Source organism: Labrus bergylta, chromosome 11 (assembly GCF_963930695.1).
Source record: "Labrus bergylta chromosome 11, fLabBer1.1, whole genome shotgun sequence".
Classification (NCBI taxonomy): domain Eukaryota; kingdom Metazoa; phylum Chordata; class Actinopteri; order Labriformes; family Labridae; genus Labrus; species Labrus bergylta.
Window position 1 is genome coordinate 14,468,078 of NC_089205.1, and position 71,172 is coordinate 14,539,249.

Here is a 71,172-nt window from a genome sequence, read left to right on the forward strand (position 1 = left end):
GGGTTTGCATACTACTCATTTTTAATACATTACATAACCCCCTACCCTCTTGAGGTGGGTAACTAATCCAAATGACAAACGATAACCAGTTACCATGATTGTATATAAACTGAAGTTTGATATTGCTAAGTTGCAGTTGCACTGGGCTACTCATATGACTAATTCTTGGTTTCGAACAGGGACTTTCAAGGGGGTTTACTGTTAGTCCGGCAGACTCAGTTTAATGACAAGACTCTTGTAAATCAGCCAAGTTCCTGGTAGAATGAATTGTTCAAGAGAACTCTGTTTCTAGTCTTTATGATAATAAAAGCTTAGAAAACCAGCTATGGGCTGTGTCTTCATATATAGTTTCATATAAAAAGTTTGTTGTAAAGTTTGTTGTGTAACTTTTGGATTATCCAGCATGGAGGGCTAAAGAAAAAAAACATAATATTCCCATATAAGTGCCTCTTAGTGCCAATTAGTCCATTTATTTTATTTCATTTTTAGTTCTAAAATATCTGGCATTAAAAAACATAACAGTTCATGTGTCAGAGAACCAGAAGAAGTATATCAAAAATTACTTGAAATCTGTGCTTTAGGTGTTAAACTCAACCCATCCATACTTCACATTGAACCAATCTGCCAATGTCCTTTGACCTTGACATAATAATTGTTTTAAATGTTTTTTGACTGGCAACCAGCATTATGCTTTAAAAACCAAAGAAGGTGGCATACCAACCTTAAAATCAAAATTACATTATTAAAACGTTTGCTAAGCTGTCTGTATTCAGTTCATATCCTCTCACAGTCCCACACCTTCTCCAGAGGCTGTCTGTCTCTCTCTGGCCTCTCTGGAGGGTAGCAGAAACTGATTGGGCTCTTTCTGTTTAGCCATCAGTTCAGATAAATTAGTTTAAGAAGTACATGAAACACAGCAGCATGATGGAAACATACTTTGTCTTCATCACTGGCATTCAGCAGGGAGGTCTGAAGTTGATCAGAAGCATCAAGAGTATCTTACTATTACTACTAACTATGAGAAGAAGTGACTTAAACTATGCAAAGCTCCTCTCCACAAAGTGACAAGGCAAATATACAGCATGATGAAATGGGGCATGAACTTGATTCAAACCCACACGCCTTGTTGCTGTTCTTCCTTTCCCCTCTGCATACAGGACCTACCCGGAGACTGACTGATACTGTTACACTTTCCTAAATCCAGCAGAAGACGTGAGTATTGTGTTTGGAACAACTGTAACCCACCCAGTATCTGCAATAATGTTTTATAAATAACCAGAGTCCCTCCTCTGCTGTGTGTGAGAGAGACTCTCTGTATGGTTATGGATAGGTAGCTCGCCTGTGGACCAGAGTGTGGAAAATAACACACTCTGTTGGTTGGTTGGTTGGTTGGTTAGTTGGTGTGTGACATCAGTCTGTGTGTATGTGAAACATGGGCGGTCCACTGAGGATGGCTACTTTAGGAGAGGACTCTTATTCTGACGGACACAGAGAGCCCGATAACGGCAAGAAGATCAGCTGCTGGTGGATGCTCGTCCTCCTCTTTATTGTGAGATCGCTGCTGAAAAGGAAAGGTAACGGCTCACTTACTGCATCTGATTTTGTGTTAACATTCTAAACATCAGTCATAGTGTTGGGAGAATAATGGAGGCAATCAAAACAATTTAAAATTCAATGTGTGTGACAGCATCTTCTTTGGGTACCTGAAATAAGTGTAAACATGTGATTAACAACACACTCTTTTCTCTAACTTGGTTTTGTGTTTGCTCTGTGGGTGTGTGCATCATCTCCTATGAGTGTACAAAGACCCTGACTTTGCTGAGTGAAGGCGACAAAGAACAGAATAACAACCTGCATGAGAAGTGACTGATCCCTCTAATATATGATAACATGATAACATCATATCTTTGATTACTCTTCACCTCTCTGGTCCAGGACACTAGTACAAAAAAGGAGCACCTCCCTCTACTGAAACACTTCTGCATCCACCCTCCTTGTTTTTCGTCTTTCTTCCCCCTGCACGGCGTCTCAGCATTCCCTTGGATTCTTCCCGTCTCTGCACTCACCTGAGATCCCACCATCATGGATCGCTCAGTACAGGAGCTTTTCCTCAACTTTATGATCGTCTTAATCACCGTGATGCTGATGTGGCTGCTGGTGAAAACATACCAGGACTGAACCATTCAACGAGAGGTGATGGAGGGAACCTAGCACGGTTTTATAAGACTTTGTATTGCTACTGATTGATCTGTTTCCAAACATGGGGTTTACATCTCTCAGCTCTTTCAGTACACATTTATATTTCTAGTCCAGAATATTTCAGGATTGCCAAAGCTCTATGTCATTTTTTCTAGATGAGCAGCATGTCATTCTGGGGAGTGAAGCCCTTGGATCTGTATTTGTATTCAGAGATGTTTTTAAACGTGGTCTTGAATTTTGGCAAAAGCCAAACTTGAAGTCAGAGGAGAGATCGAAGGTGAAATAGAAATGCATTGAAAGGGATTTAAGGTCCTGTTTTTTCCTCCAACAGCAATGTCTAGACCTACATATGTACCTCTAAACAGTGACCAGCGCATGCCTCTGTGTCATTCATATAACTGATGGTACATTGATCCAAGCTGTGGTGTCTGTTGTTCTATTTTAAGTGATGAATGTGCAAAATGCAGACTCCGTATTCACTGAAAGAGGACGTCGACACAATTTTTGAAGCTCTATGTTTATGTTCATTTTCACTTGCAATTAAACAGTCGTCCATGTAGTCGAGTTTCTTCTTCTGTGCATAAAAGAAAACACAAACAACTTTCATTTTCACCTCAAAACCCAAATGTTCTGTCTTCTAATGTCTCAAACAAGTAATGGTACGCTTTGCAGCAGCTAGTGAGTGGTCTCTGTGACAGGCAGAAACAGTTGCAAATTTCACTCAAACAAGCGATTATCGAAGATACTTGGGTCATGTATCCTATCAGTCGAGAAGAGGAATTGGGAATGCATGGATACATGACATGCTGAAGCAGAATAAAGACAAGCAATGATCAAGTACATTCATCCTGGTAGTTGCACTATCGTTATTAGCCAATAGCCATTATCAGGAGTTTTTCTAACCATATAATATCTAGAAAGAAATATCAGGATCAAACAATATGGATAAGCCCCACTGAAGTTATTTATCAGAGAACCACATACCACAGGGAAGACTCACTAATAATGTTTATTTTTAGTTGCACTTTAAACTGTATGTGTTTATCTTAAATGGAGACTCTTGTGACTTAGAAAGTAAACATAACAAAGTGCTCTTGAGAGTTGATACATTTACAGCTATTGGGTGAATTTTCACTAGGCAGGAAAACAGAGTTACTTAAAGTGTGATTCTATTAAAGTATATTGCTGAATAGGTTTTCCTCCATGGGAGGGACCACTTTTTGATTGACACGCATACAAAGTTAAGGTTCTGCTCTAGGAATAAAAAAATAAAATCATTTGTTTTGGCTTGGCTGCACTTGTGTCGTGATGACCTGTGAGATGTGAAGTGAATTATTGTTAGTCTCTCTGAAGATGCAAGCTCAGCCAGCTGTCTGCCGTGCACACTGGAGACTCAGGGGTGCATTGAAGGTGGGCTATACATGTAACGCACACACTCCGACGTGCTCATGTGTGTGTGTCCGCTGTGTCACTCCAGGGGTCTCTGTATCTGTTGAAGCTGATGAGCTGACAGTGGAACTCGGTGAGTGCTCGGGGCATCGGAGCCACCTCCTCCCATTGACTCCTGCTGCTGTGGTACACCTGTACAGGAAAGACAACACAACAGAGCAACTCAGAACTTTACAACGGTGAGAGAGAAATGCCTCTAACCCTGGTTTATAGAAACATTTAACTTTTAATTATCTGATTATCTTATGTTTGGGAGCAGGGTCACATACATATAGTTCCCTCTTAAATTAGCTATTTAAACCACAGCTTCTCTACTCACATTTATCCATTTACATTCCTGCCTCATCCTCAATTTGCCCATCCATGCTCCTACGGTATGTAAACCATTTTAACTCACTAATGATATAGGATGTGGACAGAAACAGTCGGCCACCATAGCAGGAGGGATTAGTATCTTGTGCAAATTGTATTTAAAAAAAATGTAACTGGTGGCATTGGTAGCCTAGTAGCTAGTATGTGGGCCCCATGTATGGAGACTAGAGTCCTCCAAGCAGGCGGCCCGTGTTCAGATCTAGATCTATCCACTGTCCTCCACTGGTTATATCATCCAGGCCTCTTGAAAGCAAAGAGCCATTTTGCCATTAAAAGAAACACAAACACAATGACTCGGAACCACATCTTTACAGAAAAATGTCAAAGACTGATAGCACATTTCCATGGATATAATGTTTTTTCTTCCAACCTGAACTTCATCAGTGATCTCATCAGGTGAATAATCTCCACCCAGGATGTAGATTTTGTCTCTCATACCCACTGCTCCAGCATTGAACCCAGCACACTCGAATGAGCCTTCCCCCTTCCACACACATGTCTCTGGACAGAAACTGTACACCTGGAAAGAAAAAAAAGGCACACTCTGAACTCTGTGTGTAACATTTAAAACATGTCTTTTCCCGCATTCCAACTACATTACAATAACAGAAAACTAATTCTCACATTACCTTATAAGTGGACAGGTCACAGAGATGTAGAGTGTTATTTATTGACACAGACTTGACCAGTGTAGCATGGAAGAACTGGCCAAACTCTGCCACCAGGCGGCTCCACTGGTCCTTCTGGGCATCATAGGAGAAGAAACAGTCCAGTGAGGGGTTAAAGGAGTCTGTGAGCTCCACCTCTGATCCCAGAGTGTAGATAACACTGCCACAAGCACTGGCCTCAGGGTAGAAGATAGCAGTGGGCAGTGGGCTGACTGAGGTCCAGGTCTGGGTCAGAGGATTATAATACTCCACCTAGAATACAGAGGGGAAAAGTTACTTCCCATAAAAGGATTTAGCTATGAGGTCTCAGTTATTTAAAAAGGAGAAGCTGTTACCTCGAGAAGACTGGGTGCTCCCCCTCTGGATCCTGTAGTTCGCCCTCCTATGACGTACATCCGGTCCAGACAGGTGACTGCAGTGTGTGTGGTTCTGGGCTTTAGCATGGCAGGTGCAGGTGTGCAGGTGAGGGTCACAGGACAGAAGCACCAAACCTCGTCTGTAGCATCATGGAACAGTTCAGCCACATGGAGACGTATTGCCCGACAGCAGTTTCCTTTGCAACCACCGGTCACAAACATCTTATAACCAGAGAAGAACAAAGAGGTGTGGGTTTTTTTTAAGCTATAACTGGAATAAAACACATCTGGACATACAGTATGAATCATTCAGAAACACATAATTAAGTCCAGGCCTCATTTGTTTTCCTCCTAATGTACATTCCCTTACTATTTTCCCCTATACAGATATTTGAAGTGATATGAAAGAAAATAAGGTTTAAGTTATAAAATCTCTATCAATAACCTCAACCCCTGCTTAAACCAAGCAGATGCTGAATTTTCACAAAGTGAATATTTTGCTTCTTTTTCAAGGTCACAAGCCAAAAAAAAGAAAAGATTATGAACCACTGCCCCAAAAAGCAGAAGCGGGGATCCATTCCATTCCACAAACTTGTTTTACCTTTTCAGCATAACTGGTAAGGTAGGATCCTGGTGGGTCTGGTATCGTGGCTATGCCCTCTCCATGCCTTGCCCCCAGCTCTTTCCACTGGTCTGTCTCCAGACAGTAGCAGAATGTGTGGTGGATCTCTCCGTTCTCCTCTGTCTTGTGGATGTAGATGTAGCTCTGCGTGGTAGCTGGCCGGGCATCAGTGAGCAGGCCACTGTACTGGTCCTGTTTGCTCTTAGCCTCTGAGAGCAGGGCCAGACAGGACTGGTTGTCACAGAGGAGAGGGTCTGAGTCATGCAGGGTCTGAGAAAGAGGGTACCACAGGAAGGATAAGTCCATAAGGAGACTACTAACTGTAAAAAAAAAATAATGTAAATCCTACAAATGTCATGTCCTTATTTTACCTTTAAGGCAGATGCAGGTAGATGATGTAGTCTGGTTAAAGACAACAAGCCCGGTAACAGTTTTTGTCTTCCCGGGAGATCATGGCATACCCATCGAAGAAGTGACTCCACCACAACCTCTTCTCTGGGCACATTTAAAGCATCTGACCTCAGGCATGTTTCCAGCACATCCACCTAAAAGAAACCAATTAAAAAGTAAATCATAAGTGAGAAATTCTAGCAGCTCTTTTACTTTACATTTTAGAGCATCCATCCATTTTTTCCTGTTCTGGGTTGCGGGGGGGGAAAGGCTGGCCAACGTGGGAACTGTCATGTTAGATCAAGAATAGGTTAAAGTTGTTTTCTCTGACTGACATACTGCAGACCTCATATATAATAAAAACAATAGTATAATGTGATCAAAGGATTAAGGGGTAATTGACAAATGGTCTAAAAACTTCAGCCTCTTTGGTAGAAATGTTTCCCCTCATTCCCGCAGTGGCACCTGCATTTCCAGATAGTCCTGTGTTTTGGAGAGGCTGCAGAAGTTCTGAACAACAAACTCGGTGGCACTTTGGAGGAGGGAAGCTGAGCCATAGGCCTCAGCAAGGGAGAAGAGGGACAGACAGTTACTAAGGTCCATGGTTGCTATTAGGAAGTTGCTGCACGCTCGGAACAGGACTGACACCTGAGGACACAACCAAAAAAAAAATTTAAAAAAAGAATAAGTGAAAATGTTATTTCAAATTGATAAAGACTTTTAAAGAGTACACGTCAAAACATTAATTTTATTTGTTATACCATTATCACCCAGGTGAGGAGGTCCTGGTTCAGGCACAAATTTAGCATAAACAAGGTAAAATGTACTCTATATCTAAGGGGGTAAAAAAATAAATAAAGAATGGGTGTATACCTGTAGAAAAGAGGCAAGCTGAAACAGCAAGTCTACATTGCCTTCAGTGATGAGCATTTCTCCCGAATAGGCAAAGTCGAGGAAAGAACTGACCGCCATCGAACACTGGTTACCCAGAGTCACTGAACCATCATCCTTCTCTCGCATATCCACCTCAAACATGGCCCTGAACACACAGCAGTCACACATAACAGAAGACTATCATATACAGAAATCGTTACATATACAAGGAAGACATAAAAAAAGGATTGAAAAAAAAATACCTGAAGAAATCACTGCATGCAGCAAGGACGCAGCGATGACAGGGAAAACTTTGTTCCTGGACCTTAATGGTAAAGTCAAACATCAAGCCCCGCTCCCTGAAAGATCTGAGCACACCCAGCAGCTGGAGTCCGTGTGACTCAGACATCCGCAGCAGGGTCCGGCTCTCCGGGACCCCATTGCATTGCGGAGCACTGCACGAATTACCACTCGGAGGGCTGCTGCTCGTGCTGCTGCTGAGGTTGCTGGTGTTGGTTGTAGAGAGGAGTGACTCTTGAAGTTCATCCATCTTCCCAGATTCTGACAATATATGCTATAAAGTAAAAAAAAAAATAATAATACTAAATGCATTGTTAAAGAATGTTATGTGTGTGAGTCTGTTCTTTACAAATTTATGATGTGTGTTTTTCTGTGTGAAATACACAGGAGAAGTGATTTGAAGAGAAGTAAAAGGCTAAGCATTTCTAAAAGTCAGTAGGCCTATTTCTTTAACAGACATAGTATCCTATCGTTAGGCCTAAGGCTTAGTTTGTGTCAAATGAATTCAGTAGGCAACTATCACATACTTATTCAAACGAAAATAAACATACCTTAACTTACCTTAGTTACGTTTTATTTTTTGTAAATTCTAACATAGAGATGAAACAGAAATGCATATGTAATACACAGGTAGGCAGCCTGAAGCAGGGTAAGTGTACTGAACAGTGCCAGCACCTCGGACAGCGCTTTCTCTCGTGCCACTCTAACTTCCGGGAAACGTAAAATCACGCGAGGACTCGGTAATATTTTAGTTTTTTTTTCTGCGTCATAGTAGTCACAATAAGTATCTTAAACGGAAACGCGCTGCTTTGTTCATAATAATGACAGGTTCATCTCGTTAACGAAAAAAATGCGTTGTGTGAGTGCATGTTCGTGGCTCTTTTGTTGTTTTCGACAGTGGGCCGCGCAATGACGGCTGGGAAATGTAGTTCTGTTATTGGTCGTCTCCTGGTCGTCTGTAGCCTAGTGAATCATAGCTATATAGGCCTATTTATGTAGTGAATGGCTAAAAGTGGATGACAGTCGAGTTGGTGTATTCTCAAGTTGAAGATAGGACCTGTATTTAAATAACAGCGGGGATCTGCTGCATACTTAGCTTATTTTTGTCTCTGGACTTTACACCTTTGGTTTGGTTTAGCGTGCTGTGCAGATAGGCTACCTCGAATTTGTTTTATTCATTTTTCTTTTAGCATATGAACTAGAGATGCATTAAAATTCACTGACCAATGTTGCCACCGGATTAAATATAAATACTCAGCTTAAAAAAAAAGATGCAAACAAACAAGGAAAATAAACTCACAAAATGATACAAAGAACAAACATAATTTTATTTTTATTTTTATTTTTATTTTTATTTATCTATTCTGTTAAATGTGTATTTTTGAGCTTTCGTGTCTGTGCTGCTGTAACGCCCGAATTTCCCCTCTGGGTATCAATAAAGTACTATCCTATCCTATATCGGAAATTACAAAAAAGAGATACAAAACTAATTGCATGTGTAGGAAATTGAGGCACTGTGCTGCAGTGCAAATAACATCCACTGGGTGAGGCTGTCTTCATGTGAAGCAAGAAATGTGGCTCTTGCCATGTTCTTCTGTAGGTCTATGAGGCAGAAGCTATTGGATGTGTATTATTGAACGTGAACTTCCAACACTACTGCAGTACCGCTTCACCACCACAGAGCTGCTGCTGACCAAATAACACACTTTCCTGCCTGGAGATATTTATGACAAAGATGCATTACATCAGGCTTTTTGTAGACACACATCAGGCACTTCTTCAACTGCGTGTGTTTCTGCTGGTTATAACACTTAAAAAGAACTGTGACGGCATATTTATGCAGGGCCTCAGCGACTCAAAATAAGTGAGGCAATTATAAGAACAAAGGACCTACAATGAGTAGTAGCCTTAACATTACAGCCTACTACCCCCCCCCCCCCCCCCTATATAGCACACTTTATATAAGAAGACGTGTGCTTAATTTGTAGGCTAGAATAAAGACCCCCTTTATTGTGTGAATTCAGAGTAGAATAAGACGCCTTGTATCAGAAACTGGGGCCATTTAGACAGCCTATCTATCTCTTTGTCTATTAGTCCGAATCATATCTTTTTTAAAGAATTATCATATGATAATCATCATAGCCCCTCCACTGTTGTGTTATCGGTGCCCCCCCTCTCCCCTCCTCTCTCCTTGCATCCCTGCATCCCTCCCTTCCTCCCTTCCTCCTCTCTCTCTCTCTCTCTCTCTCTCTCTCTCTCTCTCTCTCTCTCCTCCCGGCAGTGCATCCCCCATCCCCCACACGGTGGCCGTCTCTTTGGGTGAAAGCTGTCTTTCCCTGCGCCACTGGCCCGACCGACGAAACGTTGCCGTAGCAGAGTCAGTCCGCACCGACCTGAAGCAGACACACGGGACAAAAACACGTACGCACCAAGTGGAATCTTTTTGTTGTTGTTCAACTGAGTGACTTTGGTGAGTCCTGTCCGCTGTTTTTTTTTTTTGTATTACGGAGAGCAAGAATGTCCATGTGTCGACTTGCTTGGTTGTTTTCTGTCTTTTTTTTTTCCCTCCGTATCCCTTCAATTGTCCTCCGTGATGTGCTGGCTACAGAGGGGGGTGGTGGGGGGGGGGCTAGCGGGCTAGGCTACAACGAGCTAGCTTTAATCAAACTGATACGAGTGGTCGTGTTGTTACGGAGGGGTTTAACATTTGTATAGAAGTAGCTGGTGTTTTTTTCCCCTGTGCAGTTTGGTCAGACCTACTGTCTGGTATTTTTCCATCACCCATTTTTGCTAATCTTTGTGAAGCTAGGTTGCTAATTAGCACTTTGAGCAGCGTGTGCAGAGTGATGCAGTGATGCTACGGTGGGGGTTTAGCTGCTACCCTTTTTTTTCAGGCTAGCAGGAGAGCTACAAGCTAACTTTTTTTTTTTTTTAGTTTTTCTTCCGTGACCCCGCACAGATTCCTGCGTGAGCAGCAGCAGCAAAGGAATGGTTGACCGGGCCATTGCTAACGGTAGCTAATCTGGTGATAATTGGCAAGATGGCATCGCGGAGTTGTTATCTTAGAAATCGATGGATTTTTCAAAATGGTGTCTTATGCCTGTTTGAGAGTGTGACCATTTTTTTTTTTTTTTTTTGTCCAACCCGTGGTAGTTTTGGCGTAGCTTGCTCTCTCGGGAATGCGCATGTCATAACTCTTGATAGATGTAACTTGCATTTTAACCACTGTTGTTGTGGAGGTAAATGCAAATGCCTGCACACTGAACTGTATCCTCCAGGCTGCAGCCACCACTCAGGAGCAAACTATTGTATTTCATCTGTGGTGTGTTTAGAAGTGTAACCTACATTATCCACATTTTTAATGTCTGCAGCTTTTGCACATTGACTTTGTTCACCTTCATAATAGACTCACCTCAACTAGGTTAATGTGTAAACCTAAGGTTAAGTCTTTGGTTTAAATGATTACCATACTTAGCTATGTATTGCTTGCTAAGAAGTTATACACAAGAGATTTAAAGCTGAGCTTAGTGCAGCAACTTATGCCCATTTTTGTTATTCATAAAGTTTTTGGTAATCATTTTTTTTTCTAGCATCTAGATGGCAGACAACACTGGAGAATCTCCATTTATTTTTTCTCAATGACATAATGACATCTTTGTATTTTGAGTGGGGACCTACTGCCCCCCACCCCCATTTATTTTTTTTAAATGTTACACTGACAATAAAGAAGGTAAGGAAACAAACCCACCTAACATGGTACACCTTATGCATTCTTCTTTATAAACTATTTAAATATCCAGTCTGATTAATTATGTTATTTAATTCACATTTCATCAACTCATTTATTCAGCACTAGTAAACAAGTGAGAGCAAACTGGGTGACACTGTTCTCACTGACAAAAGGAGCACAAAAATTTGATGGGCCCCCTCAGAGTGCAAAAGAGACAAGATTACACAAAATGCCACGGGCATATTGTTCTTCTCTTTCAGTGAAATGAATTCATCATCTTTCTTTTTTGTATGGGGGATTACCTGTTTTAGTCATTGAATATTTGTCTCGTTTAATTCAAAAAGCCTTATCTGTTTAAAGGGATTCCTAAGATACTACTGCCGCTGGCCCCGACCTTAAAACGTTCAACTCCCCAAGAATTATCCAGCAAAAGATGAAGTAACACATATCATCGTGGATGAGCTAAATCGCAAGTGTTGATCCTTCAACAAACTGAAAAGGATGTGCAAATTATTTGAGATCTGTGCAAAATCAAGAGGCATTTGGTAAAATGGTGTATCGTGAAAACATTTTTAACACCTAATCCTTTAGAAATCACCTTGTTAACCACATATTGGGGAAACAAATAATTTGTAGATTTGTTTTAATTTGTTTCTGTCAAGATGTTTGAAGTTTTTACAAGCTACTTCTGGGTTTAAGGTGACCCCGCTCTGCCATGCAAGAGGAAAAGAGGGGTCATGTGGGTTTTTTGGCATGCGTTGAGCGCAGTCTCATGTGTGTGAATGGTGGGCTGTACAATGCAGCCGTAAAGCTGTCAGACTATAGAAAGCCGGAGTCTGTTAATGTTAGAAGAGTCAGTGGTTCTATAACAGACTCTTGTCTTTGCAGTGCTTCATTCCCGTGTGGTTTGAACCACTTAATGAGTTGCTCATCAGAGATCCGTGAATGGATGGCTTACAGACAGCAGCCTCCAAATTCAACCTCCTCTGGTGTCATGGCCGCACTCCATCATCAACTTGATGATCAAGGTGTTTTTAGAGGTAGATACTTGAACATGCCTGAGCTGTTAAAATTATACGAAATAATTTTGCAAGATTTATTTATTTTTGAACGAAATGACAAACTTAATGTTGACACTAGGCTTTGCTATGTCAAATAGCTGTAACAGACCCTGGACTAACATTAAAAAAACACCAACAATTAATATGTTCTACAAAGTGTGTAAAATATATTTGTTTTCCCTCGCTCCTTTTCACAGACTATAAGATCATAATGACAATACCGATATACTTTGAATCAAGGCGTTTTAGTGGGGAACTGCATTCTTAATTTTATTGGTAGTTGTGTTTGTCATTTAAATCCTCTCTTTGTATGTTATTTTTCCGGTTTCATTTGCCTCCTCTTGATTACTCTGTATTTGTTTTGAAGCTCTTTGTAAGCGTGTTAAGAGACGTGCAGTATAAATTAAGTTTAGTTAGTACTTATTATATTTCTTTCACTGTGTGGTAAGAGAACAGCCTCTGAAGTAACCTACATTTTTTAGCACACAAGAGCTACAGATGAAACCCATCAAAGCGTTTACATCTTTATAAAGAGAAGCCATCAGAGACACTCACTGCTTTGTTTGGTCAAGCTATCGTTAGGTCGTTAAGTCTCGTTAGCACTCCTTAAGACTGGTTGTCTTGTCAGCTCCTCATCTCTGTTCCTTTTATTCACTGACACACACACACAGACACACAGTTGCTCCTCCTACTCTGCCTGCAGCACACACACATCTCTCCACTGCTTGTATTTTGACAGACTAAGACTCACAGTGAAGAATATTTCATATCAACTTGAATGTCCGATGGCCGTTTTAATCCTGTCTCGAAACTGAGAATAAAACGTGTTTCGTCTCAGTTATCAAAGATCTGCTTTTAGCCAGCCAACGTATCAGCTTGGTCATGGAAAAATGGGTGATTAACATTTCTTCTCATATTTTTAGTTAATCATTACAATTATTACCATCATACCATAAATTAAAGTTAACTTTAACGGTACATAAACGCAGCCGATTAGTACTCTGCTAAACTGTCTGAATGTGACGTAAAAAGGCTCTGCGCCCAGTGAGTGACGTAATGATTGCGCTACACAACGAATCCAAGAATCTAATTTGTTTGGACATGAAAGGACATAAGTAGTTTATATTATAGCGTTCATTAACTAACTTTGTTCCAAGTAAGTTAATGAAGTAAACATCCGCTGTGACAAATGGGTGTATGCAAGCAAAAGATTGTTGCTGCATTTTATCTGTATCAGGTATCATAAGTTCACACAGGCTACTGGCAGCTACCATCAACTTATAAGGTTTAGCATGTTCAAGAAACTAAATTCAATCAAATTAGATATCTCGATTCTAGCAACACACTAGAAAATATGAAGACTTCAACATTTTAATTAATATTTTGTTGCCTTTTAAGGGAGTTATTATTGTATTGTGGTATGTGCTATTTGTATATATTCATATGTATATATTTGAGTTATTAAAGGTTTAGTTTTTTTGCCAGAAAAGCTCTGTTTACTTCATTGTCTAATTTACTCTTTGTAGCTTTAATATGCACCTGCGTATTTCAATGAAATCGTAGAAAAGCATCACTCAGTAATGTGCTCTCAAGCTGAGGAAATATATTTTATAGTGCTGTACAGTTTATAAAATTCATTTTCTGCATCAGACCTGACAAACAATGCTGATGCTACTTTTCTGTTTGTATTGTTGGTGGACTTTGAAAACAGTTACTTTGACCATTGAGATAAGCTTACTGTTTTGTTAATCATCCCTTTCTCATACTCTTGAGCAGATCAGCATTGTTGTGGATCAATCATTACTTGGTGATTGATCTTTAATTCGTGTGTGTGTGTGTGTGTGTGTTCACGTGAGCAAATATAGAGCGGCAGGTGAGAAATTATTGGAATAAAGGACTAGGATAAAAGGTTGAACCGATCCCTGGAGGCGAAGCTGTAATGTATTCAGCTGTCAGGTGTATGGAGAGGGTCTGCAAGTCTGTACATAACAACACATGTCCATACATGTGACTGCGCTGCAGGCTGTTGTTTTGTTAGTGATGCCTACAATCATGATCAATAGTATTTTTATATTCTGTTGGCCAGTTGAAGCATTCAAAATGAACATGTCTTATTATATCTAAGGGATGATCCCTAACAAGTTAAAGCTACACAAAAAGGTAAATGCCAACATTCACTTAATACCCTCTGATGTGTTTAGAGTGGTGTTCATGTTCACTATTCTACGAATAACCAATACAGACCGATAATGAAGGTGGACAAATTGTTTGGAGTGACAAGACCAAGAAACAGTTTGCCGGCTCTTGTATTCTTTTATATTATTTTTGATAACCTGGACTGCTCTGAGCAACACCTTGTACCTTCTTTGAATACCACCAGATTCATCCATATCAATCCACAATCTTGTTGGATTGGGAATATGATCCCTGATGGAAGGAAAGTGAGCAGCATCAGCAACCGAGATTACAGGTTTCCTTGACATTTGCCTGGGGTTACTTGTATTTTATTATTAATATAATGATAGTATTAATGTATTTTTTAATTAATTCTTTATTAATTTATTCCTAAATCAAACCGTAGAGGGACTCCATCTTCCCAAGTACAGAGCACAGTTAAGAAGAAAGCATTTATTGTGAGGAAATACAAAGATAATGTACATAGATCAAGGGCATTCCAAAAATGGAGTTGAAATTAAGAGTTAAAATATGTGGATATTTAAGCCCGCCTGCAGGATTTGACCATTGGAAGTAATATAAAATCATTCTGGATAGATTTGAAGATTTAGAGAGCTTGAAATATCATCAATCATTGAGGCAACAGCCTGACATGCATTGATCAGCAACTGCTCATTAATAATAGTCACCCTGTACAAAGAGACAATAAAATATAACTTTTTGCCATTTACATTGCCATATTAAAGTCTTTCATTCTCTCCCGTTTTTGTCAAGTCCCACCTTCACAGCAGGAATAGTGTCTGTCTGCCGTTAATGTTCCTTGAACGTATTGATTAATTGTAACAATAGAAGCAATATTGTGTTGTTCTTATTTGTTTTCAAGGTAGAGTCAAAATTGTGTTGAATGCTTATGATATAGAAAAAAGGATTCCAAGTCAACATCAAGCTCATGGCTGTGGAAAGCTCGGCCTTGCCCAGCATTTCATTATTTGCTCTCCCATTGTAATTGTAAATGTGGCATTTTATTTGTAAGTAATCAATACAAAGGTATGCACCTGTTTCAAGCAGTCAGCAATTCGGAGCGCCTTTGTGATCTGATGTCCGCTGTTAGAATTCCTCAGTCAAACATGAAGACAGTTACTGGAACAGGCCAGGGATGTGTTCAGTGTCTTTTAGTAGGATTTGAGTGTTGAGGATGTTTAAACACCATAGACCTAACAAGTCCATTTTTTTCTATAATGATCATGAAGCTTTTATAAGTTCACCTTGTGTGGAGGCAACCACAATATGTACTGTACTGTATAAACTTTAGTATTTTTGGCCTGTAAAATTTGACAGAAAGTTGTCAGCTGGTTAAAAGTACAAAGGTACAATGTCAATATGGATTAACTAAATTTTATACTTTCAACACGTGCTGTTTGGAAACCTTCAAGGGCTGTTAGAAGTGGACCAGTTTGGCAATGAAAGAGTTTTAACTATTAAACAATCAAAGTACATGAATATTTTCCTGTCTCTTCTGAAGAGAAGAGTTTTTACTTGATGGTAAAATGATAGGGATCTTCAGTTGTTATCGATCTAGCCCTATCGTGTCTATAGACCTTCGGCCTTTGTTACCAGTGTTGTACCGGACCGTTTTTGTTACAAGTTCCCTGGTTGCTGGGAGATCTTTGAAATTACTTGGATGATCTCTTAATAAATCACGAAAGAAGCCTTCAATAACACCTTAAACGAGGTCTCTCAGTTGATGATAATCATAACTATCTTGGTTACTTTTAACCTGAAATCTGTATGAACACAGTAAACTGTTGGTTCTATATCATGCAAAAGACATTTGAAAACAAAGCAAAGCTATACCATTCTATAATTATTACTATAATTCTGTCTTTATATAAACAATGGTATTTAGGAGGTGTTATTCTTGTGTGGCAAACTGTGGCTAAAGTATGTTCCAGTGCAAAACAGTAACTGTTATTGACAGATGTTTTTTTGAGTTGTTGATACATTTCTCAACACTCACACAGGTTTAATGGTATTTTGATATCTTAAAAATATGCTTGTCTGACCTCGTGATCAATGCCTTACAAAACATTTTTAACTGTTATAATTTTGCCTAAAAGGAGTTGTAGCCAAAGAAGCAGGAGTAAAAGAATCTCCATAAATTGATCATGTTTACTGTTGTGTATTTCACGAACATCAGTGCTCTCCGAATGAAATATTTCCATTTCCAGCATCCTGAACAATTATGTCACATAAATGAGGAATGCGATCCCACGAGGTGTGTGAATGATGAGGTGATTTTTTTTTTTTGGGAGAATAGAAGAAATAGAAGTCAGCAGCACAGAGAGAAGGGCAGATGCTGTCCTAAAGTGTATGCTGCTGTCCCAGATCTAAAATAGCCCAGGGCTGCCTGGAGCGGCTCACTGCTGCAGGGCAAGTCTGATTGTGTGTAGAGGCAGGGGGGCCTTTCTGATTCCATCACACTGTCTGTGAATATTAAAGAAAGATTAATTTTGCCTTTGATTTGATGTGGATATGGACGTCAGTTCTGATTGTGATACACGGCTCGCTGTCCTTCAGGCCCCTTTTTTTATCTAGCTTGATATAATACTGCAGTTAGGATGTGTATAATAAATCCTCATTGACAAGGTTCTAAAGGAGACTAACTGCAAGGGCTCAGAAAGAGATACGGCTTTACTGGATCATTCAGCAGGAATCCAGGCTAAAATGTAGAACGAAAGTAGTTTGTTCTGCCTGACAACTAACAAAAATTGTTATTAATTCAAAAAGGTAAAAAAAAATAAGAGAAAAAAATCCCCAAAGATCAGTAAGAATCTTGAATTCAGTTTTTTTCCATGTAAAGAAGTCAATAAGTCGATCAATAACTAATTAAGGACGCATTCTTGCTAATAGAATCGCCGACTACTCTCAGCTTTGAACTCAGTGAACCTCTGCTGAATTTTAAACAATAAAAGCGACCAAATGAAATTAAGTGCTCAATTGACACATTTAACTGTGTGTCCTGGTATTCTGAATCATGATTGTTCTTGTTAGAAATACTATAGACGCACCACATTACAATCAGCAGTCTTTGTCTCCTGTTTTTTCTCTCTCTGTTTGCTTTTTATATGACTCGAGTGAAACGCTGCCTTCTCTAGGATTAAAAAAAAAAAGAAAGAAAGCTGTTCAGTTCTATTCTCTCCTCCACTGAAGTGTGATGACGCCCACCGGTTTTGATTTGTTGCTTAAAGAGTAGATGCCTGGTGAGGTATTATGTGGGAGGATAGAGTCGGTGTGGGGGTTGTGTTGTATTGTACATGTTCTCCAGGAATGGTAGCTCTCTTTGTGTGTGTTTGAGGTTTTATTCTTTCCCAATCTTTCCCTCTGCCGCTGCCGCTTCCTCCTCCCTCCCCCTCATTATTACCTCTTCTGGTCCCCCCAGGCGGCAGGAATCTCCCTTTATGGAGAGAACCAACATTATTGTTTTGAGACACACATATATTTGTATGCACAATTAAATGTGAGGGCTTAACCGTTCAAGATCTGAATAAAGGCAAGACCCGACCGACATCCCACTGAGCTCACACAAAAGATTTAAAGAGATACACATCATAGACCAGTAATGTTAGCATGCACGTTAGCAAGCTGCATGTTTGTGGCTAGGCCTTGAGGCTACAGCTTATGAGTTCAGCCCAAATGAAGTCTCACTAATAAAGTTTGAGCTTAACAAAGTCCAGAAAAATGACTCAGCCTAAGCCAGGAAGCTCTCCTTAATAATGTCAGTCAATACTGAATGAATGCCTGATGTGTATAGTGCGTGTGACAGCGAGGGTGCTCCAAATACACAATCTGTTGTCAGTTTGAAGGGGAACAGCTACAGCTGATGTGAAATGAAACAAGTTTGTCAATGATTTAATCATAAGAAATAGGCTAATTCTAACTACATTTTCCAAGATACGTTTGTAATGCTTTTATGTTTGTATTTAGCTTTAAAAAACTTCGATTTGATGAAACAAGAAAGGTTAACTGAGGAAAAACAAGTTATTTTGTATATTTTCTTGAGGAAGAAGAGCCATTCAGCCTCTGTGTGTTGCCACTGAACGTGAGGCACTACAAGCATAATTAGCCCGGCTTCAGCTACCAATCTGGAAGAAATAACAAGTAGCAGCTAAAATTAATGAAAAGATCAATTCCATGTCGAAGACGGATGCTGATATAGAGCACAGACTGTAATGAAAACATGGACAAAGCCTAAGTGACGTTGCCCATTGGTTACGGAAGGGGGCACTTAGAGCCTGTTGTTGGCAGTCACCATGTTGAAAATGCTGTCTTAACCTATCTTTTGGTCGACCTAAAAACAGGCAAACAGCTGGAGCTGAGGCAGGTCTAAGTCTCCTGACAAACGGCTACACTGCATCCGCTCCTCAGTCAGGTCAGCCACGTGTTTTATTATGAATAACCCTTATCTTTCATAACATCAAATCAGATTAGTGTTAAGTTGTAAAAGATTCACCCCACATACAGTGCGTGCTGATAAAGACGAGCTATTCAGACCAATTTAATTATTTAAACCTGCAGAAAAAATGTATGTGACTTAGGATGCTTCTGCACAATTTTGCTTTCTCTTGCTTTGGCTTAATTTTTCAACACCGGAGGTTACCGCATGTTATAGAGTCAAGCATGTGGTAACAGGACCACTGGTGTGAATGTCACAACCTGCTGAAAGGTGTTTGAGCGTTCTGCAGATAGGTGAAAACACTTTGTATCAAGTGACGTTTCATCATCACTGCCAGAGTGAGCAGCAACACTTTGATGGAGGGGGGGTTGAGCTGCAGTTACCGGTACTCGGGCTGTCTGTGAAGTCGGGTGCATTTGTGTCAAGGAGAAAAAAGTCTAAAGACATAAATCCATATTTTATCATTTAAATGGTAACAGATAAGAGTCATCATGAATCTGCAGCTCTTTCATATTAACACTAGGGTTGTCATAATATTAATTTTTAAAAGATTCTGGGAAATTTGAAATTCACTGTGTTCTTGTATAGGCAAACTACCGTAATAGATAAAGATAGATAGATAGATAGATAGATCAGCACAATACAGAGAATCATTACTTGGTGCTCTTCATTAATCAATGATTAAAAAAGTAAATTGCACATTTTGAATGTGGATAGTTGTTTGAAGGCCTAAACAGAGGTGACGCTGTTAACATCTGTCTGCAGTACTGAAGGAATATACATATATTTCCCCAAATAATGAAGGAGTTTATTTTATTTATGTAGGGATTCTGTAGCACCTCATCATCACCTCCCTCTAAAGGCAGAGACGTGTTTAGACACTCTTGATCGTCACGCACAATCCTGCCGTCATCTGTTCCCCACACACCCCATCATTAGACACACTGTGGTGCCCTTCTTGTTCTCACCCAATCAGTTTTCTCACCTTTTGATTGAATACACACCTGAACTCACAGACACACATACACAAACTTGTCTGTTTCTCAGCCTGAAAGAGATTAGGGCACGTGTCTTTCTCGGCTCTCTTCAGGAACAGCTGTATTGGGGATGTGTTGTCAATGCAGCATGAGGCATCAGGGTTAGGTTAGCCACCTGTCCATGTGTTAATGGGCATTTCTCCCCCACTGGATTCTGTTAACTGTTATTAGAAGAAACATTTTCCACGTCTAGTTGCAGTTTTATTTGATGATTAACCTAATTAAAATGTGGGTAAGGATTTTGAAAGCCTCCATAAAATTTCTAAAATTTGTGCCAATAAGAAAAGAAAATGATGATACACAAAGGATAACATATTTTTTTTACTGAATACACTATATACTATATTTCCAATATTAAATAATAATGCTCCTTTAATCAAATACCCAACAAATATTTATTTCCTGCATAACAACATGCAAACAGCTGTGTATTTTATTATTTTACGTTAATCTCATTGTATTGAATAATTAGCATGAAGAGTTACAGATGGTTGATTTTAGGAAATTTACTTGCAAAGTAAATGAAAAAGGCAGAGTAGGCTGTTTGGGAGGAATACAATATATGGAGGTACAATAGATCAATAAGAAATTTAGTTAAAGATGTTTTAAGTTGTAGGTCAATAAATGTTTAAAAAAGTATGAATAATGAACCAATGTAAACACTTTACCTCTCTTTGGTTTTTGATAGTGTTTCTTTTTTTGTGGGGCCTTCATAAGTTTTTCAAGTAATTATGCACAAAAACAATTTCAAAGCCACTGCTCTCATGTATTTGCTCGCCTTTTGGTGTCAAATGTTTGTAGCTTTGGGACTCCAGCGTTCCTGGACGGAGCTTGAAATACTTCCTTGCCTAATTTGAAGTGTCACTTGGTGCCGTCTGGCATCATCACGGTGCAGCGTATGCCTAGAAATGATGACAGTGAAGCTGTAACCCTCTAAAGGATTTTGTGACAAGATCCTGAAGCGCAGGATAAAATTGTTGGATATAAGTAGGAAAATACAACCCCATTTACGTATCCACAGGAAGCAGAACTGGACAAATAAGTGTTGACACGTCTGTACACGATGATCGTGTGGGTGATGTGCTGTGTACAGACTGCTTGCCACAACATATTTCACGCAGCCTGGTGTTAGCATGTCATAAGACAAAGTCATGCATAAAATCCAGATAGAACTTGCCTGATCCCTGCCGTCACCCACCAGGCCCCGTCTCTTTTAAGAAACTGATGTAAAAAATCAACACATGATACACAAGAAATCAAAACTCCATGCAGCACACACACACATACACACCTTTTCTCTATCTGTTCTGCTCTGTGTTTGTGCAATACTCTTGTGGTTCTGGATTATGTGGATCATGCTTACTCGTGGCTTCGTGCAAGACTCAGCCAAAACTTTGTCCTGTGTCCAGTTGTTTTTGCTCTCAGTCACCTGCCCGCTCACTAGGTTTCTGTGCTTTTTCATTTGGCTGTTTAAATGTTTGCTTTGCTGCTTGTTTTAGATGTTTAGTTCCTCATACTAGAGCTGCACTTTTCTCTTTGACATACATCATATAGGCCCTATACAAAAATGAATAAAATATTAACTCATGAACCAGCAAGTCATGTGTACTTGTTTTGTACACACAAGCAACTGATTGTATAAAGGGATTCTATGAGCAAAATAGAAGCTTGCATGTGACTAGTTTTCTCTCTCAAACCTTCTCTTTTTAGCTGTTATCATTGGCTTTAGACACAGCAGTCACCACAAACACTCACTCCCAACACGCCGTCTAAATCACAGCCCCCTGCTGCTGTCACTAACCATTTGCTGTTGCACTGGTGCTTGCTTTTTGCTCTTGATTTCTTTATTTCTTTTTCCCCCTTTTTTCTTGTGTTCATTGTAATCATGACCTCTCGCTGTTTTAATTTCAGATTTGCATATCCACTTCCACTCCTTCCTCATTTGCATACAGCAAGAATGGCGAGCGGGCATCCCACAGACAAATTCAGTTTCATGTATCAACCAGACACGCACAAGAGGTACGGGGCACGCATGCACACGCACACACACACACACACACACACATACACAATATCACATGCCCAAATTCTCAATGAGCAGGTAAGTTGAAATAAGAAGGGAACACTCAGTGTTTTTATTGTTTGTTTTTTTTACATAATGAGACTGGGGTCAGTTGGTTTATCAGAGCGGTACTTTAAATAGCTCTTTTAATAGGCACCTTCACCCCAACCATCTCTAACATCTCAAATTTTAAGAGGCCAGTCCTTTGTTCAGTCCGGTTCTGGAAACAAGGCGTGTAGAGCTCACGCTGCCTATGCCAGTGCAGCAGTGAAAATAAGGCAACTTTAAGTTAGATGTCTTTACTGCCACACAGGAAACTTAACCACATGGCGTTCACTGGATCTTTGCGTCCTTGTGCTTTCCTGTTTTGTTTTTTTTCCCCCTGCTGGTTTTAAATACCTGCTTATGCTGAGCCTACTTGAGTTATAAGTATTCATTTTTATTCCCGTTGTTGCATGTTGTCAGAATGCCTCGGCTGGATGTCGCCTCAGGAAGCTGAGTTTTCAGATTATTATGTGTGTGTGAGTGTATGCTTGATAATCTTAACCATTTCTTTGCGATTTAAACGGCTTACCTCTCTTTCCCCTCTGTTTCTCTTCTCTTTCACCCCCCCTGCCCCTCCTGCCACACTGTCTGTTTCTTGTTCTCAGCAAGAACAGGTTATCTTCAGCTATGAATCCAGTCTACAGCCCTGTTCAGCCTGGCACCCCCTATGGAAACCCCAAGAACATGGCCTTTGCAGGTAAAATTAACAAACACACACACATTTTTTTTTTTTTTTTAAAGATTTATTTTTGGGACTTTTGTGCCTTTTTAATGGACAGACAGGCCAGTGGAAAGAGTAAAAAGACCAAAATTCCAAATCTGAAAAGTTTATTAAACAACAACTGTCACATTTGCATAAATCATGGAAAGTGAGGGTGGAAATGCAGATCGTTGGTGCATTTGTTTGATTTGTTCATAGGCAGGCCTGTTTTGTTGTATTGAGTACAAACGTCACAGTACATGAAAATGTCATCTGAAAAGCACAGCTATTTTGCGAAGAGGCAGAGGGTGGCAATTGTTCTTAAGCTTTTGGCTCAGGAGAAGAGGAGGCAGAGGTAGGTAGAGACAATACTGAGGAATTACTTGAAGTGCTCAGCCGAGGCAGGAACTGGTGCAGAGGTAAGAAGCAGAAAATACAGCTGCTATAGTTTGTTGGCCATCAATTTGTTTTATCTTTTTCTATGGTGAAATCATTTCAATGTTTACCTTTGACTGCTTACTCATGGAAAAAACAGGACCTAACTGGTAGAGGAATGCACAGATGTCTTAAGATAATGGCAGCTGCCATGAGAAAGTTTTTTTTCCAAAGCCATCTGAAAATATTTACTTAATTTCACTACAGTAGGTCCCTTAAGTGGTAAAACATTATCAACATGAGTGGAAACCTGAGTTTATGAGCTGTTACTAATACGTTTTTATCCTTAAAGTTCTGAAATAAAATCTGTGATGACTGGCTAGTTAAACTAGCATGTCAAAAGACAGTGCACATGGGTACTCGTCTAAGCTGTTTAGATGTGCAGGTAGTTGAAACAGTGGTGACCTAGCTAAACCTGCGTAAATGAGACAAGTCAGTTGAGTTAAAAAACACATGCATAGGGTTAAATGCTCCATTACATGCACTACTGAGCATCACAGTGTCTCTGTACATTTGTGCTGTTTGCACATATTTAAATGAACCAAGAGTCATTATGCATTATTTGGGGGAGAAGTTGGCCCCTTCTATGCAAAATTCGTTAGTTCATGCAGGACACGCAAGTCATGCGCCTCCGCTGTAATCGGCTGACAGGCTGCTGATTGAATACTGTTTCTTATCACTAACTGACTAATCGCAGCTCATTGTCAGAACACGGTCCATCTAACGACGACTTTCTTCTCACTGGTCCTTGCTGCACCAATGCTGCTCACATTGCCTTGTACATTTTACATGGGTGTCAAGCTCAGACTTTCCTGTGATCAGGACAACAATGACAGCTCTGTATGAGCGTCTTATCTACTCAACAACAATCCTCATCAAAGATTCCTGTTCAAAGCACCACATCAAGGTTCAAGGACCACTAGAGTTTTGGTTTTGATTGACAGATCTTGTAAGCCGCAAGCTCCTGTGGTTCTTGGCTTACCTTCCCGTTCTTGACTCTGAATTTGATAATAATAGGCGATGTAAGTGTCACAACAGAAAAATAGAAACCAATAAAAAAGTCAGTCTCCTAGAGGAATTGATAAGTAGTGCTACAGCCTCACTGTACACTTACTGTTGTTCTTCTAACAACATACAGTAGGTCTTAATGTAAACATTTCCAAGGCAGTTTCAGCACAAAAATACGAAAAGGTCTGAAACAGTTTTTAACGTGTTTCTGAGAGACAAATGTCCCTCATGGGCTTGTTGTAGAAGAAATTACATTTTCTGTCTAACAAACAGAGTTTCTAACTTAAAGTGGGGAGTTTTACAGAAATAGGTCACACAAATCTAATGTGTTCAATAATAAAAACATCTTCTGCCCCTGAATTATGACTGCACTTGTAAATATAAACACAAACCAGTGAAACATGCCTTAAAGATAGAAAGCCTCTCTGGCATTTTCAGTGAAAGTTAGATGCAGGATAAAAGGCATTTGAAACAGGTAAAGAAGGTGGGAGATAATTGTTCCCCGACTGGAGTGACATCAACCTCCCACAGAGGAAGCAGAGGCGATTCTCTGTGCAGAGCACAGTGTGAACCTTGACCATGACCTTAAGATGCAATTGTTTACAACATTAGCACAGGCGTTCAGTGCAGCAAGTTAAGAACATGTTGCTTTTCCAGCTTCTCTGAACTGCGAGGGGAAAAAAGCATAAATAATGTACTAACCTCAAAGTTTAATGTGTTAAAAGAGAATACTTAATGCAGTAAAACAAGGGAGCTGGTGATTTTACTCTAATTAAGTTTACATTTTCATGGAAAGTACATGACAGTTACTAGTCTAAATGTGTATTGCAAAATGTTTTTTTTCTCAGATAATCAGGGACTTGATATAGCAATTTAAATCACCCAAATTTTCCTTGGAACTTAATGTTCTTGCGCACAAATCCGACTGAAAGTTATTACACCCCTTATATAATGTTATTGAGCCCTTATATGTCAATAGTGCACATTTAAGTCGATGTTTAGTAAACAAAGTCACCTTCAAATACAGCTGCTGTACTTTGTTTGTTCATATATTTAAGTCTTGAAGTTGTCCTCAGTCTGGAACAGTAGTTCAACTGCTTGTTCTCTTAGAGCAAAGTAAAAGAGTCCCTCTCACTAAGTAATATCATGTTGCTGCAGTTTGTTGTGTCTCCACACTAACCACATAAGCAAGACTTCCAAGTTGGCAGACAAATAGACACGACGAACAGTCAGCGTGTCAAATGCTGCAGAGAAGTTGAATGTTCCTCAGGTCAGCCTGTTAAGATGTCTAAAACAAGACTATTTGTCTTTATGCTGTGCATGTAAGTGAACTAAAAGAATGAATAGGATTATTTCATCCATGCAGTTAAGTTCTTACAGTTTGTAATAAATATAGATATTTAATTTTGTACTTGTGCGAGCAGAAGTCTTAGTTTACCATGACCTGGATGACTGAGAAGCTACACTTAATTTAAGAAATCACTCTCCACATTTATCAATAATTGACATTGTTCTGAATGAAATCAACTATTGGTCTGTTTTTATGCCGAGTTGAAGCTGGACCCCAGGAAGAAAATCTGCTGCATTTGTGGCAGCTGACGGAGATCTGAATAAAGGAATAAGATACACTACAGCACAATGGCCCTCACTTATCAACCGTACGTACTGCAGAAAAATGGTTGTACGGTAATTTCCACGCAAAGTTCGTCACTTATCAATTTGGACGTGAGCGGAGGGTACGTTCAAATCCCACTTCCAGGTCTCAGTTCGTGTATGCACATTTTCAACTCAGTGTGGACTTGCGATGCAGCGAATCTGCTTGTTAAGAAAGACTGATAGAGGTTCACAGATTTACTGTTAGATAAGATATTGCATCTAAAATGAATTTTATATTGCGCTCCACCTCTAACGATCTCTGTAGACTACATTATTTAAAAAGCAATGTTGAGCATCGTGAGCTGTCGGGTGATTTCTTTAGTTGTGTTATATTTGATGAATTAATGTTTGTTTAATCAATTTACTTTAAAGATTAGAGAGGCTGCTTTCGGTAATTAGGCCTACATGTTACACGTTCATGCGCACAGGAATATCGCTGCAGAAAATACTGAGACAAATTAAAACAGAAAAACTACAGTTACTTCAAAAGGACATAAAAACTTCCAAAGGATACTAAATACAACTTTTAGCCTCTGAAATATGAAATATTTAAGAATTCAGAACATTGACATTAGATCATAACTAATCGGTATGTCCGGAGATTTAAATCATCAATAATACGCTGATGTGCCACATGCGTAATTGCGCACAGCAGACGCACATAGGCCAGAGACTACATGTGACATAATAACGAATAAAGAAATCTGGGGCCTGTAAGACAGAGTCAGGACCTTCTTGTATGGAAGTGTTAAATTCTTAGGTTTGGAAAGTAGGCTAATCGGATGAGAAGTGCACATTACACAGCGTTTGATCAAACACTTTATTCATTTGTTGCAGGACGTTTCAGGTTTTCATTCATCTCTTTGAAAGTCTCATAAATGGCGAGCACGGAGCCCGTTAGTGCAGCGGAAGTTAGCCGACACAGATGCAGGCTCGCCTGTACCACTTGTGCCTGATATTGAGGCTGACTGATGAAAGAAGCCACTCGCTCCTGGATCTGGGATAATTTCAGGTGGGGTACGGCTAGCGTCCTCCGGTCCGGGAGCTGGTTCTTTTAAGACCCGCAAAACTAGCCTATATAGTAGCGATCGTATGGTCTGACCAGTTTTTTTTAAACTAAAAGTATAAAAATTTTATTATATGATAGCCTAGATTATGTAAGTTACATATCACAGATGTTTAAATTAATTATTAAAAACTCCACTGGAGTTCAGTCTATTTCATGCAGGCGCATTTCTTCTGAAGCTCTTAACATTTCAGGCTGCCAAACAACACAATGTTATTCCTCTTTACTTGTCTCTGTTATGGTGGCACTCATGCATCTCGTTTCTTTTTTTTGCCGTATTACGTGTCTCCATGCCGTAAACTCTGGGGGCAAGGATAGCTGAACCGTGAATATATAGGGCCGTGGTATTTAAATGACGATCGTTTCCAGCCGCCACACTTATCAACATCCGGTCATGCATACGCTGTGATCAGCAGGATACGCACGTTTCTTAGGTCCCACGTGGACCCTGTCGTACGATGATTTCTACACCCACATCTGTGCTGGTTTCTACACCAGATTGATAAGTGAGGGCCATTGAGTGCAACTTAATTTTTTGTGAGCTAATAGCCATGCGTTACAAAATTAATGTAATCAAGTTTCTCTACATTTTTTATAATGAAAGCCCTTTTTAAAAATATATTAGTATTATAGTGTGACTCTGCTGCACATGTTTGTGGCTCACATACAGCAGCCTAAGCTACATGTAGCAAAGGTGCAAAGCTACAGAACAGTGTGTGAGATTGACAGCCAATAATAGCAGCAGTGAGAGCTTTGTTCTCTCGTGCTTCTCCTCTCTTCCTCCCTATTTTCCTCGCTGTGTCGAGCTCACACCTTTTATCACTGAAAGCTTTTCCTCAGGTCAAAAGCTACCTTATTTGTATGTATAATTGATGACGCACAAGACTACGCGTGGCATGTGTGTGCCCCCTCCCCACAAGTGTCCGTGTGCATCACTAATGTTTCTGGATTTATCTCCTCCCACACCATATTGTCAGGTGAGTGTCGTCTGTATGTAAGACGCATTCAGCCGACTGTGTTATTGGTCCAAACACTTTTTTTTTTTTAATGAGCGCCATCTGTGCACATCCTGCTCCAAACCAAATACTGGCCTACCTGTGTGTGTGTCTTTGGTCCTCTCTGTTCAGCACTTTTTTTCAGACATTTTTTCCTCTTGCAGGCTATCCAGGAGGGTATCCTGCCACGGCTCCCACCTACACACCCAACCTCTATCAAACAGGCAGTCCTGGGTATCCACCAGGTGAGCCCCAGCTCACAGACACACACAATCACACTAACAAATACACACCATTGCATGACTGTTGTTACGTTTCACAAGGTAGTGTCCTGTGAGAAAACATTTTTAAGAGTTCATAAATGGCATGTTAGTTGTTTTCCAACAGAGAAAATCTGAGAGAATAGAGGCTCAATTGTAGTTTGATTTAAAGAAGTTTACTGGTGTATGCAAATGATTTAAAATGGCTACCTTTTTTTCCCTCTTGATTCTTTTTTGCGCTTTACTGAGTAGATTAAAACATCAGGAAAGTGTCATACAGTAAAAACAAATGTGATAGCTGACGTGAAACTGGTAGAGCTGTAATGTCACCATCAAATCAAAACTCAACAAAACTTTTCATGAGCCGACAAACTAAAAAAACAAAAACAATGAAACAACCATCATCTCTGCAAACTTTGAGGATGTCACAGATGGGATTAAGGAATGAATTAAAGCTGTTGGTAATAGAATCTCTGCCCACTTGTTCAATTTTGGGAAATTTCAGACTGAAGCTGATGCCCATTTATAGTTTGTTAGTCATGAATTATTAAAAACATTGTACAGCTGTTTAGGACTCAAACCTTGTAGTCAATCAAATATAATTGTAATATATTTCTTGTTAAACATAGCTTTTTATTTAAAGTAATCACATAGTTATATAGAACTCTTTAGAGGTTGCAGAAATGTGATGGCGGTATGCCTTGATTGGTGATCTCAGCCGTAAAGGCATCGATGGTGAAGGAATGGGAAGCCAGCCAGTAACAGCTGCCAGTGGCCTTATTGCAGCAGCTCAGCTGGGGTTCACAGTCTGCTCCCTGCAGCAGATGGGGATAACAGTTGTCTCACTTCCTCCCAGATATGGTTTGTCTGTATAGATATAGATAGTTTACTGAAGCAGGGTCTTGAACCCTTAAACAGTCCAGTTTGATCTCACTCAGGCTCGTTGTCTTTGGACAGGAATCCCGGTATTAAGAGGTAATCCAGGAAGATTAAAACAAACCTGTTTTAATGAACCGGACTGCTTTTTGAACCGGGAATGTTGTCAAAACGTGGGAGCAAAAAAAAAAGATGCTTGTTCTTTGTTCATCTCAGTTGAGTTGAGCTTAATCGTCAAAATGAGTAAAATTTCAAAAACCCTTTCTTGTTTCATATGCATAACATAATTTGATTTTTTTGACACGAAACAATAAATAGGAAGCAGTAGCAAAGCACAAAGGAGGAGGCTTTACTCTGTCAGACTCAATATTGAAAAGCGAGATGTGAGAACAACAAGATCAAACCAAAAGAAAAATGTTAAAATCGTGCCATTGTTGAACTTACCTTAGGGTGAAAAGCAAATGTATAAGAAAGAAATCAAGATGGAAAAAAAGAAGTGATGTTACTTTGCAATCAGTCAGTGAGTTAGATATGAAATCAGTAGGATTATTAAGTCATGCAATTTAGTTAAAGACTTCAAAGATGATTTATAGGTGGTTCCAGATTTAAGGATTGGGCGATAAACTTAAAAAGGTAACTGTAGAGGGGGAAAAAAGAAGTCCTTTTTGTCCAGATTATTTGTGTATTATTAGCTAATGTCAAAAAAATTCATATAAACTGCTAATTCTGGCAGCATTATCACCTTTAAAAAATAAATTGTATTTTGACCCAGCTATTGTCATGTGAAACAACACTGTATTGTTATTGGTATTGTTTCCTACTCTTCAGAATTTTAAGTATCTTACCAAGGCATGGTGGGTTTGTTGATTTCATCTGTGCTGCCTTTGAAGCCCCTCTCCTTTTGTCCCCTCCCCCAGCTTGGTTTTGTCTTTTGGAAGAGTCAAACAAAATATCAGGTACGCTTTGGCAAAGCCCTCCCAGCTTTGTTTCAACAAAAGACCTGAACCTAATTACTGAGGCTGTTGTTTATATCTGCAGTGTGATTGTCCGTCCGCCGATTTCTTTCTTTGCATTCTCTGCTGCTTAATGTATGTTGAAAATGGCACTCTTAAGAATTCGTGTCGACCTCGGCACAAGGCAGCTGTGGTCTGATCAGAAACGTGTCTTTGGTCAATGTCATTAATTCACAAGATCATTGAATAGTCAAACTGTTTTCTATCAGGAGGGCTTTTGTGTAATTTTCACACACCATTGTCCTCTAATGCTCTGCATCCATGTTGGAGTGAAGACCGTGTGTGAGAGTATGCACACACACACACACACACACACACACACACACTTTTAGACACACAGACGGGCCTCTCCAGCATCTCTTTGTTCCCTTGTCCTTGTGTGAGAGAAGCGCTTTCATAAGCTCAGCTGCAGCAACTAGCTTGTAGCATGTTTGACCTTCAGGCTCCTCCTAGTGGCCGCTTAGTGGTACTGCACCCCTAAGAGCAGCAGACATTCATCAGTGATCTCAACCAGATGCCTTCACTGTCCTTTAGTAAACCTCCTGCTTTATACGCTTTTTGGATGGAGTGTCAGTTTAACTTTGGCCACACTGAAATGCTGCATGAAGGGTTCATTTATTTGGCACTGAAGTAGAAAGGCTGCATAAGTGTACATGGTACAAAAATAGGACAATATACTGAATATGTTTACCTCACAACTACTCTCTTAAGCAGTAAACAAATGAGAAATGCTAACATTAAAGATCTGGCTTGATGTTTCTCAGACACATAACCCTTGGTTGGATTGTTTTGACTAGAGCCCCTTTAAAAAAAAAAAAAAAAGAGAGAGAGAGAGAGAGAGCCCCAGCCCCCCATCTGGTGGATTTAGTAGGAAATGCATAAAATGAGACATTAAAACAGGGCGGCAGAAAACTTTGATAATACATAAAAGAGGCCGGAAATTTGCTCTGAGAGGTGTAGAAATAAATCACATGTGCAGAACAGAAATTTTAGAAAGTTGGGCCAAATTCCTTCAAACGTTTAGCATACAGACTTAAGAAGCAGGGCAAGACAGCACGCCTTGCTCAATTGAAAACAGGACGCGGGTTAGAAATGGTCACTTAAGAGGACGACTGCTATCTGAAAAACCTGCTAGAAGAATGTGAAAAACTAAAAAGAAGAAGCAAACGATGCAACAAATAGGGGAAAGCGTAGATAGACTTGATCTCAAACATGTATTGGTAGAAACCAACCAAAATTCCTGGATGCATTTTTCTAAGTTTCTCTATTTCATTTTGGACTGATGGTCATGCAAGTTACAGTTTGTTCATCAAGTGTTATTAAAAAGTACCTGTGATAGTTGGTACACCCTGTAGTGTGTTAAACAAAACAAAATTATAATACAGAAATGACTAACATCTCCTGATTTGAAAATCTAAAATCAATACATCAATACTCTCATAAATGAGAGTAAATGAAATAGATGTCTATCATATTTCTTATTAATGAGGTGTGCGGTCACATAGTTGTTAGTGTGCACACGTTGGGACATTGCACCGAGGCTTTTGAACTTTCACTACTCACTTGAAGCTAGGGCTGAGCAATTAATCCAGTTTCAATTTCAGTTCCAGTTTTGACTTACCAAGTTCATGAAAACAAGATAATGGAGATTAAAAAGTTACTATGCAGCATGCTCGTTTTGTGCGTAGGTTTTGTCATGTGTGGGCGATGTTTCGGAGTGTTTGTTGTTATACTTTGGCCACAAGAGCACATCACCACTACCTCAAAGACACATATTTACTTTATTTTCATTTATTGACTGTTTTCCAAAGTGTTTAATTTGATGAATGCATGTGATCATATGTTTTAAGGTTAATGAATAATCGTGTATCAATATCAATTGGAAAACTTCCCCACTTAGAGTTAAAATCAATGCAGAATCACATAAAAGATAGAAAGTAGAAAACACTTTGATTTGTAGGATTTATTAATTCAGTGTTTAAATATGACATGAGATAGATGGTGAGTAGTCCAGATGTTCTGCCTAATAAAATGCATCGGTTGCTGGAAGAATTAGCAGTTAATGGATTACAAGTCTATTCACAAATACTTAAAAACTATATGATCGACACATTTGAAACACAAGTAACCTAAATGAATGCTTCCCAAAAGTATTGTATTGAAGTATTTACAAATATGGAGCTACTAAGGCTTAATAAGTATTGCTGTATTTTATGCAAAAATAGAGACAGTGTGAATAGTAAAAATCTTAAAACTGTTTGAGATTCCGCATAAAACAAAGATGAACAATGACATTACCAAAGAGAAATGAGAACCAGAAGACTGTAAAAGAATCGTGAAGACAACATATTATAATTTTGGAAATAATTTGCCTGTAAACGTAACTTGAGTTTTTAAACCACCAAAAATCATATTAAAATAACTTATTACCCGTTTACCCCTGTGCCAAAAATGTGTTTTACAGCCTTAAGAGAATAAAAAAGCATCAATGACTGTAGTGCTGTGTTGTCTTAAATGAAATGTTTTTCTAAATCCTCCCTCTTTTCCGACTATTTTTAGGATATACCTCAGCAGGCACCCCATACAAAGTGCCCCCCACCCAGTCCAATGGAGCGCCCCCTCCTTACACCCCAACCCCCACCCCATACCCAACAGCCATGTACCCCATCCGCAGTGCCTACCCTCAGCAGAACCTATACGCACAGGTAAGTAGAGACACAGTCTGCAGTCGTTGATCACGTCTGTAGTTTTGCACCTGAATCACAACAGTCAAATCTGCTCCAATTGTCTTTCCTGTTGATTACACTTCATGCCATATTTATGCATGATCTTAGCAAAAGTTTAGATTTGAGCTTTAAGCTCATTTCAGGGGAAGTGCAGAGACATTTATTATTTCCCTTTACATAACATGTTATCTCTTCTAGTGGTCGGGATATAGCTTTGGTGCAGAGCCTGTGCTGTATTCATAATAAAATAAAAATGTCTATCTAAATTGATCAGATCAGTCAGATCTGCTAAATGCCTTTTAAATGTTATCAATTGAATATGGAGTATGTCAAATTCTATTAATCAAAGTAGAGTGATTTTTTTGTTGTTGTTGTTGCTAACTTAATATGATCTGTTCCTAAAAATCACTCAACAGTCACAAATGAGATCCAGTTAAGTGACTCTCAAAAAATAACTTTGAGGTCATAGCTGCTTTTTGCTCATGTGAGTCAGCACTTGTCCAAAACAGCCCTGGTGATTGGGCAAATTAAAATATACAGCTGCTTTGATGGCGGTACAGTTACAGACAAAGCACCTGTGATACAGAAATAATTGGGATGTCTTGGAATTTGTTGCCATACAGCTTTTAGATAATGAATTTGACTTTTGATAGGAAAGCTGCAGGATCAGGAAAGTGGGGAAGAAGGCTACTTGCTAAGCAGTTTTGAGCTTTTAAATGTTTTACATCCTCTTTAGTGTCTGAGTTAGGAGTTGACCATGAGCAGTTAAACCTTCTTTTCGGAATTAAAATAATCATTTTATATCCTACATACACGCACCGCACAGCTTCACAATCTGTCTTCCTGTGTACATTTGAACAGGGAGCGTACTACACCCAGCCCGTGTATGCGGCTCAGCCACATGTGATCCATCACACCACGGTGGTGCAGCCTAACAGCATCCCCTCCACAGCCCTCTACCCAGCCCCTGTCCCCGTACAAGCTCCCCGCAACAATGGCATGGCTGCTATGGGGATGGTAGCTGGGACAACCATGGCCATGAGTGCAGGTGGGACCAGAATAATAGCTGTAGTTATCAGACACAGCTATGTCTCAATCATTTCCTCTTGACTGTTATCTGTGATTGTGCATTGTTAATTTATGCTGGAGGTAGTTCCTTACACTTCTACTGACCTGTTTCTTTATCTTAACTAAATGTGTGATAGTGTAATGTTAATTGTCTTTTGTTTTGATTCCGATATTTCATCGACGTCATGAGATTTCAGGTTCTTATCTGTATCTAATCAAACAGCAGTTAAAAAGGACAGACAAAGCCATTATATCTGTTCAGCAGATGGATTCACAAGTGACTGCAGCTCATTAACTGTGTCGTTAACTTCCTTCAGGGACCCTGCTGACAACGCCCCAGCACCCCCAAATTGGAGGTCACCCAGTTACTGTGCCAACCTACAGGCCCCAAGGGACACCTGGGTACAGCTACGTACCGCCTCACTGGTAGAGCCCACCCATCATGTGAGTGTCTCCTGCTGTTTATTTGTTTCTCTTTGAGATGCTCCTAACCACCCCAATTTTCTCTCCTCCATCTGGTTCCTCCGCCTGCCCCTCCCCCAACCCCTCCCTCCTTTCATTCCCTTTTTTGTTCCTCTGTCGTCTCTCGGATTAGAACAAACTGTGCCGTCTCACATTTCTCTCCCTCTTGAGGCCCGCAGTCTGTCTTCAATCAATCACCAATGTGTACCTCTGCTCTTCTTTCCCACCAGATCTGGAGTCCACCATCGTATGCAACTGCTCAAATCTTACACGGGCTCCCACTGGTAACCACGGGAACTCGGCACCTGTCTGCAAGAACAAACTAAAGTGCAACAGCCACTTTACTATTATTGTTATTATTATTATTATGCGACTTTCTCTACCTTTCTTTTTTTAAATAGCTGCTTTTTATTTTTTACTCTATTCATTTGCCAACCAGTCATTACCTTATTTTGTAATTTTTTTTTAATTTTTTTTTTTACACATTTTATTTCCTCACTTTACTTTGCTCCGTCTATCATTGGAACTCCAGAAGGACTCTTGACCAATCACAGGTGTCAGTTGCCTCCTGTTTCTGTGTTGTGCTGGTGTGTGTGGTCCTTCCTGCTGCTGCTCAGTTGGCTGGAAAATATTCAGGCACTTATTCCCTTGTTATCATCTCCATCGGTCTCTACAAAGACTTATTGACTTATGCTGCCAAATTTTCTTACAACTAGTTATCAGCACAGGGTTTTAACATCATTAGGAGTTACTTCATTTCTTTTTGATAATCTGTCTTCTTACCACACCTTTAATTTTCATACCTTTTTGTTCCTCTTTTTTCTTTGAACTACTTTGTTTTAATTTCCAGTTTAATCTCGGCCGTCTTCCAGCGAGTAGCTGTCCGTCAGGCAGCAGTCAGTCAATCATGCCTGTTTCGTCTCCATACGAGTGCTACATTGCTCTGAGCGGGGCACACTTACCGACCGTTACCCATCCTACTGTGTCCCAGTGTTTCCACATTAGCATCGTAGCTACGACACACCTAAGAAAACACCACGTACTTCATGCTACATACTACGCAGGCTAGTATGTTGTGACACTATCAAAATCTTAATCTTAGAGTAGGTGAAAAGGTGAAGACAAATATGTGCAAGTATTTATAATAACTAGGTGGTCGTGTACACCACCTCACATGCACACACACAACCACACGCACACACACACACACACACAGGCTTCTGTGGTGTGGTGGGGAACATTGTTTAGTGGCACTTACTGAACCAAAATTCCAGTTATGTTGTTACTGATCAACACACACACACACACATGGATTTGTAAGGGTTTGCATGGCAGACAGTGAAGAAGGACTTTAAAGGGATTGTTTGAGCGCTACGAGAGCAGAGCAGAGCAGGAGGAGACAGGGAGAGCAGACCGTGAGGGAGGAGGAGTTAATATAGTCACAGTCAGTCATTTTTTTCAAGGTACAAAACATTTAAGTTTGTGACAGCTCACCTGCAAGAGACTGCACGGACGCACTGCTTTTTTTTGTTGCACTATTTGTATTGTACATTGATTTCTCACTAATGTGATTATATCATCTCCTCCTCCTCCTTGTCTTTAATATAACCAAGCACTCCAACAGATCAAAACCCAGACTCTTGAGTAAACATTTGATGATGGACCGGTCAATAAATGTGCTGATAGATGAATAGGATTCAATCCGCTTGTCCATTCCACTACGCTGTGAGTGCTGAGAAGAGCAAGCCATTGATGTGGCTGCCTTGTTGTGCAGCACAGTTGAGTGAAACAGAGTCCAGTCAGAGGCTGGGGTGTTTTTACAGCAGATCTATGTCATGTTAAAGTCAAAATGTTACTACTTGGGTATTCCCATGTGAATTGAAAAGCTGAAACGCGAGCGCTCTAATTATAAATCTGTGAAAGTATTCCGAAATATTTTCAAAAGTAATGAGCCAAGACGACAGTGTCACTCTGTCTCTTCATTTTAAACTGGTTCAGTTCAGGGCAGAGGACAAGTTAAAGCTTGACCTCTAGTAACTAAAAGGAGAACGATCCACTGCTTTATTCTTCAAACATCACAGAATTACACATATCTGCTTTTACTGACTGCATTTAAAAAATAAAAAAAATAGACATCCAGCATAATCCTCCATCAAATGACAACTGTCTTAAGAGGAAGAGAATATTCAAGCCAATGAGACATGGACCATATGAAGCCATTTTCTGTTGCCTTTTTATGCTTATACATATTGAAAAAAAAAAAAAAAGGCATTTATGAACATGCAAATGGCTTTCACAGCCACAGTGTGAAGATCTTCATACGCTGAGTAGTGGTGGTGGGGTTTAATAATTAGGTGAGACCTGTGGTATTTTTTCAGGAGTTACACACAAAAAAAAAAAAGACTTCAAGAATCTGTAGAGGACAGATCAGTATAACAAAAAGCATTTACCGCGCAGGTATGTAGATGGCGTGGTTTGATATTGCAATAAAATAATAAGAGGGAATGCCTCCCACTGTTAACATACAGTAATTATTTTATCAGCGTTTTGACTTGATTTAAAAAAAAATGTATTGTTGTAATCTCTAAGTATGGATTACAGGCTCTGTATGCAGCCTCCACTCAATAATTATTACACTTACTGCTAAGAAGACTAGAACATATCAAGAATTTGGGTATTGAATAACCTTGTGAGGAAATATTGCACAACATAAGACAGAAAAAATAAAAAAAACTTGGTGACTATAATTTAATGCTAAGTAACAGGTACCTAGGCTTTGTAGTGCTGGTGGGAGGAAGAAGCAATTTATATTGTAATTAAGAATAAAACAATAAGGTCGAGTGTTTGAGGTATTCTTAGTCCAGATGTTTGTACACAAGTAGGTCAATTTTCAAGAAAATATGACATCAAGCTGCTGTCGCATGAAAGCCATCACCCTTTGAGCTTATTTTTTAAACCAATCCCTGTATTTTAGAAGATGGAAGGATCTTGTATATTCAGATTTAAAAAGCTGAAAGACGGAAAAATACAGAAGCCGTTTTCTTGCGACAGCAGCGATGTCACTTGTCATTAGGATTTATTTAACCAACCACTACTTCTTTCAGTATTGTTTCCCCCCTGTCCTTCCCTCTGGTCAAATAAGCATAATGGGTATGCATAATATTCAGGTGTATTACACTATAGCATTGGATCTCTAAGTAAAAAAAAAAAATGAAAAAAAAAAGATGCAGTATATTTATACAGCAAGTGGTACAGTAATGTATTTCTAGCTAAGCATGGTTGCATCAGTGTGGCAGCTACTGTTTGTGCTTTTAATATTTTCTTTGACCTTCTTCTCTGCGCCTCTGTCCTCTGTGTTTGTGTCACTGATGGAGAATTTATGACCCAAGTCTTGGAAATAAGTACAAGATTTTGTTAAAATTCTCTTCACCAAATTCCCACTTTTTTATTAATGTTGCCTGAGTTTAAAGATATTGAGGAAACAGAGGATTAATGACAGAACTGAAATGGATAGCTTTTTCTTTCTTTTCAGTTTTGTTTGTTGTTCGACTGAAAAAAAGGTTCCCATGCTATATCGGGAAACATCTTTGCGGTCCATTCCTTTTCTGTAGGTGTTACTGAAAGATGTCCTGAGAACCCTCCCTACCACGTCCTTTTATTCTGTGCCATATTTCACCAACAGCAGTTTGCGAAATCTGAGTTTTATTCTCCTAAGTAACTGGTGATTTCTGAGTCCTTGTTACGTCTAGCTTCCTGTGATTCTGTGTTTTCCTATTGCTGTCCTATTTCTCACTTTGTTGTTGATGCATATTTCCTGTCTCAGTTTGTATCTTTCTTACTCTATCCTCTGTGTTTCTCCTATTTTCAAACTTCCCCTCAGAGGCCATTTTGCATCCCCCATTTCCAATCCAAACATTTTAATTTGAACCCTTGCAATGATGCAAGACAATGCATATCCATGTTAATCCTTTTCTGTGCTTCCATACTTTCATATACTTTGGCCTTTAGTTGCTTTCATTCCAACCTTTGCAACCCGCCTCACCACCCTGAGAACTAAGCGAGTTGGTGTCAGTAATGGATAAAACGTTAAGTTTTTTCCATTAATGAAAACTCTATGAAGCCTTTTGAACACTAGATGTCGCCAGTGAGCTTCACTGATGTTTTAATGTGAGCGTAATGATAAATTCATAGTTAAGCGAGGTCTTTTTCCATTTGAGAATCATAATAGGGTGTCACTGACATATTTTAGATTGGTGGTCTTTTCAAATTGAATGTCTGATTTCAGGACATTTTAGACGACAACAAAAATGTGTTCTTAAAAAAAAAAAAAAGGACATTTCATGAGAAGCATTAATAATAGGGAATTTTTATCTCCCGGCCGAGGACCAATGCTCTTAAAAACTTAAAAAACGGGGGTCAGTACGGAGGCAGAACCACTGAGATGAGGATTGTGTGAGAAAACACTCATCTGTTTTTCAGTACGGTGAAACAGCTTCCTCATTTCACATTCCTCGCCTCATTTATTTCAATTTGCACTTAAAGTATAAGGAACACTTCAATGTGTTTGGATCGGTAAATGCAAAGTCATCTTAAATCATGGGTCTTTTATCATCACTTTCATTTTCCATCGTGCTATCCTCTGTCACATTGAAGGATGGTTATTTTAATGAGCATTACTCTGTTTCTTTGACGCTGTATTTTAAATAGGTTTTCACTTGATCAGTGAAAAGCAACCAGAACGATTCATCACTCCTCCCCTCTCTCTTTCCGTCTTTCCACTTCCTGTTTTGCCTTGCAGTTACAAAGTCTTACTTTCTTTCACGAGTATAAATTAAAAACACTACTATCCCAGTGAATAGTAGGCTCTTAAATGTCTTTGATGTTCTGCTGCAGCTTTTTAATTTCAATTTGTCAGATATCTCTTAGTTTAATTTGACACTAAATGTGATGCAAAAAGTGGAAATTCCTTGTCTTCCAAAAAAAGCATACTCGTATCCCATTCCCCCCCATGGATCGAGTATTCGGAACAACCCCAATCCTTTGGAAGTTTTAGCTTGGTACCCAGTTTGCACATGCTATGGTATATCTGTTACCGTAAGGTTGTGTTTGAAACAGAAGCCCAACGTCTGTTCAGCGTTGAGAGAAGTGAATTGTATGTTAGCTATTTGGTCCAGAGTGAAGGACCAGCGTCAGGCTTGTGATATGAAGTGTAAATCTGTTTTTAATTTAGGTTTTTTTTATGTTTTATTTCTTTTGTTGTTGTTGAGGGTTTTTTTTTTAAAGATCAGTTAGTGATCTTAGTACTATAACTAAGCCAAGTTTGTAATTGTATATTTACTGTAAAATGTAGAACATTGAATAACTATTAAAATTTTCCTATAAAAGGAAGATTGTCTCGTTGTCTCCTTTCTCAATCTGAAGTGTTTCATGGAGGGTGAATGGATTTCATTGGAAAGGAAGAAATTTGTATCAGCATGTTTGAAACAGCTCTTCATACACTGAACTCTAAATATGTGACACTTTGTAACAAGAATGTGAAGGCACAACAATGCTCTGATAGTGAACAGATAAGTTAGGAAAGGGGTTCCCAAACGTTTAAGCCCACGACCCCCGATATATGATGTTAGAGACTGGAGACCCCCATTGTTCCTGGAGGTGGTAAAAACATAAAATGTTGCAAACAGCTGCACTCACCATGAAGCCTATCCAAACACGCCATGGTATTCGAACGTCACACAACATCCCAAACACCTGAATATGCTTTTTGTAATTTGTTGTAAGAAAAGCTAGAAGCAGAGCAAGTCATCTCTTAAACTACTTTTTGGATACATTTTCACAATAATGGGTAAAATAATTGTTAGAGGTTTTTTTTTTTTTTTTTTAAAGGAATCCCGCGACCCCCACTTTGGGAACCACTGAGTTAGGGTACAGTAGCTCCAGAGTCACCCATTAACACCAAACTCCTGAAATGTTAGAGGTGTGACTCTTAACTCTACAATATTTGCTAATAAAGTGTTTTTATTTAAAATCTTTAGAAATAAACAAATCCAATAAAAATGTATTTCTCTCTGAATGGTCAGTGCCATTTATAGTGATGTGATGTAAACAGATGTGATCTGGCTCTAGCTATGTTGATGCTGTTGAGTTTTTTTATTGAGTCAAGAACTGTGGTTGCAAATTAACCAAGCTCAATGTCTGTTTATGTCATCAACTTTAAGATTAAAAACTAAACTTTAACCTCAACCAGTACTTCAATTCCTAATTTAAAGGAACCCTGTTTTAACCAGAGCAATGCACCCTTACATTTACTGGAAACCAATACAAGTTTCACTGAACAAACACTAATGTAACCAATTCATGCTAAATTGAACATCCCAACTGACCCAGCAAAAACTGTAAAAACACCAAATCTATAAGATTTATTCAGCTAACAAATAATCAAATAAAGACCAACTAATGACAAAGCACACATTTCTTACTGAGAGGCACAAAACGGCACCATGCACCATGTTCAGCAATAACCTGGGAGCACAAGGGACAATCAGTACAGGGAACAACAACAGGCACGTTTAATCAGACAGTTTTCTATCTGTATTATGTTTCTTCAAAAGCTGTGATGCCAAATTGAAGGAAGAGACAATACATAAACTTCACTTTCATTTATTGGAAAAAAAAAGTTGAAGTTGACAAGAAAGAAAATAATAATGAAACTGAGCCTGTCACCAGGCAAGAGTGTAAATGTTGGTCATCAAATTAGAATAGAATAAATCTTTATTACTGGCATACATTTTTTTTTCTTTGTAATTCTTTGGTTTGTTATTATTCCTTAAATGACACCTCAGTACTGCAGTCTTTGTCCTGTTTCCTGGAAAGGTTGATGTAAGGACACACACGCTTTGACCGAGTTAGTGTGCTTTCAAATAGAAGAACCAAAAAGCACAGTTTCCTGTGGCTGCAGAAATAAACGAACAGCACAGAAAAACGTTCTCTTTCACTTCTCTCTGCATCAATCTCCAGACATCCTTCCAAGTTGTGAAATGCCAACCTCCACTCCAGAACATCCACGCACTGCTGAACAAACACTGACACACACCTCTTTAGTGCACAATGCCCCACCACACACACACACATAGCCTCACATCTTTAATCTCTGCAGTAATGTGCCTGAGCTGATTGCAGGTCTGAAGCAAGTAGAAGATTGAGTATGTTACAGTTATCAGAAGGTTTACTACGACAATGAATTAAAGGAACACATTTGGATAGTAACACCTGGATGTCTCTGTTCACAAGCTGAACAAATACAACCACACTATGTTATTTGGCCCGTTTGATTATTAAAACAGTTGAATTATATCAGTTCCTTTACACTCTGTAAAGTAGTGAATATTAGGCCTTTGTAGATGTTTCAGTAAGTATTTTTCCAGTATGACAACATGGACCTTATGAGTGCATGGATTTTTAGCACATGCTAATCGGTGAGTCCCTGATGTTTTTCTTGTCTTTCTTCCTCCTCACACTCTCCCTTTTTAAAGTCACACAAAAACGCAGGCTTTAGTTATGAGAGCTTTTGTTAAAGTGACGATGTGGTCAAACAATCAAAAAACAAAAAAATAAATGTTTCTTTTATCACACTTTTCATAAAGAGATTGCGCAAGGAAATTAAAAACTAAAACTGAATGTGATAATGAAGACACACAGATAAGATAAAGTGTCGAGACTTGGATGAACTTACATACTCTCAGTACTCTACTGTTACTTGATGCATTATCTTATTTATGTTTAAATGTTTTCTGTAGCTCAGTCTACCTGTGTTTTCTATATGTCTCAATGTTAATCTGCCACTACAAAAATTTCCCCTCAATGTCGAGGGAAAAATCTTTTTTAGCATTGTATCACAAAGGCTGTCCACCTATCTGGTAAAAAAAACAAGTACATTGATACATCTGTACAGAAAGCAGGAATACCAGGCTTTTCGGGCTGCTTGGAGCATACAAGCATGATCTGGCACCAGATCCAAGCAGCTAAGAAGGACAAGAGAGACCTACATGTAATCTTCCTCGATCTGGCCAATGCGTTTGGTTCAGTTCCCCATTAACTCCTTTGGGAATCTTTTGCCTTTTTCCATGTACCAGAGCTCATCACCACACTGGTCAAGAGCTATTTCAAAGACCTGCAGCTGTGCGTCACAACAGCTGACTTCAGCACAAAATGGCAGTGCTTGGAAGTAGGCATCATGGCAGGCTGCACAGTCTCACCCTTGGCTTTTACAATGGCCATGGAAGTCATCATCAGGGCCACGAGATGGGTGGTGGGCGGTGAACGATCCAGGGATGGGCTCCGGCTGCCACCCATCAGGGCATACATGGATGACATGACAACACTAACCACTACTGCAGCATGCACCAAGCGGCTACTTGGAAAGCTGCAGGAGAACATCAAGTGGGCCCGAATGAGAATCAAACCAAGTAAATCTCGAAGCATCTCCATAGTCAAGGGGGTGCTTAGAGACAGTGTCTGAGCAACCAGTTAAAAGCCTGGGCAGATGGTACAATGCAAGTCTCAAGGACAAAGAGCAGGTGCAACAACTAAGGCAAGAAACTGTCAATGGAGAACATCAATCAGACCCTACTGCCTGGGAAACTGAAGCTCTGGTGCCTACAACTTGGACTCCTTCCTCGAACAATGTGGCCACTGACCATTTATGAAGCCCCAATAACAACTGTGGAGAAGATGGAGCGAACCATTACTTCATATGTGAAGAAATGGCTCGGTGTCCCGCAATGTCTATCTAACATCGGCCTCTACGGCAAAGGGGTCCTGGAACTACCTCTTACTAGTCTAACAGAGGAATACAAGAATACTCTCAAGAGACAAGACCATAAGCGCTGCTGCACCGACCCTGGTAACTGGCCAGAAGTGGACACCATCTGATGCATTACAGCAAGCTTCATCAGCGCTGAGGCACAAAGACATCGTGGGGCAAGTCCAGCAAGGAAGAGGAGGCTTTGGCCTTACGACAAGTAAACCAACTTGGCGAAAGGCCACAACATCAGAGCGGAGGACGTTGGTGGTCGAGGAGGTGCGGTGACAGGAGGAGGCCGCAAGAAGTGCAAAGGCGGTCTCTCTTGCCAAACAGGGGCAATGGATGCAGTGGGAAGGTGTGGAGCAGAGGAAGATCAGCTGGAAAGATTTATGGGAAATGGAAGCAAGCAAGATCAGCTTCATCATCAGAGCGACATATGATGTGCTTCCATCACCAAAGAACCTCCATCAGTGGTACGGCGAGGATCCAACCTGTGCCCTCTGCCCAACTCCAGCGACCCTCAAACACATCATGGTAGGCTGCAAGACCAGCCTCACGCAAGGGAGATACACCTGGCGGCATAATCAGGAACTAAAAAGCCTGGCATTAGCCCTTGAGAACAGGCGGTGTGCTACCAACTCCTTGCCTCCGAGAGCAAGCAACCCCCCCCTAAGGGCAACAACCTTTGTCCGAGAAGGACAGAAAACACCCAAACATACCTTCACCAGATCAGAAGAAGGGGCCTTTGCAGGGCCCGTGACTGAAGGATGCTGGCGGACATCGGCCGTCAACTAATTTTTTTTCTTCTTGTAGTAGAAGCAATGCAGCGTGGCTGGAAGACCAAAGTCTATCCGGTTGAAGTGGGATGCAGAGGATTTGTTGCGTCGTCTATCATCAGACTGCTGAAGGAGCTTGGAATCCACGGTCAGGTTACTCCCCACCTATTGGCACAAAGGATTTCTTAAACATCACGTCCTGTGTATTTGATTCTTCTGCCACTACAAAAATTTCCCCTCAGGGACAAGAAAGTAGACGTTGATCATCTTTAAGAGGGAGTACAAATACAGACGAGTCATCACAACAGCACTATACTGACACGCTTATACTCACAACACAATATCAACATAAAGTCAGCTAACATTAGCTTTTGGTCAGACTAGGTAAGACTGTTAGCAGCAAGGCTGTACATGTCTTATTTTAGGACAGTGGAGGACTTTAATTTATTTTCATTCCAACTTCATAAATCACAAAGTCTCACTTTAACGGAAAAAGATTGAATTGGATAAAGACACTGGCATAGAGAAGGGAATTGAAGTATGACTGTACTGTAGTATCTGGATGTAGCTGAGCTAATGAACGTTAATGATCATGTCCTCAGTGGCCATAACAGGCGCATTAGTGCGTAACTCATGACATAATTTCTCCTCTGCTGGGATCCTGCAGGCTGGATCATGAAGTAACACACGGCCTCACATCACAAGACTTGACCCCTTTCTATAGTCTGTTTTTTTCCAGCTCAGTTTTGGCAGGAAATCATTGTGAAACACAAACTCTGATTTCAGAATACTCTTTTTTTATTTCATAATAAAAGTACATGTCAAATCATTTATACTAGATCAAAGTTGGTGTTATTGTCTCTTAGTTTATAACATAGCTGTATTATACACAATAGGACCACCTGCTCTGGATTTTACATCAAATCTTTGGATTAAAGGTTATTAATGGAGGCTTCTGTTTCCTTTGCTGTCACACTTGATGTTTTAAACATCCGAAGTTCTCCTATTTTAAATTTATTTTCAGCCAGTTATGGAACTAATTAGATTAAATTTGTATTGCATTTCTATTTTTGTAATTTTCCTCCATGATGAGCAATTAAACAGCATTGCCTTTAATTACAATTCATTTCAGATTTGAAAATCTTCACAACAGTGTGTAAAGCCATCACTGCAAGACACTTGTCATCATTTGTGTATTCAACTGAATGAACAAAATACACACAGAGACACGAACCTCTTTGACAAGACATTAGGGAAATCATAACATCCTGTTTCAGAGTACTCTCCCAAACATGCAAATGTATTACGTGCTGGACACAATACACATATATTCCCACACGGCTTGTCTGACATTAGGCAGTTAGATACTTGGGTATGCAGTTGAAGTGACAGCAATGGGCAACCTGGAAGAACCAGATGCTAACTAGGTTGTAAAAACATTCCATTTCTCAGTGAAATAAAGCCGAAGGGCATTTTCTGGGACTGTAAGAGCATGTGGGAAAAGCCATTGACACACTTGGAACTTTGGATAATACTTTATTGATCCCCAGAAGGGAAATTCGGGAGAAAATTATAGAGAAAACAGTTAGGGTTTAAGTATTTCACATTCATCAAAAAATTGGACAGGAAATAACAAATCAAGAGAGTTGGGTTTCGCTTTGAATTATTGCAACTAATTTTAGCCACTGGTACTGGTCCAAAAAGGAACAGTTCAAATAAAAATTCCTACTCAAATATTTGTTTCCGGTGCCATCCAATTAAAACAGAACCAAGATAACAAAGTCAAGGACAGTGCAAAGATGCTCCAAGTGCTTCTTGTTTTTCTGAGATGTACCATCATACTTCAGCTTCCCCATAAAAGCATCCATACTATTGCAGAACACATGCAAAGTGGGTGTAGGCCTTAAATGTCAGTGTCTGTATCTCACAAGCTCTTACAATACTGCTCAAATGTTACGAAATGTCCTGATTAAGCTTTTAAAACGTGTTTGGAAATAGGAGAGGAATGAAGTCCACTTCCTGTCTGCACATGTCTCATTTTCAATATGACACATTAGCTTATTCAGAATATCCGTGGCTGCTGGATGACTGCTTACAATTTTAATCTCCTAAGTGGCTTGACCTGCTTTTATATATTCATTTTCTTTCTCAGCGGAAAAAAGACAGATTTATCTCCCGTTTCGTCTTTCACTGATCTCATGGGTTCAATGTGCAACAATTCAAATACCTTTCTAATTTTATGACATTCATGACATCTGAGAGGATTTTGGTGCCGTATTGTTGGTATCAGATTGTAAAGTTTGGGATAGTTTTTAAAATGTCTGGTTATTTTGAATATCCTAAAACAACTTCCTTAGTCTGATATCAGTGTGTGGTCCAGTGAAGGGTAATGAACTCCATGCTGTCATCACCAACTGTTTCCCAGCTGTGACTTATTCCTGGGAACACAACAGTTCACTCGAATTCACACTCGTACGCTGTCAGCTAACGTTTAATCCCTTTCACTAATTCATCCATACATTTGTAATTTCCAGATTTGTTGATATAAATCCTGAAATATGGATCCTCAAACTCCCTTCACACAAACAAACACAGTCAGAAAGATATTGATAAATTCTTTTGGTGTGTTAACATCGATAAGAGTTTATAGTTCAATAAAATGGAGGAAATTGGAGTGACCACAACGTGACTCAAGGTGCAAGTTGTCAATGATTTTCCTGTCAGAAGGAAAAAAAACATTGAATTAAATCGAATGAGAGTTTAATCTTAGCCATTTAATATTACAGCACAAACTACCGGTACTAACTTTCCAACCCTTGATTCAACAGCTACAGGAAATAAAGTATACTCAAGTCAATTATTCACACTGAATCAGTGATGAGTGAAAAAAAATAATATGTAAAGACAGAAGAAGAACAAAAGAATGGACAGTTCTCTCAAAACCAGATATTGACTCATTTGTTAATGAATGTTTAGACCATGAAGGACGTATTCATTGTAAACGACCTCATGTCTGACCGATTGTCTCAGACCTCAGTTTCCTGATCTCATGATGCAAATCCCAATCTTAACTTCTTTCATCACTTTTCACAAATATACCATAGGGCCACATAAATGATGATTGTTAAAGGTTCCTCTCATTAACCTGGTAACGGTGGACTACTCTAAAAGGACATACAGCACACAAGGCATTAGCCACAACAACAAAAGATTACACCTGTAGCTTATTGTTCAACCCACAAACAAAAATATGTACTTTGTGATGTTAACAGTAGCTAGTGTAACAGATAAGCCTACAGTTGCACTGTCTTAGGCCACATAGCAGTTTTACAATTTGTGTCTTCCTTGTAGCTGCGTCTTATCAGATATATTCAGATTTAAACACGGATGCTGAGCAGGAAACAGCAATGTTAACAAATCAAATAAGAGCACAATAAAAGTCTCATAAAATCCCAATGACATTACAGTCGAAGGCCTGGCCTACCAGTGGCTCATGAAAAAGAGTTCTGGCAAAGTTGACTATAAATAGTTTTATATTACTGAGCAGCAACCATTGACGTTGGCATTCTGTGTAATTTAAGAGACGCCCATACCTGTCATACTTACTTAAAGTCAGTCATAGTCTCACATTTATTATTTGAAAACATTTTCAAAAGGTTGTTTTTAGGTCACTTTGGACATGCATGCTGATGAACTGAATGATTATGACAAGAGGTGCTCCATACAAGAAAGTTGTGCTTAAACAAAAGTGTGCTGGGGGTGAGAACTTTATCTCATGACCTCAATAATAGCCTATTTAAATCCTAGGTATGGCCCTGTTTAAAAGTTGGAAACTTTCCAAGGTAATTAAAAACACGTTTCAAATATTTTATTAGGCTTGTTTCACGCTCTATCAGTAAGCGCCTTGATATGAACAGTGAGCGAGTTGAACTGTTGACCGGAACTATGTTTGAAGTCCTGCTAAAAAAAAATGCACCTGCTAGCTGACGGGCCGGTCAAAAGGAAGTCTTTAAAATGACCTAGGTTTATCTGACAAAAAGGCTAACAAAAAAGTTCGACATGGCAGGTTAGAAAAACTGCACAACAGCGCAAAAGGCGTCTCACATTTAATGGTTCTCATTCTGTGCCCTACTTTTCAGTTTCAAGACTCATTGCCTGTGCGCATGCGCGTGCCTTGTGAAGCGCTCGCTCAGGTTCAGCAGCAGCAGCAGTGTGCGAAGCCGCTCGTAGCAGCACTAAAGTCCGCACTGGGTCAGGGAGGCATCGACTTTTAACCACACTTGTTTATGCTGTTATGCTTTGAGTGTGTTTATAGTGGCTTCTCTGCAGTTTCTCTTCTATCTTTTCCCTCCACGGACATTGTAGTTGCAGAGAAGAGGGAACGGAGCAGGACGAGTCATCTGCCATGGCTTCATCATAAACCTGTTGATGTTGCACTTTCTTTTGCTATCATTGTGGGTAAGTTGAATTTCTTAACAGTTTTACATAGTTTTTTCTAACCTAACCTTCAGGAATGCAAAATATCTAGTAGCCTAACTATATTGGCTCTAAACGAACAGTATTTCTCATGAGGGCATAGACTTAGTTGCTCTACCAATCTTATCATAACACCTATGCATGTCAAAACAGCTCCAGTGGTAGGCTTATGTGTTGGGACAGTTCATAAACATGCAGTGGCCGAAATGAACTGTCAATATAAAACAGAAGGATTTTAACTTACTTTAATACCATACCAAGAAACAGCATTTGTGTCTGCTATGGTGCAGCAAGATGTATGTCCTGTGTGCAGTGGTGAGGAAGTTATCGGTTTCAATTAGAACTAGTCCTGATCACATCAGGTTTTTGTTACAGCTTCTCCCGGCTTACTCCCTAGTGATTTTTGTTCCCACACAAACCACATCAAATTGTATCTCGTTAGTTTTCACAATGTACTCAAAGCAGATGCTGATGTTGCCCTCAAGCTGCACAGTGTCCTGCCTCAGGCATCAAAGCTTCACTAAGCAGACCCCCAGGTGTTGTGATTTTTGACAGCATCTTTCAGGGAATGTATTGTGTGTTATTTGCAGAGCGTCACAATGCAGTGAAGCCAAACATTTATAACGTTTATGTGAAGTTACAAACCACAAAAACGAGGCCATTAAATCACCCTGGGAAAATACCACTTCTCCCATAAAGTGGTTCTACATTTTAACATTGTAATAAAATGCATTACTTTGACATCACTGATCCAAAAAAAGCCCTTAGTCCTCCCCCCACAAATCTTGACCACTGTAAGAGTCTTTAGAGCACATTTAATTAGACCTATTTGTATATTGCGCTAGAAAACAAGTGTTTAAATGGCCTGACATTGTGTTGGATACGTGGTTTGTTCTAAAACATGGATATAATAATAATAATAATAATAATACATCTTATTTAAAGACGCCTTTCAAAACTCTCAAGGTCACCTTACAGAGCAGAGATAAAAACAACAAAGTAACAACACAACGATAAACTTAACATTAAAAACACAAAAAACTGAAATGATTATTATATCATGCAACCTGAGCAAATATCCATTTCAGTTTTTCAGACCTCTGGGTTTACATTGATAGTTTAATGTCAGAGGACATTAAAGTTATACCAGGGGTGGAAAGAGCAGATTGTACATAAGTACGAAGAAGATTCCAGGGGGTTGGGGGATTATAGAGAAGTGAATATGAATCTCCTATCAGCTTGTTGTATGTTTTTAAATTTAAAGTCCATAAATAAGCATTGTCAATAGCTCTACTGAAATGCAATTTTATTTGAACTAAAGCCAACAGATGGAATTTGTTTTGCTCTTCGGTAGAAATACAAGCGAGGCAAGATAAATCTTCTCAGTCATCCCATAGACATAATGCACTTGAAGCCAAACTGCTAAGATGTGGCAAGAGTCACTTTATTGTATACAAATGTGTGGTGTGTGTGTGTGTGTGTGTGTGTGTGTGTGTGTGTGTGTGTGTGTGTGTGTGTGTGTGTGTGTGTGTTTACTTATTTTTTTACAGGTTGCAAGTCATCAAAGTAGGCCATCTACAAAACCATATTTATAGCTTCACTCTTAAGCAGTGAATTAATAGGAAGGGAGAAATCTGGACGGACCATATGTTAGAGTTAAACAACATATTTGATGACCAATTGGATACCAGACAGCAGCTATGGCTAGCATTCTCCACGTCCTAATTAACATTACCTAGGTTTTTCACTATCTGTTGTAGGGCTGGGCGATATGGACCAAAACTCATATCTTGATATTTTTTCACTGAATGGCGATACTCGATATATATTGATATGCCTTTTATTAACAGTCAGTTGCACAAGTTCAACATGTACATGAAAACAAACTACCTGTTTGTGAAATTAATAAATTTTCTGCATAACAAAATAAACACAGTTCTGTGTTTTGTTATCCATTTAGTTTGTTGAGTTTGGCTCAGAGAGAGAGAGAGAGAGAGAGAGGAGCAGGGTGAAGAGGGACAGTGAGATGAGAAATAGGTGAACTGGCAGCTCCACAGAAGAAACGTATAAAGTTATTTTAATGCAACATGAACTATATCGATATTGACGATATTGTCCTACCCTATATCTGGATTGAAAATATATCAATATATCTTAAAAACTCGATATATCGCCCAGCCCTAATCTGTTGTCTTTTCAGTAGCTTGTTAATCGATTAGCACTGAAAACAGATTCCCTAGAGATTTCGTAATGATACTTTGAACCTTGATCACAGCAGTCCAACATGTTTACGGTATTTCATCCAGATGATCCTGATGTGTGAGGGAAAAAAAGCAGGCATGTAAATAATGGTAAATAATGATACAAAATGAAAAGATAAATTGTTATTAAGTTGTTGGCAGCTAATTAATTTGTTTTCAACTCTATACTTTGGCAAATAACTCCTACCCTTCAGAGTTTAGTATACATCATCTGCAGATCTGCAGAGTCCCTTTGCACCTTTAAGAAAAAGTTAAAGACCCAGCTCTTTCATGAACCTACGCACTTAATGATATTGATGATGACAATGATGGTTTTGAAAATGATGATGATGGTTTTGTTTGATAACAACAATATTTAGGATGGTTTAATGCTGATTAGAGCTCTCAAGAACAGCTGTCGATGTTGTGCTCTGCCTCTGTGCACTTCCTGTCAGCGCCTGTGTCCGATCACTCCGATCAGATCCTTGCTTGTGTTGTACTTGCTCTCTGATGTACGCCGCTTTGGATAAAATCATTTGCTAAGTGAATTGTAGAATCATCTCTGCTGTCAAGGTCACCATGGGGACATTTCTGAGTGAAAAACTGCAATAAGAATATATTTGACAACTTAATTTGTCACTGTTTTCAATGTTATATTCATAGTATTGAGCAGTATTCATAACTCCTGTGTAAACAAGTTGTCACATCACAGAAGCAATAACCAAGAACTATGTGGATGGGCTGTCATGTGTAAAGACCTGGCAAACTCGCCATGGGATTTTGGCGTACTTGTTGTGTTTTCAGTGAAGATTCCTTTCAGCCAGGCCATGCTCAGGCTTCTGTGGCTGTTTTTTTTCTGTCTGACTAAGAAGAGACTAATGCTACACTTGTTCAGAGGAACCATTGCAGAGTCCTGGAAGTGGTAGAGTGGTAGAGAGAGAAAAACAGGAATGGAGTTTGTTTTCAGGAAATAGTTAAGTGCCAGGAATTATCTCACTGCGTAAATAATCAAAAGCAGAGATCTAGCCATACCAGCCATGCCACCCAAATGGCTCCTTGGAATTGGTAATGTAATGTGGAAGGTCCAGAGATAAATCTCGGGAACCATGCCGACCGACAGCCAATGTTAAAAGGGCAAAGTGCTCTACAGACAGTTCTCCAAGACTGTCAGACGTGCATAGTGGATATTTTACTGACTCTGCATTGACTTTGCACCACAGTCACCACAGGACTCAGTTTAACTGCCACCTCCCGCTCTGCTAAGCTTTTGATTAGCCTTTTACAGCAAAACATGTTTTTCTAAAAACACAAGGTGAAGCAAAAAATAACAATGACTTTTCATCAGCAAAAACGTGTGTCAAGACAGTGATAGAAGTTTGATAATACTTGGGCATCTCTTGAACAAAAAGCCTGTCTTATTCCAAATAACAAAATTTGAAAGGACAGAATTAAGAGAGAAATAAATAAATGCCACATGCCCAGTTAGGGGTTTTGTGTAGCTGATGTTGTGAATGTGTGAATGCTTTAAAACCCAATTAGATATTTTCAACTTGCTGCCTACATTTCAATCAACGCTGAACATCTGTAGTATGTTCTGTGATTAAGCCAAAACAATAAGACATTGAATGGTTGGAGTCATGAAGCTGTCATCCTGCAAATCTAGTTAACTACGTCATAAAAAAACATAGACTAGACAAATTGAAATAGTGAGATTGATGCATCTGACCAGGTTGTTTGAAGTCTAACTACAGAAAAACATCATTGTGGATTTAAGATGCTAGCCATGTCAGTTGAATGTCACCTGTTTGATTCCAAAATTGGTTAGTAAAGACGTAAAACGTCAGCCTGATATTCATTCAGTTAGTTATTCATCCAGTCATTGAGGTCATGCTGACATCCAGCCTTTTATTTATAGGAAGGAGGATTGAGTCAGGGATAGACAAAGAGTGGGGAATGACATGGGGGAAAGGAGCCACATGTTGGATTTAAACCCGGGCAGCCCGCTTGGAGGACTATAGCCTCTACATGTGTGCAACCAAACCACTAGGCCATCAGCGCCCCAATAGCTGATTTTGTTTGGGAGGGTATTTTCAAGAACGTTACCATCAAATTCAAACTTCCACATGTTCATGAAAAACTTTCACAGGGCAGTTAATGACATCTGTTGTTATTCAATTATTCTATCACTGTTTTTCATGAAATAGCTAGAGTGATATCTAGCTTTGTAAGACGATGACATCCCCAGTTTTTAATATTTCTAAGCTCTGATTGGTCAGAAACAGATGTTTATGGCCATAAAGGCAATTAAGGGGCATTTCATTCCTTTAAAATGTTGACAGTAGAGAATTAGCCACTCTGGTACACTACCTGTTCCACACACACAAACTTCAACCATAACCATTACTTTGGGCAGATACCTTTGGATCAAAATAAAACAATAATCTGTACAATCGTAAATCAGAATCAGCTGACCTGAGTACAGTGCTTAAGTGAATCTGATCTGATGATTGTGCAAAAAGCAACCTCGCGGTGTCTCAGCGTTTAGATATTTGGTGCCCATTGCCCTACTGTTCTGTTTCTGTGTTTCATCAGAGCTGCATTCACTTCCCGTCTGTGGCAACTGCATAATTCCTGATCAAATCCACACTTCCAGTCCTTACCAAGACGGGCACCAACACGTCTTTGTCTACAAGCTATGACAAAGAGTGCGTTTGTCACCTGCAGCCATGTGCAAATGTTTTGTTTTTTTTACATTATATTAATCTTTCAGCAGACTGGAAATAACTTGCTAAATATTTTGGTTTGGTTTTTGTACCTGTGAATTCATGTGTTTTTCTAGATTAATAACACTGCTGCAATTGAGCCCGTTTTCACACGTGTCTGCAGTCTTAAATGTGTTGTTGTTTCCCTTCTTTTTCGCTTTGTTTGCCTCTTTTCATATTCACTACAGCCAGAGGCCAAGTGTGTATGCAAGTATGGTACCCTATGTGTGTGTGTGTTTGAGCAGGGGGCGAGCAGCAGCAGCATGCAGACATGGATCATTGATTAGCATGGCCAGGGAAAGGAGAGATTTCTGTTTAGAAAGTAACAAGGGATGAATTGGTCACTGCTTTCCCTCCTCAGTTCAACATCTCCCTCCTCACCGTCATTCATATCTGCTGCCCTGTGTTTATTACTCCCTAACCCTAACCCCAGACAGAGAGTGTCTGTGTGTAAGTGTACGGTAGACATTTTGAGTCTTTATTAACCATACTATCAGTCCCCCACTACCTGCTGTTAGAGATAAGATTATTTAAAGGACAACATATCTGAAGTGCACCAGGCATACAGTACAGTATACAGAATGGCCATCGTTGCTAATAAGTGCCGAATGTTATTTCAGAATGTCTGAACCAGGGCCCGACCGATGGGATTTTTGGGACATCTATATGGATATTAGGAAGAGAAAAATTCCGATACAGATATATCGGCCAATATCTTTCTTAGATCTATCTTAGATATGTAGAGATATATAGATATAGATATAGATTGTTGTGATCTATACAGCATACTCTACTGGTGACAGCCAAAGTGCAATACTATGATACTAGCCGACATGATAGTCACTTGATATGCTAATATCGGCTGGCTGATTAATCGGTCGGGCTCTAGTGTGAACTTGTAAAATAGATAAACTGATTTAGAGATTTGTCTTTTCTTTGTACACATGTGTTAATGAAAAATGAAAGTTAATGATTAATAATTGTTTGTTTGAGGATGACTTAGTGGTCTAAGTATGAAATGAACCATTAAATTCAAGCAGAAGTTCAGGTCCTCGAGATGTGCCTTTTCACAATATATGCCTCAGCTTTGGCTACATCTGTTGCATGTGGCATTAGGTTTTCTGTCTGTCCACATCATGTGTCTGGCTGGCTTATTTTTAAGATATTTATCCTTTTGAAAGATTGACTCTATCCCCATTCTGTTTTTTAGAACCTCCCTTACCTTTATGTTCAGCTATGGGGAGAAGGGTCTTCCTGTCAGTCAAATGCAGAAAACACGGAAAGACTTCTTCTCTGGTATTATGTCCTTCCTGTAATTGACGGTGGAACTACTTAATGTTGGCCATATGCCATTGATTTGCCCTGAGGGTAATGTGTCATTTGAAATACTTTCCAGTATTTAAAAACATTTGGCCATTTGGTTTTACTTTTCATTCTGTGGGAGACACATGGGTGGCTATAAACTGTGATTATATGTTCACATATTTTCTGTTTCATCCACAGTTCAAAAGTCCTGATCGTCATGCTTAATAATCATTAAAACCCTCCATGTAGACTTTGATTCACAACCCTGCTGTGGTTATGTTGCGTGGTAAAGCTTGTATATTTACCCTGAGTTGCAGGGTTTATAAATAATCTTGCGTCACCTTCAGCTCTGCCTTTCTGCACGCCTGAGGGCAGAGAGTGTGCTGCAGTGTGTGTTTCTCCTGTCAAAGCATGTGTGTGTGTGTGTGTGAGGGGGAAGAAAGGGTTAAACAGAAATCAGAGTGAGGGAGCGTCTCTTGTAGTAGTGCTTCCTGTGGGCTGAGTCGGGGGTGGGGCCTTCTTAACGCCTTGTGCTTTGCCTTGTGCTGCATGGGGGAATTAGCTCAAATGGTAGAGCGCTCGCTTAGCATGCGAGAGGTAGCGGGATCGATGCCCGCATTCTCCAGGAATCCTTTTGGATGGTGGAACACACAGCATGAAGAGTTGTAGGTTTAATGTTGATGAGCAGATCCAGCATAGAAAGGCCATGAATGTGCAGTTTTGTCTTTGATCAGATAACTGAATGAATGTTTTAACTTTCTGATGCTGCACTTTATGATATGATTTCCCCCCTGAGCTGTTGGACCTGTAACAGCTCGGTTCAGAGACCGTTTCCTCACACAGAGGGTTCAATAGAAGATGTAAGGACAACTTTCAAGAAGTTTGCAAGACATAAAACAGCTACTTGTTCAGACACAGCTCCACCAAGTCCTAAAGCAGAAGTAGGTATCTGCTTCACATCCACTATGACACATCCAGGCCAATTCCTGGAAGTTGTCCCTGAGTAAAGTTCAAATTTTTAACTGCATTGATGGAGTAAACTAATTACGTAAACAGCTGTGATTTGCACCTTTCGTAAATCTCCTATGAAGACCTTACTTGTAAACTCGTAAATCTTGTAATCTTTGTAATTCTGGTTATTCAAATATTATAATATAAAATTCAAAGCTGTGATTGCAATAACAAACAAATACTTTAAATAGATACTTTACAAGCCAGGGGTGTCCAAAGTGCGGCCCGAGGCCCATTTGCGGCCCTTGAGGGGATTTTTTGCGGCCCGTGACTTCAAATGAAGAATCAGAAGATTTTGGCTCGAGGCCTCGATTAAGATTGGCACATTATCTTATTTTTCTTTTTCATGTTAACAAGGGCTGAACAAATATTCCTAAAATAGAAAATGTTCAGTAACATGTATGTTTTTTTTTTTTTTTTTTAAATCTACAGCTTTTACTATTTTCCACATTTTTTTGTAAACTAAGAAAAAAAACGTATGCAAAGTTTTTGCAAACAAGCAGACTGTTGTTTAACCATTTAATGACCTGAGCTAAATGAACCACGTTACAGGCTTGATTCTGAGAAAAAAACAAATAAAGTAGAATGAAGAAATCAAAATATTTGATTTCCTTTTATTATAGGGTTTCTTTAGCGAGCCTTTTGATTCTGATCTACAAAGCCTTACTATTTTTTCAACTATATTTAAAAAAAAACAAAAAAACTGTGGCCCGCGAGCGATTCTAACACGACAATTTTGGCCCACAAGAAAAAAAAGTTTCGACACCACCGCTTTAGGCCATATAAAATAATACAGTGCTGTTGTGTTTAAGGGAAAATCTTCAACAGGGTTTTCTTAAAGATTTTCCTTTATTTGATGGGAGAGTTGATAGAGTAGGAAATCGGAAGAGAGAGCAGGAAATGACATGCAAGAAAGGAGCCGCAGATCGAACTTGAACCCAGTCCACTTGCTTGGAGGACTATTGCCTCCATAGGGTGTGACCTAACCGCTAGGCCATCTGCACCCTGTTAATTGTTTTTTGTCTAGTGTAATTTTCTATGCAGTTTAAATAAATTCCTGATAAACTCTTCCAGTGAGGGTTCAAAAGTGTATATTTTAGCACTTTTTGTTTACATGTAAGCAGTGCATGTATAGCATGCACTTGTCAGTATGCAGTACATTTAAATAGATTAGGTGAGGGTTAAAAATATGTGTGTAACTTTACCACATGAAATGAAATAGATCTGGACATTTGCCCCTTTAATCATAATTTAAAAAAAACTGGCACTGAGGAGGTCATCCATTTTTCATGAAGGATATCCTCCTCCAGTGATAAACGAGTATCGTGCTACTCCTAATGAGGCTTAATTTATTCTATGTTGAAACTGGAGCTGCACTTGTTTCATTTGGCAGATTTCTGCTCTTATTCCTGCTTTTGCTTTGTCGACTCATGAGTTCCTTGCTAGGGCTTGTAGGATCCTCCTGTGTATGTTATACTTTATTTTCCTCTCTATTATAGTAAACTGATATTTTCCAGTGTGTCATTAAGATCTTTAGTAAATGAAGAATGTCTTTGATCTCATGTTACTTCTCACCCTTTGACATGTTTACTCTAAATACATGCAGGTATTATGAATACCAACAGGCACAAAGCAGTCCCACTATCACAAACATGAAGCGCCATCATCTTTGCTCTGCATGTACAGAGTTACAGGAGGTTTAGCTGCCTTGATACCAAAATCTGACACACAGACTCTGGAGTTCATGAATCCCTTTAGGTTTAGTTGAGATGAGTTTAGTTTATTTGCACATTGTTGAAAGAAGAGTCAAACAGGTAAAAGCTAAAAAAAAAAAAAAATCACATGTGTAGGTGAGACCCTCCGGGCTTATCTCAAAACCTCACCTCCAGAGATTAAACAAAGTTGAAATGAAATAACAATAACAAAGCAAAAAACAAACAAATTGAAAATAACAAACAAACATAAATAAAATACAGTTTTTAGAAAATATAACAAAATCAGGACAATTCACTATTCGCTACAAATCTTTCTGACATCAAAGCATTTTTAAGTCTAATTTTGTAGCTTGAAAAATACAAAAATTCATTTAGTAAATACAAATGTGTGTTCCATAATTTGGATCCTCTGTATAGTGTCCTCGAGATGTATGACACATTGGGAAGTATAGGTTATTGATTTGTCAATATGTACATCAGGTTGCATCACAGGACTTGGAGAAAATTGCCATTCTGTCAAAACGTTTCTGCAGCAATAGAATTTTATGAAGATATGTGTGAAAAGTGCTGGCCCATACAATGTTACAGTAAGTAAGATATGGATGTATTAGGCTATAAAATAATATTGGAATACAAGAAGAATGTAAGAAAACACAATTTTTTCTAATAATCCCCAGAGATTGTGTAACCTTACTGCAGACAAAACTGATGTGATCTTGCCATGTAAGTTTCTCATCAATTGAGATCCCTAAATATCTTGTTGATGTTACTTTAGTAATTTCTTCATTTACAATTTCACTAATTCAGAGTTATAATGAATTTTTCCAGCAAATATCATGAAGTTAAATGTTTTCACATTTAATGACATTGTTTACTTCATTCATAAGTACTGACACATTTTTATTTGAGACAAGCTAATTTGTATCATCTGCAAATAATATTGGACATATTATAGGCATCGGGATTCTTTTGGAGTCCATACTGGTGTTCATACAGTATAGTATACATGTTCAAATGTTTAAGGATGTGTTTATATACTAGTTCAAAAGTTTGGAAAAGCATGGAAGAACTGAAATGGGACGGTAGTTTGTAAAATATCCTGGATCACCTGATTTAAAAAGTGGAATAACATTTGCCAGTTTGAGATCATGGACACCGTAAAAATATGTAATAGCGGTTTCAATATTTATCTTTTTACCTCTTTAACAAGGGATATTATATATTATATTATTATATATTATTATTATAACTAATTCTGTCATGACTCAGGCAGATTTGTTTTAGCTCTGTTATAATATCATTGATCTCATTACAGTTAAGAAGTTCAAAAAAGCAAACTGATGGAAAACTACCTCTGATATAATCGGTTGGACTTTCTTTTGTGTGACTAATATTGTTAAAGATGGAAATTCACAAATTCACAAAAAAACTCATTGAATTTGCAGGCAACATCGAAGCGTCTTGTGATGAATGTTTTCCCATCTGAAAAACTAAGATGAAAATTGGTTGGTCCTGTTAAACGCAGGCCCAAACTTGAAGGCTGCCCACTCTCCCTTACCGTCATAAGATCTGACAGTGGGATTTATGGAGTTAACCAGACATCACTTTTGATTGTTCAGTGTTTTCAGAGAGAGTTGTTACTGAGTGGCTGTCATGACGTCACTGACCTATAAAAATGCCAAGAGATTTGTTCCCACCACCTTCCTTTAGACAGGCTTTTCAACAAATCAAAAAATCCAACTTGAGCTGTAAATGAGTCATCCCTCCTGGCCTGTTCGTTGGTTCAGTGGGGTGAAATGTTTTACAATCGGCTGGCACTCGGCCCTCTCCCCTTCCTACTCTCCTTCAATAACTCTCTGAGGAATTATAATATCATGTATCAGTGTACAAATCAAAAGTGTACATGCACCTTCACAGAGGAGTAAAAGCAACACAGTCCTATGAAAACACAATTTAGAAACAAAGATAACACTTAAAGCAGTTGTAGGACACTGCACACATCAAGACTTTTCTTTTCAGGAGTTGTGAAATGCAGTGAGTCACAGACAAAGGAATAAAGCGGCCAATCACTTAGCCGCCCACATGCTGCAATCAAAGGAATAAATATGACTGATGGTGGTGCAGTAATCAGGACTGTTGATTGATCTCAGCCCGTCCCAGTTAGTGTGAGGTTTGAGTGGGAGACCAGACTGTCTGCAGTGTTTTTCTATTCAACACTTGCAGCTGTCCAGCTTTCCCGCTTGTCATCAAGTAATGAAAGGATTTAATTATCACAATGGAATGGATTTTATTATTACTGGATTATTTGTTTTGGTGCAGTTTTTCTATGAACAGTGTAACTACTAATACACGTTGACATAGCAACTCGCGCAGTTATTAGTTACGGGTCTAATATAAGACTACTTTCATTTCTTCCACTACACCAGTACAATGATTAAGTACTCTCTTAAGATAAACAAATGATAACAGTCTTTTTTATTTGGTAGCCCTTAAAAGGAGCAATGTCATGTTGGAACCTTTCAAAATGCTCAAATACGTCTACCATGTGTTCGTGCAGTTTTATTGTTTAATGATGTAAGAGACCTGTAGGTGTAAACACGAAGTAAAACAACAAGAGGCATTGATTAGAGTGAATTCTCATACAAAAACTGTGTAGAGAGCAATATGTTTTCAGTTTTCCCCTGAATTACCTTTTGACATATTTATAATGTGATGCTATGGGACCTCAAAAACTAGATATATTTGTACTCTCTTAAGGGGAAATTAAGTATTTTTCTGTTTTGGTACTGTTAATTTGGCACAGCACCAAAGTAGTACCTACTTATTCTGCTGAAGAGCCGGCCACACCAGCTGCTCACAGTGAATATTTCCAATGGCAGAAATCTCAACACATTCAATCGGCATAACTTGAAAAAGGAAAAAACTCTACCCAGTTACCAAATCAAACATAAACGGATCTCTTTTGCCCTCTGGTGGAGAAAGATTTCTGTGTGTCACTGTATAAACTGACAAACTTAAAGCAGTTTTTTTTTTAAATTGAGATGATGTCTTTATTTCGAACACGTAAAAAAATATGTAGAAAGCAAATACACAACAAAAGAAAAATTGGCCATAAGTCCTTCACTCGCTCTTACATTTGCCATGCCTGAAAAGGAGTAGGAAGAAGTTCTAACGTATTGAATCCTACCCCTTTTTGTCTCAACTTTATTATTATGAATTTTACGAATATACAATATTAGAACAAGTATTTTTCAGTGTGTACTGGCATGTATAGTCAAATGATTATCTGCATTGTCTCTCTTGTTGGATTAATACTTTTTAAGCTTTTAGGTCAGAATGGTTTAATGTGTGTGGTTTGCACAGATATTCATAAAAAATGTGAGTTCTATTTTGAGTGGTGATATCGTTACTGCATTGCTGATAGCTCACAATTACATTGGTAATCTGTAAATCAGATTTATGATTGAATGTCCACCTCATTGCTCATGTTTTTATTTCTGTTTAGATATTGAACCCCTTCCTGTCTCTCCCTGTGTCTCCTCCAGAGTGTGAAGATGCCATATTCTGTCGACTCCTTCCCAACAGAAACACTCATCTCTGAAACTTTCTCTCTGGGCTTCTACTCCAGCAGTGAACGCACCACAGAGCTGTACTCGGCAGAAAGCTTCATCCCCAGCATCGACAACATCAGCAGGTCGAGTGGCCACCACTGCACCTATAAAGAAGACTTCAAACGTATTTTACTCCCTCTCGTGTATAGCTTTGTGTTTGTGCTTGGCCTTCCTCTAAACGCAGCTGTTATACTGAATATATGGAGGACTCGACCACATCTGTCCAAAAACAACATCTACATGCTCAACTTAGCCATAGCCGACTTTCTGTACGTGTTGTCCCTTCCCCTGCTCATCTACAACTACGGCAGCCATGACTACTGGCCCTTTGGGGAGTTTTGCTGTAAACTGGTCCGGTTTCAGTTCTACAGGTGAGATCCTTTTCTGAATATTGACTAATTCTTTTTTTATATAGTCGTGTGTTAGAAGCATTAAAAGATAAATAATACAACCAATAGCGCACTCTTGTGGACGTATTTTGAAATGAATGGTGTTTTATGTTGGTGTCATGGTACAATAATACGATTCAAACAGCACTTTTCTCTGCTGAAAGTCTAGGCGTTTTTTAGAGCTCCATTAAATTCTTGGTCTTGTATATGAGGTCATTATGTTGCACAAAATCTGTGCTTACACAAAGAATTTCACTCCTTCCAATTCAAGGAATTAATCAGCACCATTTTACTGTGGTGCTGACCCCCTAACTTGCTGTTATCAGCCAAATATACATTGTTATGTGACTAGCTTATATAATCTTTAATGTAGTTGTAATCAGACATATCTGATCTGATCTGTATTTGTTTTGACCAAAGAAGGTAGGTGGTTTTAAGGCACTGCCATACTGCCGTTTTGGATGCCCCTCGTTTTGCTAGGTAAACAGCAAACCAACAGTGAAGGAAGCAGGCAAGAGAACTGGTTCAGATATAACTGATTCTACCCAACCTCAAGCCTCTGCATTTTTCTAATAAGCTCGACGACCAGACATGTGGTGAAACTGGGATAAATATTGGAGATGCTTTTGAAAAATTTGGAGAGGTTAGAACTCAGATTCTTTCATGATCGATGCAGAGCTGGTTAAACACTGAAGCTTTAGTGTCCACTACGTAGCAACCTGCATGCACATTCAATCTAGGGAGGAGGGGGCAGAGGGAGACAGCTCTGTTCAATGTTTTGAATTTCGACTGCAGTACCTATTTTAAATGCCAGGCGTCAGAGTTACGTACATATAGCTCCTTTAAAAAACATCTATCAAATGTAGACTGCTCATTGACGCTGAACAGGAGGAATTGAAATAAGTTGCACACCAGCTTTTCTGTAATTTTTTTTACTTTGCTTTGCAGAGGTTTGATACAAGGTTACACCGCCATATACAGTACAAATGTAATTGTAATAAAATGCAAAACTGAAGAATGAAGAGTTGATTGAACAATATTTTCTGTCTTACACTTTCCTGTTTTAAGTAATCTACATGGCAGCATCCTCTTCCTCACCTGCATCAGCGTGCACCGCTACGTGGGAATTTGCCATCCTCTCGCCATGTGGCTGAAACAAGGTGGATCCAGGCTGGCATGGTGTATCTGTGGAGGGGTTTGGCTTGTGGTCGCCATCCTGTGCGCCCCAACTTTTCACTTTGCAGCAATAGGAATCCAGAGAAACCGCACTGTGTGTTATGACTTAAGCACACCAAATAAATCACTAGACTACTACCCTTACGGCATGGCTCTGACCTGCCTCGGCTTCTTGTTGCCTTTTATGGTCGTGTTGGTGTGCTACTGTCGTATGGCCCACATCCTTTGCCGCCCGGTTTCCTACCAGGGTATCACCTTGGGAACTGGGGAGAAACGAGACAAAGCGGTGAGGATGATCATTTTGGTGACTACAGTTTTCTGCATAAGCTTCCTGCCGTTTCACCTCACAAAGACCATGTACCTGGTGATACGAACTCTGTCTGGTGCCCCGTGTGAGACAAGAAACCTGTTCTCCATCGTCTATAAGAGCACCAGGCCGTTCGCCAGCATGAACAGCTTGCTGGACCCCATCCTTTTTTACTTCACTCAGCCTCGCTACCGCAGGAGCACCAAGAGGTTTATGGTCAGAATCACCACCCTGAAGGAGAAGGGCACCAATGTGTGAGGCAACAGAACCTCATATTCTGCCAAAGTATTTCTTAAAGACTTGATGATGTACAAGCAGTGGACCTTATGATGTGGCATAATAGTACATGCAATGGTTGCAGAGTTTTGCAACAGGTTTCCTGTGCATGTTCTAAGGTAACCTGCAGTCCTTTGTGCGCTTAATAACTACTGTTCACTGTGTCAAAGAACTGTATCTCCCTGAGAGGGTCTCAATAAGGGTTTTAGGCACTGACATGTCAAGAAGCCTCCTGAAAGGAAACACAATGATTGTAATGTTGTTATGAGGAAGGTAAAAGTCATAAAAGAAAGATAAAAGTCAGAAAACAAGGAGGTGTGTAATCGTAAATTGGCTTTATTAAGCTATGGAAGTTTCTCTTTGAAATTCAGACATTTTATTCACTATTATTTAATCACTTTTATGGCATAGCACTACTGTTCCTGCCCTTTCTACACTGTAAATGATGACTATAGCAGCAGAATACCAGGACATTCACATCCTGCAGATTCTCTGTTATCTGTGAAATTTTACTGTCAATCTGAACTGTGAACAGTGTAGTTTATGTATTTTATATAATGTTAAACACTGTGAACTACAGTATAAACTAAACTAAACCAAACAAAATATAGAACCAAGAATGAAAGGTGAATTTTGTTTTGTGTTACGTGGAGGTGGTGATAAAATTGTAAAGAGAAGGAAATCTCATTAAAATGCACTGCGGCACAGAGCCTTGTATAATGCCAAAAGACATTTAAAATGTCTATGACTGCATGTTTGACGTGCATGAAGCACTTCTGTGTGGAAATGAAAACATTACTGTGTCAAAGAATGTCTGTAAAAGTTGTTCAAGTGATGAATGTATATAATACTGTTCTTCCGTTCTTCCCTCTTAATGTAACACATTGTTCCAATGTAAAAAAGTTTTAAGGTTGGTTGTTGCATGTTTTGACCACTAGGTGATGAACGCTCCACACTGCTACTCCCCTGCACTGGCACTCTGGTTCTGTTCTGTTCTTGCTTTTGAATTGTTTGTGAATGTGTGATCCAACAATGATTACATCTTACCTACTACAATCAGAGATACACTGATGCCAACAAACTTTAATTATTCAGCTCATATCAAACTAAAAGAGGCCATCTCACCATGGCTTTCTCCACATGTCCTTCAAACAAAAGAAATCCTTTAAAACCTTGTGGAAACAACAATTTATGCATGTTTAAAAATCCACACCAGGTACCTTAGATGCTTAAAGGAAAATTTCAAACAAACTAGGGCTCGGTCTAATTAAGACTGAACTTTCTGCTATAAGAGATGAAAAAATTATAAACTACAGAAAAAGTGAATATCTAAAAAAGGGAGCTCTCATAGAGGGGATTTACATTACACTCGTTATTTACTATTTAGAACCGTTTTAATGACTTCAAACTGGATATACATGCTAAGTCTCTTCAGTGTGTAACTTAAAGGGAATAATACTTTCAAAGTTACTTTTTGTATTTTTAACAGAATAAAATGAGGTAACTGAGCTACTTAGTGTATGATTTGGTTATCAGTAATGTTCATGAGTTGAACATCAAGGGGCCATATTGAAGTGTATCAAACAAACAGTGGAAACACATTTTATGTACACAGTTCATGTAGGTCACTGCAGAGATCATGTTCTTTTAACGTTGTTGCTGTCAACTAATTTGATCAGATTTAAAATCATACAGTGTATTGACTTGTATAAGATGATGCTCTCACTGCTAACATGAATGAATCCTGATTATAATCTAAATCTGCCTTAGCCAGGTAGGCTAATCCATGGACTACACCAGAAACTCTGAACCTCTCTGTGTTGATATTTAGAGGTGAAATTAAACTGAAATGACTGGTGTAATCTTTAATTCAGATTGAAAAATAAATTCACCAGCAACTTTAAAACTGCTGTCAACGAGGCAGCTTTACGACCACATCACTTACAGGTAGTTCAAACTTGCAAACATTGTTTGAGTTTTGCACCCATGAGGGAAGAAATGTAATATTTATCGGTTTATGAACATATAAGTTTCATGCCTTACAAATGCAAGGGATTTTTCTTTTACCAAATGATGACATCATGTGCTTCAAAATGTTAGAAACGTATATGTTTGTCTGTACAGCATGCATATTCAGTGATGTACTAGTATACTGTATGTTGTGTGAGAGTAACTACTTTGTCAAATATTTGTGATGAGGGTCTGAAATGAAAAGTGTGTGTGTTTAAAAAGATGTCTCTGCACTGTGCCAATGCATTTTTAGTCAGTGTTATTTTGAAGAAGTCTTATTTTTGTAAAACCATATAATAGAGTAGTATCTGAAGTATAATTTTATTTTTGTTACATAGAATCATTTTAATATAGGCTATATATTTTTTCTCTGACAAAGCTGCCTTCTTGACTTATCTTGTGAAATTCTTTGAATGTTGTCTGTAAGTAAAACTAACCATTAAAAAGGTCACACAAGCCTAACTTGATTTCTTTTCTACTGGATATTGTTCTACACTGTCCTCTTCACAATGCAAAGTGAACCATATTGGTTAAGGTGGCTAAGTCCAATTTTAAGACGGGAGGCCAATTAGAAGATAACAGACCTCTAAAGCAACACAATGCTTTTAGACTCCACTATAAAGATTCACACCTTATCATTACTTTTTATGATTCATATTATATGTCTGATGATTACATTACATGACTTGTTGTCTGTCTCTATATATCAACCCTGTGATTGACTGGCAAACAGTCCAGGGTGTACCCTACCTCTCGCCCAATGACAGCTGGGATCAGCTCCGGCCCCCTGCGACCCCAAAACGGAAAAGGTGGTATAGATAATGCATGGATGGATGGATTACATGACTTTTACCTGCAACAGCTTTTGATTAAGGGGGACATTTTTAAAATACAAAAACCTGCAGACAAGTTCATGTAGCATCTCAACTCTTTCAGAAGAGGATTTGACTTGTTCTAAGATGATTATACAGTATGTCAGCATTGACCTGACATTGCACAGGTCAGACTATAGAGGGCGCTGCAGTCAACATCTCCTCTGAAGCTCAGGGTTCCTGCCTGGAACAAAAGGACCTGTTAACCAGACAGCCACATGGGAAGCACCACAGAGGGGTTATTGTCTATGAGTGAACACTTTTTTTTTTCTCTTCTCCCCCCAGAATGCTGACACCCCTGTTCACTATCACACCTCCACGACACTGTGGGAAATCGAGCTAATGCTGAATTTGAGCTCCCAATGTTAAATTAAAGTGTTGGCCTATTTTCTGCCTTACTATATGACAATTTACCTCTAAAGGAAAAACAGAAAAGAAAAAAAAGAATTGTACACGTTAGGCTACTGTAAATTACAAATCCAATGTGTGTTGTCAAGTGTTTATATGGGAGATATTTGGGTTTTTGAGACACTGCTGCAGTTTGAAAACTTTTTTTTTTCTTTAAATGTGCAGTTTTCTGTCTTAAACTCCCTACAGTGCAACTGTCCTTTTTCACGAGGGAACGGGCTATAATTACACCCAGTTTATACACAGTATCTGTCTTCTGCTATCAAAAAAGAAGCTTTTTCCTCTCAATTCCCGAGGGGGCCATGTCAGCCCCCTAGTCCCGCCCACCCCCCTCTGCCCTATCTCAGACATTAACATGCAAAAAAACAACATAAGTCACGGAAAACCAAATCATGCCAAAATAAGGAATCCACTAACTGTTTGGGAATTAGCAGGGGATGATGTGTCGGGCCTGTGCAGGCGTGCTCACCTGGGCAGACTTTTTTTGGAAATAACAGAGGATAACAATGGAAAAGTTTGTGTTTGTGAACAGGTTGGGAAAGATTTAGCCCCCCTAAAAGTTGTTTCGCTTTTCCTCCGAGTACGGATGCGGTTTCCTGGAATCGACAACAATGTAAGTTCTGAAACACAGTAGCGCCTAACTTTCTCACTGAACTTTTAATCACTTGACACACCGTTGCGGTTTGATGCTTTGCCAACAATTTAGTTTACAACAACTGATTGTCGCTGGGGTTTCATGTCGTTAGCGTGCAGGGAGAATGGACCACAACCCCAAAAGGTGCTTGGATCTGTTGTACGCGTGAGGTTAAAATGTTCCTTTGAAATCAAAGCAAGACAGACATGAACAATGGCAGAAAGAGAGAAGAAGAAGAAGAATGCAGCCGTCTATCGCAGTGTTTCTTTTAAAAAGTTGGGGTCCTGGAGCACTAACAGGAGTGAAAACCAGCGGCACAAATCAGAGGATTTGGAGGCAGCTGGCGTCGCCCTTCCCCCGGAGCCCAGCAAAGCAGAACAATCCTTGGCGACGCGTAATGTCAGTGTGTCAAGAAAAGTTTCCAAAATCACTGCCACCACCGCCAGCCTCCCAACCGCAGATTCCAAGCGAGGCTCCTCCACTCCTCTCTCTTCTATTTCTCCATCCATCCGCCAGCTCACTGAGAAATTCAAAAGCTCCTCCAGGACGCCCAGAGCCTCACCGGGAGACGGCGCAGCAGTGACGCGGGGGAGCAGCACTCTTCCCCGGGACAGGGGCTACACCGACCCGTCTCCATCTCGTTTATCGTGGAACGAGGAAATCAGTGGTGTGTGTTTCCGGGATAGTGACACTACTTCTACTAAAGATTTCCCTTCAGACAATAAGGTGCAAAGGTTTCTCTCCGGCACAGACTCTGTGTCAGGCTCGGACACAGAGAAGAAAAGGGAGAAGCGGATTTTTACACGTTTATCATCGGACAGCAGCAGCAACTCTGGTAAGAGAGACTATTCACAGATCAATCCATGTCCCTCTGATTGTAAAAAGAGTTTGACTACAGATGAGGTAGAGGAGTTTATTATCAGAGGGGCTCCTCCACCCTGTAAATCTCACAGAAGTTATCTTTCTACACACCATAGTGATTTTGTTCCCCTGCACTCAGACAAGTGGCCCAGTGTCACCAAAATCAGGCAAATATTTGATGAGAGACAAAGCACATCTAAGCAGCGGTGCAAGACTGACACTTGTGTGAATTTAAAAGCTGCAGACAGAGGCTCTCTACAACAGCTCAGCCCCAGTGAGAGCGCTGCTCTCTCGGATAGAGGTGACAAACTCTCACCTTGCAGCTCTGCCAATGAAGCCAGTACCCTGTCTTTGCATGAAAAATGCATAGTGGGGGCACAAAGCAAAGAAAACAGTGCTGCTAAACAAGCTTTGTGTCACGATATGGACTTTTATGCCAAAACTGACCAGCAGCATTTCTCAAATGATGAAGAAGTGGACATAGAGACACAGCGTTTGAAAAAGGAAACAGTTAGTGTAAAAAATACTTTTCCTAGCAGCAGGAGCAACAGTAGCAGTCACAATTGCTCGGGGGGTTGCCACTACCAAAGGATTAGACCAACTCCATACAGATCTCATAGTCCCAGCACTGAATCAGAGGCTGCCCATGAGACCCACAGGACAACAGTTTTGACATCTGACCCCGGCCCTGACCTTCAGCCCCCTGCTACTTCGTCTTTGAGTCGATCCCTGAGCTTGGACACCTCCTCCTGCTCCTCCTCTCGTCAGCAGCCGACAGTGAGGGAGAGAAAGGATAGACAGGGGGTCGGGCTGCCCAGGGATAGTTTACATTCCTCACATAGCTCCTCTAGAGCGCCAGCCCCCACCACCTCCTCCTCCTCCCCCCCCTCTTCTGCTCCAGCTTCAGATAAAGCCATTACCTCCTCCTTTACTGTAGCTCCCTCCACTGAGCTAAGAGCCCCAACAAGAGTTGTCTCTCCTCTCAGCTCCCGCTGGAGGTTCAGCTCTGGAGACGAAGAGGAAGAGCACACCAGGAGAAGAAGAGGAGGTGGAGGGGGCAGTTGGAGTGGTCCTTCTGGCCTGGTTCCTTCCATCTCCTGCAGACCAGGAGAAAGGGGTGCCACAGAGCGAGGAGGCAGCTATTTATCCCGCACAAAAAATGGCTGGTGGGGTGCAAAGGGCATTGGTAGGTCTTCAGGCAGCGAGGAGGACAGTCCTGGTTCTTTAGGCCCCCACAGTCGAGAGGCAGTGCGTCGCCGCTCTCTGAGAAAGAAGAAGAAGGTCATTGGCGCTCTCGCAACAAGCCATGATGATTATGATGATCATGATGGCGAATCAGAAGACAGTGACAGTGACACAGCCTTGACAATGGAGCACTTACAGAGGCGCCATCAGCAAAACACTGGAGGAGAATCGATGGCAACAGTGTCTCGGAGCCACTCTGCAAGACTACCCAGCAGTCCCAGTAACAGAGCCAGGGTGCAGCAATGGGAGCGCATCATGTCACCAACTTGCAAGACACTTCCTGGTGTATCACGAGTGTCAAAGGTCAATATCCTCCCATTTGCGTCTAGCCCTGCTGGTTCACGATGTAGCAGCAGATACTCCAGCACTGAGACACTGAAGGAGGAGGACCAGACCAGCAGCACCAACCCCGCATCAAATATGATGGTAAATATGGGTGTGACAGGAGGAGGCACGAGCAGGACTGCATCCTCATCCATGCTGAGTAAAACCTACCATGGGAATTTCACTATGTATCGCTCCCCAAGCTTTGGCCATGGGGATAACTTTTCCCGAACCCCTTTGCGGGGGCGACCCAAGATTGTCACACCCTTATCTAGTGTGCTTGGCAGAGATAGTGTCGTATCTGCAGGGGTAAGAGTTGGAGAGAGCGTGGAATTAAAGAGGACAACAGATGGGGGTATAGTAGATGAAAAAGGTAATAACCAAATCCACATGTCCAACCCAGATATCACATCAGAAACTATGTCACTGCTAAGTTTCCTGAAATCTGATCTGTCAGAGCTTAAGGTAAGGAAAACGAGTGGCGACAAATCGGGGGTCATGGAGGGGTCATCGGTGTACAGGATGGGGTCTAGGACTCATGGCGGTACCGTTCTACCTTCTGGCCAACGTCCATCCCTGAAAGACCTCACTGCCACTCTGCGGCGTGCAAAATCCTTCACTTATCCTGACAAACCCATAACATCCGGGAAGGGTTCCTTGACTGGTGGCCCCACAAAGAGGAGCTTCTCTGACCAGCAGCTTGACCTGGATGGAGAGAGGGATGGAGGGAGGGGGTCGTCTGTGTCAGAAAGGGAAGTAGAAAGTGATGGGGGTGATTTTAGGACTGGGAGAGGGCAAAAGATGAGGGACTTTGGATTTGATGATGATGAAGAGGAAGTTATTCCTCCACTACAGGAGAAATATGTGATGGAGGCCAGGCAGGTCATTCGAGATATCTGCCAGATGAGTTCTAGAGAAGATGAAAACGATGAAGCTGCAAGGAAAGCTGACATTTATTTGAAGGATGATGTTTTTCAGGTGAAGAAAACAAATGAGAAGGAGACATCAGGAGAGAGCATTCAGGATGAGGCAAGGAAAGATCAAGGGGCTGAATTCAAAATCACAAAAGACAGGGATAAACATGAGAGGGAGAGAGAGAACAGGGAGAGGAGCGAGAGGGATGGACAAAGTGTGCAGTTGGAGAAGTTAAACAACAGAGGCACAGAGTATAGAGAGAAGGCAAAGAGACAGAACACAGAGACGGAGAGAGCCTTACCAAAGGGTGAATCAGAGGAAAACATGTTCTACGACCACTCTGTGGATGAGCTCTCAGGCCATGAGTCTAGTTTAACAGATGAAGGAATTGTAACAGAGCCAGAGACAGGCCCCAATGACCCTACTGAGAGGTCATTCCTGGGGTCAGCAGGAGTTAATATGGGGTCACAGGTTGCTAAGGATGTGCTAGGGCAGCCAGTCACCATATGGAAGCAGTCAGCTCTCCATGAGGCAGAAGGATTTAAGAAGGAAAAAGAAGAAATGACAGAGAATGACATGCATTGTAAAAATGGTCCAAATGAAGTCAGTGTACCTCCCTCCTTGCCGATTCCTGCCCTGATTGTTGAGAGTGACAGTGACAATGTGAACTCTACAAGCGAAGAGATCAACGCTCCCAGCGCTGTGTCACAGAGGTCAGCGGGCGCCGCAGGGGGAGCTCTTGATTCCCCTGCAACCCCAAGTGCTATCCGCCGAAGACGCAAGTTCTCTCTCTCTGGTAATAACAACACGGGCTCTGATTCCAGTAATGGCAGTAATGCAGAATCAACAACAGCAGCAGCTGGTGGAAATGGAGAGTCCACGGTCTACCGCTCCCTCAGTGACCCCATGCCTCAGCGGCGCTGTTCCTTGGCAGAAGATGGGAACAACTTTTCCTCTGTAGACAGCAACCTGTTAGGATCACTGTCAGTCAAAGGGGGA

General features: G+C 39.9%; 5 protein-coding genes and 1 non-coding gene across 12 annotated transcripts in view; 5 read left to right on the top strand and 1 right to left on the bottom strand.

Annotated features, from left to right (window-relative positions):
- Window positions 1-1,197: 1,197 nt before the first annotated feature.
- Window positions 1,198-2,758, top strand: LOC109988495 (sarcolipin). 2 transcript variants are annotated; one of them, XR_010667174.1, is made up of 3 exons: window positions 1,198-1,212; window positions 1,398-1,574; window positions 1,936-2,758. XR_010667174.1 is itself a non-coding variant. In XM_020640008.3 (2 exons), the coding sequence occupies exon 2, from the start codon at window positions 2,083-2,085 to the stop codon at window positions 2,176-2,178; it is 96 nt and encodes a 31-aa protein (XP_020495664.1). In that variant the 5' UTR covers window positions 1,327-1,574; window positions 1,936-2,082; the 3' UTR covers window positions 2,179-2,758. The 2 variants fall into 2 exon arrangements, 1 of the variants encoding a protein (XP_020495664.1); XM_020640008.3 differs by lacking the exon at window positions 1,198-1,212 and having other exon boundaries at window positions 1,327-1,574.
- Window positions 2,355-8,122, bottom strand: kbtbd3 (kelch repeat and BTB (POZ) domain containing 3). The gene is made up of 10 exons (XM_020640007.3): window positions 7,791-8,122; window positions 7,193-7,503; window positions 6,930-7,095; window positions 6,522-6,704; window positions 6,038-6,211; window positions 5,646-5,936; window positions 5,024-5,266; window positions 4,650-4,940; window positions 4,391-4,540; window positions 2,355-3,780 (listed from the first exon to the last, which is right to left on the bottom strand). The coding sequence occupies exons 2-10, from the start codon at window positions 7,477-7,479 to the stop codon at window positions 3,646-3,648; spliced, it is 1,920 nt and encodes a 639-aa protein (XP_020495663.1). The 5' UTR covers window positions 7,480-7,503; window positions 7,791-8,122; the 3' UTR covers window positions 2,355-3,645.
- A 1,373-nt stretch (window positions 8,123-9,495) lies between these two features.
- On the top strand, window positions 9,496-39,445 carry fam168a (family with sequence similarity 168 member A). Of its 5 annotated transcripts, none has more exons than XM_020639963.3 (9): window positions 9,496-9,699; window positions 21,597-21,704; window positions 22,398-22,489; window positions 27,817-27,897; window positions 29,706-29,744; window positions 32,361-32,506; window positions 33,389-33,575; window positions 33,913-34,039; window positions 34,288-39,445. In XM_020639963.3, the coding sequence occupies exons 2-8, from the start codon at window positions 21,643-21,645 to the stop codon at window positions 34,023-34,025; spliced, it is 720 nt and encodes a 239-aa protein (XP_020495619.1). In that variant the 5' UTR covers window positions 9,496-9,699; window positions 21,597-21,642; the 3' UTR covers window positions 34,026-34,039; window positions 34,288-39,445. The 5 variants fall into 5 exon arrangements, with proteins under 5 accessions (XP_020495619.1, XP_020495622.1, XP_020495620.1 ...); XM_020639964.3 differs by having other exon boundaries at window positions 9,497-9,650; XM_020639966.3 differs by lacking the exon at window positions 21,597-21,704.
- An 8,346-nt stretch (window positions 39,446-47,791) lies between these two features.
- On the top strand, window positions 47,792-65,376 carry LOC109988488 (P2Y purinoceptor 3). Of its 2 annotated transcripts, none has more exons than XM_065959975.1 (3): window positions 47,792-48,090; window positions 60,691-61,127; window positions 62,214-65,376. In XM_065959975.1, the coding sequence occupies exons 1-3, from the start codon at window positions 47,923-47,925 to the stop codon at window positions 62,884-62,886; spliced, it is 1,278 nt and encodes a 425-aa protein (XP_065816047.1). In that variant the 5' UTR covers window positions 47,792-47,922; the 3' UTR covers window positions 62,887-65,376. The 2 variants fall into 2 exon arrangements, with proteins under 2 accessions (XP_065816047.1, XP_020495657.1); XM_020640001.3 differs by having other exon boundaries at window positions 47,795-48,094.
- Window positions 54,972-55,044, top strand: trnaa-agc (transfer RNA alanine (anticodon AGC)). Its single transcript has one exon. It is a non-coding gene; the product is annotated as a tRNA-Ala (tRNA).
- A 1,665-nt stretch (window positions 65,377-67,041) lies between the features above and the next one.
- The window catches only part of LOC109988472 (rho guanine nucleotide exchange factor 17), a 64,411-nt gene continuing 60,280 nt past the window's right edge, over window positions 67,042-71,172 (top strand). Inside the window, exon 1 of the mRNA XM_020639972.2 lies at window positions 67,042-71,172. This exon is cut by the window's right edge and continues 1,149 nt beyond it. Within this exon, the coding sequence (XP_020495628.1) occupies window positions 67,042-71,172 (4,131 nt within the window).

Bases quoted from the DNA above. Each gene is read 5' to 3' on its own strand.
- LOC109988495 (XM_020640008.3), top strand. From the start codon at position 2,083: ATGGATCGCTCAGTACAGGAGCTTTTCCTCAACTTTATGATCGTCTTA.
- kbtbd3 (XM_020640007.3), bottom strand. From the start codon at position 7,479: ATGGATGAACTTCAAGAGTCACTCCTCTCTACAACCAACACCAGCAAC. The intron at 5,937-6,037 runs GTAAAATAAGGA...CCTCTTTCTCAG, and splicing joins TACCTGCATCTGCCTTAAAG to ACCCTGCATGACTCAGACCC. The intron at 5,267-5,645 runs GTAAAACAAGTT...TCTGGTTATAAG, and splicing joins TTACCAGTTATGCTGAAAAG to ATGTTTGTGACCGGTGGTTG.
- fam168a (XM_020639963.3), top strand. From the start codon at position 21,643: ATGGCGAGCGGGCATCCCACAGACAAATTCAGTTTCATGTATCAACCA. The intron at 22,490-27,816 runs GTAAAATTAACA...TTCCTCTTGCAG, and splicing joins CAAGAACATGGCCTTTGCAG to GCTATCCAGGAGGGTATCCT. The intron at 32,507-33,388 runs GTAAGTAGAGAC...ACATTTGAACAG, and splicing joins AGCAGAACCTATACGCACAG to GGAGCGTACTACACCCAGCC.
- LOC109988488 (XM_065959975.1), top strand. From the start codon at position 47,923: ATGCTGTTATGCTTTGAGTGTGTTTATAGTGGCTTCTCTGCAGTTTCT. The intron at 48,091-60,690 runs GTGGGTAAGTTG...TGTCTCCTCCAG, and splicing joins CACTTTCTTTTGCTATCATT to AGTGTGAAGATGCCATATTC. The intron at 61,128-62,213 runs GTGAGATCCTTT...TCCTGTTTTAAG, and splicing joins GTCCGGTTTCAGTTCTACAG to TAATCTACATGGCAGCATCC.